Source organism: Eurosta solidaginis, chromosome 2, assembly GCF_040869045.1.
Source record: "Eurosta solidaginis isolate ZX-2024a chromosome 2, ASM4086904v1, whole genome shotgun sequence".
Taxonomy (NCBI): domain Eukaryota; kingdom Metazoa; phylum Arthropoda; class Insecta; order Diptera; family Tephritidae; genus Eurosta; species Eurosta solidaginis.
This window is the reverse complement of record NC_090320.1, coordinates 40,478,925-40,551,013: the sequence shown is the minus strand read 5'-3', so window position 1 is coordinate 40,551,013 and position 72,089 is coordinate 40,478,925. Positions and strand designations below refer to the sequence as shown.

Genomic DNA, 72,089 nt, shown 5'->3' with positions numbered 1-72,089 from the left:
GTGGGCGTGGTCATTGTCGTATTTCGGCCATTTTGTATGCCAATACAAAGTGAGTCCAGATAATTACGTGAACTGAGTTTAGTAAAGATATATCGATTTTTGCTCAAGTTATCGTGTTAACGGCCCAGCGGAAGGACAGACGGTCGACTGTGTGGCTTCAACCGATTTCGCCCTTTTTCACAGAAATAAGTTATCGTCCCAGAATCTAAGCCCCTATCAAATTTCACAAGGATTGGTAAATTTTCGTTCGACTTATGGCATTAAAAGTATCCTAGACAAATTAAATGAAAAAAGGCGGAGCCACGCCCATTTTGAAATTTTATTTTATTTTTGCATTTTGTTTCATCCCACCATTACTTGAGTTGAATGTTGACATAATTGACTTATATACTGTAAAGATATTAAATTTTTTGTTAAAATTTGACTTTAAAAAAAATCTTTTTTAAAAGTGGGCGTGGTCGTTCTCCGATTTTGCTAATTTTTATTAAGCATACATATAGTAATAGGAGTAACGTTCTTGCCAAATTTCATCATGATATCTTCAACGACTGCCAAATTACAGCTTATAAATCTTTTAAATTACCTTCTTTTAAAAGTGGGCGGTGCCACGCCCATTGTCCAAAATTTTACTAATTTTCTATTCTGCGTCATAAGTTCAACTCACATCCCAAGTTTCATCGCTTTATTCGTCTTTGGTAATGAATTATCGCACTTTTTCGGTTTTTCGAAATTTTCGATATCGAAAAAGTGGGCGTGGTTATAGGTCGATTATCCAATCAAAGTTAATATACTCTGTGAACTCTGCTCAACTGAGTATAAAAACAATGGTATGAATATTTGGATCTTATCTTGAATAATGCTGCGCCAAATCGGCTAGACGACCTACCAAGTATAACTGAATTAAATAATTTTTTACTACTTTTTGTGAAATTCATTCAAGTACTTTTTGTCATGTATTGAAATAGAGAGAATACACTTGTTCGCTTCTAAGAGTGTATCAGATTTTCATGTATCGGATTTTTTTCTTTGCCTTGCATTCCCTGACGCTCGCTGTCCCTCTCTCGATAAGCTACAGTGAAATTTTAAAATAATTGTATTCCATCTTTTTCTTCTACCACCCTCTTTCCTAGTGTTCATCTTCCTTTTTGCTGTGATAAGGCGACTTCCCGAATGTTTTACGAAATTTCAGCGATATTGAAGATCCGTTCTCGGATATTAATCCGGTTTGTTTCGGAAAATAACACGATAAGGGTAATAGCCCGACTACATCATGAACGATTTGGTATGACCACGTTAAACCTTCTAGGTCAACCTGCTCCTTCCGTGAAGAACTTGGCGTCGTCAGAGTATCACCTGCTAAGTAAACAGACGGGACGGATAGGTGAGGTTTAGAATTGGGCTGGAGAAGCTGTTGTTTGCGCCGGCTGTCCCTTGGGAGTGCTACGCTTCACAACCACCAGCGCTCTTGCTTGCCCTCCTCCGCTTCATTTTCGTCTTCTCCTTCTTTCTTTTTCACTGTTTTCTCTCTTCCTCTATTTCTTTGATTTTTTTGATGCATTCTCAATTTTCCACTTCTTTCCTGCTCTTTCTCCTTTTTATATTCCCCTCATTTTTCGCCTTATTTCTTCGTCTTTATTTCCGCCTTTCATTTCCACCACTTCTCTCAATCCGGACTTCGGTTCCAGTCCTCCATTTCTAATCGAACAATCTTTTTTGATTTCACCTGCAGTTTATCGGCATTTAACTTTTCACTTTACTTTCTCTTCCACTTTCTCTTATTGTTGTAGAGATAAAAATAAACTCCACGAAGGTTTTGGGTGGTATTATCGATGCTAATGGCAATTTGCCATATATTAATCCGGCACGTTGTCGAAAATAGACCCAGGCTTAACCTTTAAGTTCTAAGGATTTTAGCCGCCTCTTACGTTAGGCATGCCTACCGCTGGAATATTCTAACCTCCTTACGATGGATTCTGCCACTTCGTTCTCTCCGCCCTTTTCCTTCCCCCCCAAACCACTTTCTTTCCACTCCTTCCCCAGTTTCTTTTCCTTTCCCTTCCTCTTTCTCCGCTTATTCTCCTTTCTAACTGCCCCCCCCCCCCCCCCAATTTTCATATTGCTTTACCTCAAAAATACATATGCTTGTGTTTTCTCCTCTCTATGTGTGTGGAGAAGAGGAAATATCCCTCCTACAACACCGTTAATTTATGTTCAATATTTATTATGCGATTAATCATTAAACAAAGTTTTATTAGCACACATTTGACCCAAAATCTAAATTTTATTATACAAAAAAGAATAGCACATTTCTACGCGAGGTTGAAAAAAGGCTAGTCTAGTTTATGCATTAACTTAAGTCAACACAGTCTGCAGTTAAACATCAAAATTGAGATGAAATATTAAATTAAGATGGGTCTGTCTTGTTTTCAATATTTCTCTTTTTAGGTATTGAATTACGAAAAAACGGAAGCGCCCACACATAATCTACCAATTTAATGGCACACTTCGCTGTTGTTGTTGTTCCAATCATAAAACAAAATATGTTACAATAACATAAAACTGCAAGTTGGTTAACGTTAGTGTAACTGGCATTAAAGTATTACTGGTTTTATGTTTTACTGACGTCATAAATTTTTTTATTATTAAGTCCAACCTATCGGTTGCCAGTCGCTTGTCTGCCTTTTTAAATTAAAATTTTTATATATTTTTTTATTTTTGCTTTATGTGCATTATTTACACTTTTCATTTTATTGCATGATATTTATGTAAATGGTTTTTGGCGCGTGCGTTGGCTGCAGCTGGTTATAAGCGCTTGTGGCTTTATTGTTGTTTTGTTCATTTTATTATGTTTACAACAATTGCACCTGATCACCTTTTCTGCTTTAAATTTGTTAAACAAATATTTATGTATGCAATGGTGTTACAATATGTTTTTTTTTTTTTTTTTTGTCTCTTTTATTGACTTTTTGCGCTTGCCCTTTTTCGAAGTCCACCAGCGATTGCTCTTCCAAAAACTGTTGGGTTATTCCACTTATTGACTACACGCTAATTATAATAATCGAATGAAAAAAAATATTTCCATCACTCTTTATGTGGGCGAGATTTTGTTGTTGTTGTTAGTTCATCCACCAGTTCTCGGAAAAAATGTTCGAATAATTTTTTTAAGCCTGTTCTAACAAAAGCTTTCTAATGATATGTAAATAGGAGATACACATCTGAAGCACGTACTACAAAAAAAATATAATAATATAGTTTAAAAAAACTAAAAAACACGCTTTTAAATATTTATTTTTAGTATCTACAATCCACTTAGATATTTGATGTTGATAGCACCATAGCACAGAGGTTCGTGTCTCCGCTATTAAGCACAATTCGTTTTGTAGCGAGTTATTGAACCACTGCCGGAGTCTTCAATAATTGCCGTTGGATGGGTCTAACTCTCCTTTGAGCACCTAGCCTAGAGAGTTACAAACAAACATACATACAAATGAAGCTAATATAAGCGTGTTAATAAGCTTTAAAAATTTTCAAAGCCTTATGAGGTTTGAACCCGCGCCACCATCGATCAGAGTCTCAACATCATAGCCGGTAGGCTACTACGACTTCTAAGCACTATGTGCTAAGTACTACAGTGTATACGAATTGTACCGAGTTGTTCTACGAACCGGTACTATGTAATCAAAAAAAATTGTTTGTTTTTCAATACAAAAAAGTGAGAACACCAAAAGTTGAAATTAAGTCCGGTGGTGCTTGAATTTAAAACGCATTTTTTCTCTGAGTGTAAAGGTTGTTCTGTTGGAAATTTTTCTGGACCATTAATTTGGGATCACTTCGGCACCATTTCGGGGTCACCTGGGAAACATTTAGTGTTGTGTATGGTATGTGGTCGGCACATTTTGGGAACATTTCAGAACCCTTTCGGTGTAATTATGGGACATTGTGTAGCCGCAGAATGGTAGTGGAATAAATTTGAACTGATCACGGAAAGAGCCCGTTCCCGAGATGGTCGGGCTAGGCTACCTTTATGGTGCTTTGTTACCCGTACATACCGGATCTGTATCTGGCTAAGGACCATCAACATCGATAACACTCCTCAAAACCTTCGGGGAGTGTCTTTATCGTTAATACAACAACAACGGAAATATTCCTAAAATAGGGCCGGAGTGAGGCCATACACAATGGTGAAGTTCTTCCGAAGTAATTCCGAAGATAATCCAAAACTGTTCTCGTACCAACTGTGTTGATGTGTTCCCATAAACTATCTCCAAAAGATCCAATTGAGCTGCGACCGCAAAACTCTTTTAGTTTTGACAAAAGCTAGACGGTCAAGCATGAAGTGGCTCGTTGATTCCTTCTCATCATCCACGGTACCGCATGGACTCGCATTGGACAGAATTCCGTCAAAACCGCAATCACCATTTATAAATGAGCCTCAGCGAAGTCAGAAGTCACAGCAGATGGCTTGCTATCCACTTTCGGCCAGGAAAATTTCGCTTACACCTTTACAGCAAATTAAACGACAGCGCACATAGAACCGACTGTAGTGAGAAGCATGACACATGACACCAGTCGATCTTTTTAATTGCAATTGCCTCTAGTTTCCTTAGACTTTCGTTAGAGGATGTCGATAACAATTTGTAAGTGATCGCACCTACTCTAACTACTGCTAAAAGAAACAAAAAAAAGATAGTGTTTGTCCAGAGTTTGCAAAGTGTAGACGAGGCACGTCTATACAAGAGCAGACCACATGTAACGAACGGAACGCCGAGGTAGGGTACGTCCATCTACATCCAGTTCAGTTGTACTTATGCCATCTAAGATATCCAGGTGGCAGTGGTTCGGGACACTACTATGTCCTGGGGCCCATATGACCTGAATCTAAGAACAGGCCCATGCTGTCGCTAACGAGGTTTGAGACTCCCACACTACCCTCAAACGCACCCAAATTTAACTAATGGGTATTTGCAAACCATGCAGATATCAAATATTCTTACCTCAGTAGTACTATATAACATTGCAAACACAGCATTATTAATCGCGGCTACAGTCTTCCGACGGCTTAAACTGGGATTCAAGTGGTTGCTAAGCCCAATACAAAGCGTTATAGCTTCACAGCTTCTCTAACTCAATTGACTAATTCATCTACTCGAGTCGAGTAGTGTTGCAAATATTAATATATCATTCACAGATTTAGCAGGCGATGCAATGGCGATGCCAAGTTTCTCAGGGTAGGAGGACTTGGATCACCTACAAGGTTCAGCGTTGTCGTATCAAGTCGTTCCCAACATGGTCGTACTGTTTGCGTAATTTTTTTAGTTACCGGAACATACCGGATCCATAATCTTCTCCATTATATTCTGGAAGTATCTCTATCGTTAAAAAAAACAACAGCAACGACATCATAAACTTGCGGATTACATCGAACTCCTGAAAGAAAATTGTTTACTAACCTTTCTGTCCAACTTCGACTCTTACGTTCATTGTCCCCGATGAATCCCTTTTCCCCATCTCTAGAAAATGACTGAGTTAAAGCTTTTCGATGGGGCAGGCAGCCTTGCGACACACAACAGTCTGTCCTCTCTGTGATAAAGTCGCAGGTGTAAAGAAACTTTAGTCAACTTGTTCGTCTAGAATGAAATATTTTGAAAGATTAATAAGTAATTTGAGAAATACAATTTTTAGCTATAAACAAGCCTCAAACTAGGCCAGCTCACTGAAAAAATTAGACTTCATTTATACACAATACACCCAGACTGTCCATACAAGTTGATTAATTTTTAAGTTTTGTATTTTTGATTAGCTAATTTGTATGCGCATCTTCGTACTGCACCTGATTTCAACACAAACATAATTCATTGTTTTTCCTTCCGTTAATCTTCCGAGTCTTACCTCTCTTGCATTGATTTTATTTGTCCTAAAACGCCTTCGCTTCCGCCACAAGATTTGTTAAGCTTAAGTGACGCCCACATTACTCATACGCCTCCAGCTGTTTGCTTACACTTAATTTTGATTACACCAGCTTCTCGATTTATTATAATTTATTTAATGTCTTATGTTGTATCAAAACTGTCATAGGCACGCGCTGAATTTGCATAATTTGTGTGGTGTTTTTATTTAAAATTTTTGATTTTGTTTATCTTTACAAATATTTACTACTTAGCACTTTTTTATTATAATTAATTGTTAACTGGTAGCTTTTTAGTTTTCCTTATACTTACGGAATGCTTTGGTGTCGATCTCTTGAATTTAGTGAAACGCTTAAGCCGTAGGAGAAACCTACATTTTCAGAAAGCTTGACTAAACTAGATTAATGAAGATTATTCAGAGCAGACAAATCATTCAGTTAATGTATCTGAGTCTATACAGAAATTTGAAATGCTTTTTAAAATCGATGGTTTTCAATATTTGTTTAACAGTTCTTAAACAGTTTGTTCCTCACTCAGTCGTTAAAGCCAAGAAAAGTCCTTAAGGCTAAAGGAAACAACCTTCGAAATATATTTAGTAACTTTAAGATCACTATTAACGTTTGAAACTGTCTTTATCCTCTTTAGAGAGACCGACAGTTGCAGATCTCAAGGTGTTGTGTTTCCGTGGATCGTAGTTAGAAATGAGCTGAATACTGATTGGAACCCTACAGCGAATAGTTATAGTTCCCAACTAGCGCAGAATTATCCCATTGAGAGTAAGAACCAGATCCGGTTCAGTTCCTTCGTAGTACTTTCAACTGACACTTTTAACATTGCGATGTCCTACGGATTGGCAAAGGCCCCCTTTGCAGACCTTTTGAACTCGTTCTTAACTGGTTCAGTCGTAGATTATTTTGAAATAGTTAGAGCCTTTAATTGACTTATTTAGTTAAATACATATAATTCAGACTATTGCTACATGTGTGGCTTAAAACTGTCCCGCTCTACGTTTGATTAGCACCAGTTTGTGGATAGTAATTAAACCAGTAGTGCCAAACCGTTGCTTTGCTAGACTGTCTCCCATTTTTTTCTGCATGGCGAAAATAGAATAAATAAAAAAGAAAAGATAAAGTACTTTGGCACATTTTTTTTTTATATTTTGTATTTTTTACTGAAATGTACGAAATAGACAATGGGCTTTCTCGCACTGGGATTATTTCATAATGTTGTGTGGGATCTTAAGAAACTAGTTGGTGATTTTCTGGGAATTACTTTCAAAATTATTATGGTATTGGTTTAAGGTTTTGAGACTTTATCACATGTACATATGTACATGAACACTTCAAATCAAGCAGCCACACATACACATAACCAGCAGCTTGAAGCAAAGAGATTATTTCACATACACATCACGTTATCATCAGCTAAGAGCACAAGTTTTTACTCACACATACACACGCATATAGCTAAATAACTAAGTATGAGAGCAACTGTTGCAGTAGGCATGTTCGACAAAAGTCTAGACCTTAAGAGAAAAATGCGAACGAGGCAGCAGATAGTATAAAAACAGCGCAAGCTGAAGAATAATAATCACCCTGCAAAAAATCGTGCGATTAATGCCTAAGGAGAGCAGTCTGCGATTGATCTCTTTTGTCCACATTGCGGTATAATTGATCCCCTCTTGTCCCTTTTGGGTATATTTGGCATCAGTAAGTTTGAAATTTATGTAGCCAATTAAAAAACAAGTAAGGAAGGCTAAGTTCGGGTGTAACCGAACATTACATACTCAGTTGAGAGCTGTGGAGACAAAGTAAGGGAAAATCACCATGTTGTAAAAAGAACCTAGGGTAACCCTGGAATGTGTTTGTATGACACGTGTATCAAATGGAAGGTATTAAAGAGTATTTTAAGAGGAAGTGGGCCATAGTTCTATAAATGGACGCTATTTAGGGATATCGCCATAAAGGTGGACCAGGCCTGACTCTAGAATTTGTTTGTACGATATGGGTATCAAATGAAATGTGTTAATGATAATTTTAAAACGGAGTGGGCCTAAGTTCTATAGGTGGACGCCTTTTCGAGATATCGCCATAAAGGTGGACCAGGGGTGACTCTAGAATTTATTTTGTACGATATGGGTATCAAATGAAAGGTATTAATGAGTATTTTAAAAGGGCGTGGGCCTAAGTTCTATAGATGGACGCCTTTTCGAGATATCGCCATAAAGATGGACCAGGGGTGACTCTAGAATTTGTTTGTACTATATGGGTATCAAATGAAAGGTGTTAATGAGTATTTTAAAAGGGAGTGGGCCTTAGTTCTATAGATGGACGCCTTTTCGGAATATCGTTATAAAAGTGGACCAGGGGTGACTCTAGAATTTGTTTGTACTATATGGGTATCAAATGAAAGGTGTTAATGAGTATTTTAAAAGGGAGTGGGACTTAGTTCTATAGATGGACGCCTTTTCGGAATATCGTTATAAAAGTGGACCAGGGTTGACTCTAGAATGCGTTTGTACAATATGGGTATCAAATGAAAGGTGTTAATGAGTATTTTAAGAGGGCGTGGGCCTTAGTTCTATATGGTGACGCCTTTTCGAGATATCGCCATAAAGGTGGACCAGAGGTGACTCTAGAATTTGTTTGTACGATATGGGTATCAAATGAAAGGTGTTAATGAGTATTTTAAAAGGGCGTGGCCCTTAGTTATATATGTGAAGGCGTTTTCGAGATATCGACCAAAATGTGGACCAGGGTGATCCAGAACATCATCTGTCGGGTACCGCTAATTTATTTATATATGTAATACCACGAACAGTATTCCTTCCAAGATTCCAAGGGCTTTTGATTTCGCCCTGCAAAACTTTTTCATTTTCTTTTACTTAATATGGTAGGTGTCACACCCATTTTACCAAGTTTTTTTCTAAAGTTATATTTTGCGTCAATAGACCAATACAATTACCATGTTTCATCCCTTTTTTCGTATTTGGTATATAATTATGGAATTTTTTTCATTTTTCGTAATTTTCGATATCGAAAAAGTGGGCGTGGTCATAGTCGCATTTCGGCAATTTTTTACACCAATACAAAGTGAGTTCAGATAAGTATGTGAACTGAGTTTAGTAAAGATATATCGATTTTTGCTCAAGTTATCGTGTTAACGGCCGAGTGGAAGGACAGGCGGTCGACTGTGTATAAAAACTGGGCGTGGCTTCAACCGATTTCGCCCTTTTTCACAGAAAACAGCTATCGTCCTAGAATCTAAGCCTCTACCAAATTTCACAAGGATTGGTCAATTTTTGTTCGATTTATGGCATTAAAAGTATACTAGACAAATTAAATGAAAAAGGGCGGAGCCACGCCCATTTTGAAATTTTCTTTTATTTTTGTATTTTGTTGCAACATATCATTACTGGAGTTGAATGTTGACATAATTTACTTATATACTGTAAAGATATTAACTTTTCTTTTAAAATTTGAATTTAAAAAAATTTCATCAAGATACCTCAAAATTTACTCAAGTTATCGTGTTAACGGACAGACGGACGGTCGGACGGACGGACATGGCTCAATCGAATTTTTTTTCGATACTGATGATTTTGATATATCGAAGTCTATATCTATCTCGATTCCTTTATACCTGTACAACCAACCGTTATCCAATCAAAGTTAATATACTCTGTGAGCTCTGCTCAACTGAGTATAAAAAACAAACAGTAACGAAATTAATAAAATAAAAAGATTAAATGTGATTGAATAGAATTATTTAAGAAAAATGCGGAGCTCTATACCGAACCTAAACTACTAGGACCACATGCTCCATTATCGTAATATTTGTTTTGTTTTTATTATTCCACAACACTAATACAAAAAAAAATTAAGAATATTGTATTAGAGTTTAAAAAATTATAAAATCCGTAAGAACAAAGAGAGTCTTTCCGACAGTACCTGCAAGAGTACAAAGAGAACACGACGAACAGTAGCCGTAAGGGAATAACGGAGAGTGGAAAAAGGATCTGTGCGACAATACCCGTAGGGGTACAAAGAGGTCGTGTCGAACAGTACCCAAATGAGTACAAAGAGGAAGTGTCGAACAGTACAAAAAGAATATGTTCGACAGTAACCGTAAGGGTATAAAGAGGACCACTCCGACACTACCCGTTCAACCATATAAAGAGATCAGAACTGGCTGTAGTCGCATATTCCTTTTCGACCCATCCCGGATTCATCCTAGACTGATCGCATTTTTTGCAGGGCAGTTTGATTTAAACATGTTATTAGTGAAGTATAATTGTAATTGTGAAGTACTACTCCGAAAGAAGTCTAAATAAAGACCATTTTGCAATACTGAATATTGGAGTTATTTATTCGACAGTTTAGCAATTCGAACGTTAGCTGAAGGTGTATAATTATCCGGAATTTCCCAAAATTCGTTACAATACTTATTCAAAACTCAATATGCTTAGAACTCTACCACCCACTATGTGCTTATGCAAAGTGCTGCAATAAATGAGAAGCATGACTTAATCTTGAAAATAAAAATGTACTCAAATTAAAATTGAAAAACAAAAAAAAATATTAAAAACACAAAAGAAATAAACAAAAAAGAATAAGATTTAATGCATAAGCAGTTATATGAAAACAAATTGCTGTGGACCCGTGGAACCCCTACGTAATGACAATGATGCGCACATTGAGCTGATTATATCAAAAGCGGAATTCAGTAGAAACAATTATCGAACAAAAAACAAAATTAAAAACAAAAACATATTCATTTGAAAAACTGGCTTATGGAAATAAATCGCAACACTTGAATTAATAAAAAAAAGCACCATAAAGTTGCCATATGTTAATGGCAAGCAGTTTTTTAACGACTAATTGGCATCAGTTCTGCAAAACTCGTTTGACGAATAACGAATTAAGCAAAAACATATTAAGCTGGTAATAAATTTTTGCTTTGTACTACCTACTAAATAATAAAAAAATATTACACATTACAAAGGTTACTCAAAATAACAAGTTCGGTGAACAAACAGTAGTAAGATACAATTAAAAAAAATTTAAAAAAAAATTAAATAATTATTTTTTTAATTGTTAGGTCAAAATGTATTGTAGTTCTTAAATAAAACAACAACAAAATTTTCATATCTGTTAAACACAATAATTTTTTATAATCAGCGTGCTTTGCACATCGAGTATATTAACTTTGATTGGAATTTGAAGGAATCGAGATAGATATAGATATATGGAACTATCAATATCATCAGTATCGAAAAAAATTTTGATTAAGCCATGACCGTCCAACCGTCTGTTTTTCCTTAACAATAACTTCAGCAAATATTAAGATATCTTTACCAAACTCGGTATTTGGGCTTATCTGTACCCAGAATAGATCGGTATTGAAACTTAGGGAAATCGGAAACAACCACGCCCACTTTTTCGATTTCGAAAAAAAAATGAGATAATTCAAAAACAAATACCGCTAAGCTCATGAAATTTGGTAGATCGATTTGTTTTACGACGCAAAATATTAATTTAAAAAAATTCGGGAATATGGGCTTGGCACCACCCCCATTTAGAAGAAGAAAATTTGAAAGTTTAACAAGCCGTTAAAGATACTACATTTAAGTTTGGCCGAGACACTATCTTTGCCAAATTATATAGACAGCGTGAAGAAAATCAAAATCGGTTAAAGACCACGCCCACTTTTCCTAAAGGTCTAACCTTAACAAAGTTGGCAATAACTCTAAGGTATTTAACTACATTGGACTGATATTCTACCTCAGTAATGGTATGGTTGAGCTAAGAACAAAATTTAAACAAATTTTTAAAATGGGCTTGACCCGCCCCTTTCGTTGTTAGTCTATCCAAAATACTTTTAATGCCATAAGTCAAACAAAAATCTCCAAATACGAAAGAATTTTGGCATAAACATTTTTTTTCATAGCTACAACTGTTTGCGAAATCGCCTAAAAGCCACTCTTACTTGTTTTACTCAGCGTGCCTTGTGCACAGAGTATATTAACATAACAGTTGATCGTAACGGCATAAACGAATTGTGATAAATATAGACTTCCATGTATCCAATTGCTCAGAATGAAAAAGGAATTGATTAAGCCATGTCTGTCTGTGCAGACGACAACTTGAGTAAATATTGAGATATCTTATTGATATTTTATATATGTTCCTTGGCACTCATCACTTATCGTTATATATTTAAAAGGAGCTAAATCGGACAATAACCACGCCTACTTTTTAAACGGTTTTATTTAGCTTGAGTTGACAGGCCGCATGGCCTGCACGGCTGCACGGCCGTTGTGAACGAATCTTGTAATTGAAATTTAAGTAACTTCCCGATAAGCTAGAAGCATGAAACTTGGAATATAGTTTAGAACCCGATGACAATGCAATAATAAGAAAAAAATCGCCGCTAGGTGGCGCATGGATCGAGATATTCACAAAAATCGTATTTGTGGCCCGATTTGGCTCATATTTGGAACACATAATACGTACAAGAATAGAAAGCGACCTATGAAAAAAAATCGCCGCTAGGTGGCGCATGGATCGAGATAATCGCAAAAATCGTATTTGTGGACCGATTTGGCACATATTTGGAATACTTAATACATACAAGAATAGAAATCGACCTGTGAAAGAAAATCGCCGCTAGGTGGCGCATGGATCGAGATATTCACAAAAATCGTATTTGTGGCCCGATTTGGCTCATATTTGGAACACTTAATACATACAAGAATTGAAAGCGACATATCAAAAAAATCGCCGCTAGGTGGCGGAAGGATCGAGATATTCACAAAAATCATATTTGTGGTCAGATTTTGCCCATATTTGGAACACATAATACATAGATACATGAATGAAAAGCGACCTATGATGCCCGATTTGGCTCATATTTGGAACAAATATTGCATACAGTCCGGTAGAAGTGACATCAAAATATTTCGGAGTTGGAGGAGGGACAAGCATACGTGGCGCAGAGTCGAGTAAAGTCTTTGGAAGGATTATGTATTGAGGACTTAGGTTGTAACAAATTGTCAGGAAAGAGTACTTGTAATAATGAGTCACTAAATGAACTAAATAGAATAAGAAATAATAGGCAATTAAATAAAGACTAAAAACTTGAAAATAAAATAATTAAAAAAAATTTTTTAAGTTAAACGGTTTTATTGAAAACAATACTTACATGAAGTATAATAATACGAAAAGCTAGAAAATAATTAGGTAGGTCCTAGGTACTAGTCATCACAGCCTTATCAATCTATGGCGTTGATCAGACAATTAAATAAAAGCGTTGGACGCGTCATATTTCTACTGATAGTCATAAGTAAAACTAACTGAACCTTAATCAGTCACATTTTTAGAAATTTCACGCGCCCAACGCTTTTATTTAATTGTCTGATCAACGCCATAGATTGATAAGGAGAGTGATGACTAGTACCTAGGACCTACCTAATTATTTTCTAGCTTTTCGTATTATTATTACTTCATGTAAGTATTATTTTCAATAAAACCGTTTAACTTAAAAAAATTTTTTAAATTATTTTACATATATAATATTTTGGAATATATAATATTTGGTAAATAATACACCTAGAATGTTGAAATTTGAGTAATATTGAGACTCCTGATTAAAATTTGTAAAACTTTTTGAAAATAGGCGTGGCGCCGCCCACTTGTAATAAAATCGATTTTACAAATATTATTAATCATAAATCAAAAACCTATCAAAACAAAATTCGACAGAGAAGTTACCTTTAATACAAAGAATGCTTCGAAGAAAAATTTACGAAATCGGTTAAGGACCACGCACACTTTTACATAAAATATTTTTAAAAGCAACATGGATGAATAAAATAAGCTACATATATATTTGCAAAAAAGATATTTATATCAATGGTGTTTCATTTCCCAAGTGGAATTGTAACAAGAAAAACAAAAAGTTCAAATTTTTGAAAATGGGCGTGGCACCGCCCCTTTTTCGAACAAGTAATTTTTTATGTTTCGGGAGCCATAACTCGAAGACAAATTAACTGATCGTAATAAGATTGGGTACACATATTTTTCTTGTAGGGGGAGACATTTCTAGTAAAAATGGACGTGATCGGATAAAACCCACGCCCAGTTTTATATATAAAGGCTGTTTAAGAGAGTCGTAGACTAGAATAAAAAGCTATATCTTAGCGAAAAATAGTTTTGTATAAATGATATTTCAATTACCAAATTTTATTATTAGAGGAAATTTGGCGAAATTTTTTTAATGGGCAGTGCCACGCCCCTATTCCGATCAAGCATGACACAACATTTCTAGAGCCTCAAAAAAAATCCCTTGTAACAAAATTAGAAAAAGTAATTTATCTGAAATGAGTTGTACAATTGAAAGTAACGCTGAGTATATAATGTTCGGATATACCCGAACTTAGACACCTTTGCTTGTTTTAAATATTTTAAAATTTTTTTTAATTCTTGCTAAATCCATATTTTAAATACGTAAATATTTATATTTACATACATATGTACACATATGCTAGTACAAGCATACATATGTAGAATAACTGCACACTGCAATTAATAACAATTTCCGCTTCAACTTTGCACGCTCCAACAGAAAAACAAGCAACCAAACAGACAAAACAGAAAAACAACCAGCCAAACAGACAAAAACAAACTACCAGATGTCCAGCACAACGCAGATGCCAGCGTTGTTCGCATTCTTTTTAATAACTTTATTTCTTTTGTTGTTGTTGTTGTTGTTGTTGTAGCGGATGTTGAAGTACCTACTCATGTACCGTAACTCTCGCAACCAGATTTGGAGGTACGAATAGATGCAAATACATAAAAGTAGACTTAAACCGTTTCTCACTGCTATTTGATCTAACACTGTCAGTCAGATAAACTGACCGTCCAACATATGCGTATGTCTAGAACTTGTTCGTATGTTTATCAGTGACAAAGAGTTATGTGAGAAGGAACTGTTTAGCGGATGCTTTCGCATTTTTATAAAACCCGCTATGAATATCGTATACAAGGTTGCGGTTGAAAGAGGTGGACAACCCTTTAAGCGCTATAAGTCTCTGAATGTGGACGGCATATGTCCGGTCTAATTGCAGCAGGTCGAACATACTAATACCGGACCCTACCCCAACTCAGATAAATAGTTTTGCTGCATTTAGGACGAGCGCACTCAAAAGTCATTTTATCACGTGCAAGGAATGGTTCCATCGGCAAGGGTGTTCTAAGCTAGATCTCAATATTCGTCGACCCCGTCATTTCTTTAAAACATTTCTGGCAACTTCCTGATCCCGCTTCAGGGTGTTCCATAGCTTGCAACTTAGCAACTGCAATCTTCCGGCTGATGCTTTGTGCGCACCATGGTGCCAATCAGTGTACCCAGCAACACCGGTCATTCCAGCATTCTGGCAGTATCTTGTCTTCTACCATCAAAGCGTACTCACCCGTCTCTTACCCAAGAGCGACGACGTCTTCTCCGTTCATAATACTGCAGTTAAACTGAAATCGGTTAGCTGGGGAAATCGTGGAGATAACCGACTTTATAAAGCGGTACAACATCCGTAGGCTGCCATTCAAGAGACTAAGCTTACTGGAAAATATGCTTTGCTGACTTGCAATGTCCATAAATTGTGCAAGAGGATGTAAAGGCTCGCATTTATCACTCAACAATCACTGGAACGTCGAGGAATATCTGTGTGGTCAGGCGATGCGAATTTCGAAATCATCAACACCTACGTCCCCCCGGTTAGCTGCTACCTCGTGCAAATCGCGTTATTTAAGCTGATTTTGATTTCCACCATAATCTCTGGCATTCTGATCTGCATGCTGAGATGATATGTTAGCGGATCAAATAGATGAATCGGCATTCTGCACAATAAGCGGGTATTTCCTTACACGTCTGATATAAATGTTTGTCCCGATTGATGTCTGCCATGGGGACCATGCTTTTTGCGTGGTCATTTAATCCGCAAAACGCTAGTTTTTAGGAAATCACATCTAGAAGCAGCAAGTAGAATGAATTGTACAAAACCTCTAGTATTTGTCAAGAGGACAGAGTTATTTTATAACATACATAGGTGCTTAGTTTGGTCGTTGAGCAAACTTGTGGTAGGACTATGAACATAAAAACACATTTTGTTTTTGTTGTTGCTGCTGTAGCGATGAGGCACTCCCCGAAGGCCTTAGGAAGTGTCATCGATGTTGATGGCCTTTTGCCGGATGCAGATCTGGTATGTTCTGGTAACAACTACCATAAAGGTTCTAGCCCGACCATCTCGGAAACGATTTCGTATGACATGTAATCTTCTAGCCCATACCGCCCTCACACCCCCTAGATCCATCAGGAGTTCGGGGTCGGCAGCGCCTCGGCTGTTAATGAAACAGGATTCGCCACGGGTAGGTGAGGTTGGCAATTGGGTTGGAGAAGCTATATTGCGCTGACAACCCCTTGAGAGGGTTGCGCTACACAACCCCTTGATTTTTTTTTTTATTTTAGTCACCTCTTACGACAGACATACCTACCTACTACTACCTTGAACTCTAACTTATCCACAATCAACCCCAGGATACATAATGTATGTCCCACATGTAATGGGTCTCTACATGAGACCAATCATCTTTTCAAATGCAAAATGGAACCAATGCACAGTTGTCAGTCTTATATCGAGTTGGTGGCCAAAAATACTTTCAGTAGAGATATCAACGTGAAACTTTGGTCACGGCTTTACAAATATGTCAGAATTATTTTTTCATAAAATTGGTGCGGGTGATACCTTTATACCTTTATACCGACCCACAACCACCCACTTTCACCGCATGCATACAAAAAGTAAGTAGTTGTGGGGGGAAAAGTGGTAAGATGTGTCTATCGCAAATACAATGTTTAATAGGATTAAATAAAGAAATTAAAGTTATTAAAAGGTCTTGCATACATAACAATACCAAAACAACAAACACACACAAAATTTTACATTTGCATATCGTCGACTGGATAAAATAATGTCGTATGTTACATGCATGTACATATAACATACGACAATAATTTATCAGAATGACGCTATCAGAGAACTGTCGCAAAACATAGTTAGTGGCAGAAAGTGGCAGTTGATATTAACAGTATAGAATCTTAAAACTTTGACTAATAATAAGATATAAGTCCCAACGTGAGGATCGGTGAGGAACCCAACTAAAACTTTAGCTGAAATTGAAATATTTGTGCAAATAAACACTAATAAAGGCATTGGTGAAATTTTAAATAACAAAAAAAAAAAAACACAACAAGCTAAAGACACTAAGATTATTTCAAAATGAAGTAAATACCTTTGGCATAAATATTAATTTTTATTTACTTCGATACCATGATATTTTATATATTTTTAAATAGCTTAAATTTGCACTTTATTTATAACTTGATTACACTGCAAAAACCAACTAATAACATAACCTCGCTTTTGAAGCTATTCTTAAAGAGCACAGTTCGAATACAACAAAAAAAATATACTTTTTAAAAGGCTGTTATAATAAGAGATACTAATGACACATTTGGTGACAAAATTTTCACTTTGATTTTTTTTATTTTTGGCCTATGGAACCGACCACTGTGTAATGACTATAACAACAATAATAATAAGAATAATAATAAGCAACAAAAAAACTTGAATATAACAATTTCAATAATTCAAAAAGTCACCATTTCATTTAAGATAAAAAACCTGGCCGGCGCGCTTTTTATCCCTACGCGTTCATACATATATGTACATATGTATAGAGGCAAAGGGGGTCTTAACTGCGTTTCAATTGACTTCAATTGAAATGAATTGAAGACGCTTGAAGTTTTAAAAAAATAAGCCAGCTTGTTATGTCGTATGATGCACATTCTTGTGTACCTACAATGTGGGTCCTACATATTTCATGGTACTCAACGAAATGTGATCATGTGGAGTTTATTTTCTCATTGATCTAATTTATACTTATTGCCTTTTGACTAATTGTTTTTTTATATATTTTTACTGAATATATGAAATTCATAGCAAAATATCTTAAGACGATTATGAATATGCGCAAAAAAATTTAATATATTAACAAACATACATACACACATAAACCGGGTAGGTGTGAGCGGTGTCCACTACTTACCTTTGCCGAAATTAACGTAACTGTGCTTAGCTTTTTTATCTGCCTGAGTTTGTTTCTTATTCTTTTGTTTTTATGTATTGTCTGTTTATTGGATTAAGTTCTTTAATCTTTATTGTTGTTATTTACGGCGACAATTCAAGTTCGAAAAGGTTTTTTTTGCTCTTTTTTTGTTTCAGTTTTTTATCATCTTTAAATATCTCAGTAAAGATTTAACTTTTTACGTCAGTTATAATGAAAAGAAGTTTACGAATCTGTGTATATATGTTATTTTGAAACTTTGCATAAAATACTATAATAACAGTTTCACATAGTTTCTAACATACATAGATACGAGGTTAATAACCTTACATAGTCTTCAAAAATATTCATTTATAAGTGAATCAGAATCATAAAGTTAGGCTTTCGAGTTTTAAGGAGCTTCCCGATAACCCAGTGACTTGAAACCTGTAACATAGCTTCGAGCTTTGTTTTGTTGTAATATTTAGAGAAAAAATAGTTCTCTAGATGGGACAGGGATCGAAGTATTTTGCATTAACAACAATAACAGCTCTGAAATCCAGCGAAGAATCACACTTGCTAATAAATGCTACTTTGGACTATGTAGGCAATTGAAAAGTAAAGTCCTCTCTCGGCAAATGAAAATCATGCTCTACAAGTCACTTATCGTACCTGTCCTGCTATATGGTGCAGAAGCATGAACCAATGACAAAATCAGGTGGAGGGGATCTGGGAGTGTTCGAGAGAAAAGTTATTCGAAAGATGTATGGGCCCCTACGCGTCGGCGACGGCGTGTACCGAAGAAGATTTAATGTAAAGCTGTTCGAGCTTTATGCAAACACCAACATAGTCCAGCGAATTAAACACAGCGTCACGCTGGCTATGTTATGCGAATGAAAGATGGCGCTCTGGCTAAGAAAATATTTTTATCGAAACCCGCCTATGAAAGCAGAGGAAGGTCCGCTGGAAGGACCAGATAGAAAACGATTTAAACTCCCTTGGTGTCACCAATTGGCGCCAGTTGACAGAGTGAAGAAGCAACTGGCGCGCATTGTTGGACGACCATAACCATTCAACAGTTAAGCGCCAACTAAATATTTGAGTAACTTCCCGTAGAGCTATATTCTTGAAACTAAGAACATACTTCTGATACCTATGACAACGCCAGAGGGAAAAAAATCGGTAGGTGGTCCAGGGATCGTAAAAATCGTCCATACTTGGACAATTTTTTCGGCTTTCAATAACTTCTGATAACACTGAAACCTGAGACTTTAAACGAAGCTTTATCCTCTTTTAGGGTTTTATATTTAGAATAAAAGGGTTTTCTGTATCCGACAGGGATTGAGACATTTAGAAAGTCCTTTTACAACGTGTGTAACATGAAGCAAAAAAATATTCGCTAGGTGGTCCAGGGACCGTGCAAATTCAAAAAATCGTCCGAAATTGGAATTTTTTTCGCGCCTCCAGTAACTTCCCGATAACCTGGAGACCTGAAACTTTAAACGAAGCTTTGGGCTTTATTAGGTTGTAATATTTCGGATAAAAGAGTTTTCTATATGGGACAGGGATCGAGATATTAAGAAAGTCTATTTACAACATGTGGATTCTTGCGACCGCTACTAAATAACTTGACGTAGAGCTAGATTCTTGTAACTAAAAACATACTTCAGAAACCCATCACAATGCCACTTGAGACAAAAAAATGTTCACTAGGTGGCCCAGGGATCGTGAAATTTAAAAAAAATCGTCCGAAATTGGTAATTTTTTTCTCGCCTTCAGTAACTTTCCAATAACCTTGAGACCTGAAACTTTAAAGGGAGATTTGGGCTCTATTAGGTTTTAATATTTATAATAAAAAAGTTTTATGTATGTGACAGGGATCCAGATATTTAGAAACTCAATTTACAAAATTTGGAGACTTCCGACCGCTTTTTGAATAACTTCACGTAGAGCTAGATTCTTGAAACTGAGGCCACACTTCAGAAACCGATAACAATGCAAAAGGCAAAAAAATGTTCGCTATGTGGTCCAGGGATCGTGAAAATTCAAAAAATCCTCCGAAATTGGAAATATTCTTTCGCGCCTTTCGTAACTTCTCTATAACCTTGAGACCTGAAACTTAAAAAGCATTGGGCTCTATTAGGTTGGAATATTTCGGATAAAAGAGTTTTCTATATGGAACAGGGATCGAGATATTAAGAAAGTCCATTTACAACATGTGGAATGTGGAATGAATAGAAACTCAATTAACAAAATGTGGAGTCTTGCGACCGCTCTTTGAATAACTTCACGTTGAGCTAGATTCTTGAAACTGAGGCCACACTTCAGAAACCCATAACAATGCAACATGAGGCAATAAATGTGTTCGCTATGTGGTCCAGGGATCGAGAAAACTCAAAAAACCGTCCGAAATTGGAATTTTTTTCGCGCCTCCAGTAACTTCCTGATAACCTGGAGATCTGAAACTTTAAACGAAGCTTTGGGCTCTATAAGGTTGTAATATTCAGGATAAAAGAGTTTTCTGTATGTGACAGGGATCGAGATATTAAAAAAGTCCATTTACAATATATGTAATGTTCCGACCACTGATTTAGTAACTTCCCGTAGAGCTAGATTCTTGAAACTAAGAACTTACTTCATAACCCCATGACGTGCAACATAAAGAAAACAAAATTTTCGCTGGCTGTATAGGGACCAAAAACTTTTGTTTATGAAATGAAAATACACATATAAAACGTATAAATGTACTTCCGAAGTTGAATAATAAATTAAGTTAAAGAAAAAACTAAAAAACACGCAAATATGGTGCCGTTTTAGTATCTATTATCTTAGATATTTGATGTTGATAGCACCGTAGCACAGAGGTTCGTGTCTCCGCTATTAAGCACTACTCGTTTTGTAGCGAGTTATTTAACCACTTCCGCGAGTCTTCAATAATTGCCGCTAGATGGGTCTAACTCTCCTTTGCGCGCCTAGCCTAGAGAGTTACAAACAAGCAAACATACAAGTGAAGTTAATATAAGCGTGTTAAAAACGATAGCGAACGCTGCCTTTTTTCACCATTCGATCTAATTCAACATTATATTATATGTGACGCATAATGTGAAGTGGTGAAAATCCCACTCAAAGCAAGTATGCTCGTACAGTGCAGTGAACCAAAATTAGTTTTGATATTACTTCGAAAAGTGTTAACAGCACTTAATTCTTTTGTTTTGTACTTTATTTCCTTTTTAAATTTTAAATATAATATTAAAAGGTTCAAAATTTTATTCGTAATGCAGTCCTTCTGTTTAGAACCCGCGTTTTTACTCCTTTCGTAAACATATGGCATAGGTTCTTGCTTAATATCTCACAAAACCACTTTGAGTCAAATATATTTCCACTTAAACCAGACCTACTAATGACTTAATAAAAAAATATAATTGAAATACTAGAATTTGTAATGCAAGCTATTGATGATTTCTACAAATCCCCCTGCATTAAGCATTGACAAAAAACATGACAGCTAAATTCATATGAATTCAACTACAATTAGGTACAAGCAGTTGGTTTTTCTCCCCTTTTTTCATTTCACCCCATCACAAATCAACGCAGAAAAGGCACGTACCACAAAAAATTTGAAGACTAAACAACGGAGAGGAAAAAGCTAAAAATAAAATGAAATCAACTTCATTTTAATAATATTAAGTGACTGACTTACATAGCAGCAGAAGAACTAAATTTTTATTTTTAAAAATGTAAAAACCAAAAAAGGTGTTCCTCTGTATATTTTTGGTATTCACGTACCCATTTTCTTAAGATTCTGGCACCGTAAACTCGCCCAGCTGTTGTTTACACAAATGTGCCACAAATAACACACAAGATTTTATTCAGAACAATTCTTACGCCCTCCCGCTTTTTTTATGCTCATCAAATTTTTTATTAAACTTTTGCAAGCTTCGGTTTTAATTTGTTTATTTACTTTAACACGAATTGCATGAGCGCGAAAATTATTTTTAAATTAAAGCAAATAAAATCAAATCTAGCTAACATAACCCTGCAAAAAATGCGATTAGTCTAGGATGAATCCGGGATGAGTCGCAAACGAATATGCGACTATAGCCAGTTCTGAGCTCTTTATATGGATTGGAGTGATCCCTTTTGTTTGAGCATGTCCTATGGAGAAATCAATTATACCTATTTATGCTTGAACGGGTAGTGTCGGACTTGTCCTCTTTATACCCTTACGCGTACTGTCGAACAGATCCTTTTTTTACTGTTCGACGCTTCCTCTTTGTACCGCTTTGGGTACCGATACGACCTCTTTGTACCTCTACGGGTATTGGCGGACAGATCCTTTTTCCATTCTTCGTTATTCCCTTACGGACGGGTACTGTTCGTCGCGTCCTCTTTGTACCCCTGCAGGTATCGTCGGACAGATTCTCTTTGTTCTTACTGATTTTATAATTTTTTAAACTCTAATACAATATTCTTGATTTTTTTTTCATATTAGTGTTGTAGAATAATAAAAACAAAACAAATATTACGCGAAAGGAACATATGGTCCCAGTATTTTAGGTTCAGTATAGAGATTTCGCATTTTTCTTAAATAATTCTTTTCAAAGACATTTGATCTTTTTATTTTATTCATTTCGTTGCTGTTTATTATTTTCAATTGGCTACTTAAATTTCAAACTGACTGATGCCAAATATACTCAAAAGGACTAGAGGGGATGAATTATACCCCAATCTGGACAAAAGAGATCAATCGCAGACCGCTCTCCATAGGGATTAATCGCATGATTTTTTGCAGGGAAACTTATAACACATACATATACAAGAATATTCCGTCGTTTGTCGGTGTGCGTGTGTGCTAATGACAGTGGCTTATAAATAAAGATACCACTGGAAGTGTGGCTCAATATCTCTTACTTCGAGACTAGTTAGAATACCAATTGAAGGAAATACGATCGTTGTTCCGAATTAGCTAAAGCTCATTATGGTTGGGAGTTCTCAGGGCACTTACTCTGCAGTTCGATTGGATAAAAAATTGATTCGAATTCGAACTAAGAAGACAAGAACTCCTTTTCGACTGCGATCCTTTTTGAGTCTATTCAACTACCATATTCATAATTTCTCGATGACATGAATCACCTAAGAGTTTCATGTACGATAACCGTAAGACACGGCAGCTGAATGATGATGAGACGAACCACCTGAGCGTTTCAGGTACTATAACCACAAAATATGGAATTTGTTCGAACAGTCGTTCCAAAGATGTTGTCTGTTCTTTAGAACTAGATACACACGTCTGAAGCCATGGATACAGATTTTTTTAATCGGTCTTCAATATTGTATCACGGTAGAAGTATACAAACTCAAATTTCAATTACCTAGAGTCGATATATTTACTGTGAACTTATCTTGATAAATCCTAGTTTCAATTTTCAACTATTTAAAGCCAGTAAACTAGCAGAAACCTAGAATATTGAGGGTGGTGGCTACGCCCCGATCACAAATATCCATATTTATGTGTCTTCCGAAATCATGTAAGTAGTTATGTAGAGTATTGCTGGATACAAAAACACCGATGACAGTGTAGCCATCTTCTCAATTAACGTAGCGGCTCTTCTTCGTCTAAGGTCAGCGAAGATAACACCAAGCCCTGTTAGGTTAGATTGGGTTATGAGAGCGTACATGAGAGCATCCAATCACATTTTCACTATGAAAAATTTTTGTCTACTATGAATGCCGCCTGGCGACATATTCGTCTAACCAGATTACTTCCTAGTCCTTAACGAATCGCTTGTTTTATGTTTGATGAATAGGAGCGAAATATCCACCAATCCAACATCTGCCAGACTTTCGAAAAACCCAAATATTTGAGTTGTCTTGTTTGCCCTCGGGGACTCGAGAGATAAAGTGATGAATAAACTCCTCTTCATCGTAATCCGGACAGTTCCTGCAGAGGAAGCTTGTTGGTATGCGCTATCGTAGGAGCACCGGACCAAAAGCGCAGTGACCGGTGATAACACGCTTAAGTACTCTCACTGCAGATTGGTTTGGATTTAGAAAGAAGCCAGTTTCTTTTCTGGTCAAACATAGCCATAAAAGCCTTGGCATATCACAGTCATCCCGGTTCGTCTACAGCAAAGTCAGTTACACTTATCTTATATTCCTGAATTTTCCTCAGGAGATAAACCAACAGTGGTCGTAGGAGCCTTCATCGTATCTGAAAACTCGTTCCCTTCAATATCGCTGTACCCAGGGACTCAGCAAAGAGAGGTATGGAGATGTTTTATTGACGTCAGCGACGCTCGACACCTCTGCACAATATCGCGCTTTATCATGTTGGATTGTAGTGCCTTTGAGGTGTCTGAGACCGTAGTGGCCTGAAGCAGTTTTGCTGCTTTCTCTTTGTTAGCAACCTCCGGCTGGAAGACACTGCATGAGTCAGCCGGTTGGTACGACTAATTTACCTGCAGATGCTGTGAGTACAGTTCTGGTTTGTCAGTGTATGGATTTAACCCAGTTGTCAACCTCACCTACCAGTGGCGAGTCCTGTTAATTTAGCAGGCGAAGCTCTGGCGATCCCAGGTTTCTCAAGGAAAGAGGAGGGTTGGATGTCCTAAAAGACTCAACGTGAACATGTCAAATCGTTCCCAAGCTATTTGGGCCAGTATCTGGATAGATCTTTTTTCAGGAACGTTTCGGATCTGTATCCAGCAAGGGACCATCAACATCATTATAACTTTTAGCAAAATCATCGTTTAAACTTCCCAAAACCTTGTGGGTTTCTCCATATCAAGAAGGAGAAAAAGACGTATAAAGAAGGAGAAAAAGACGTATAAAGAAGGAGAAAAAGACATATAAAGGATACATCCAACGTTTGAGAGAAATAGAATTAACCTCAAAAGGTTTCGCTACGACTGTAACAAGTTCAATGTCCTACTTCAAGCGTTACTTGTATCTACCTCATGCTCTAATTCTCTATAATTATGGAACCCATAGGTAATTTTCTTACAGGTAGTGAGTTTCTAACTTACATTTTGTTAAAACTGTCCGAGTTAATAGAGGCAGAATCTCTTTATTGAAAAGCAAGTTTGAAGTTCAAATTATGAACTAGTATAGCACCGAAATGAACTAGTCCTCCACTAATATCTACGCAGTATTTTTACTACTGCGCGTCTATGAACACAAATCTCCTTGGTTGTTTATCTTTGGCATTTCGTCTGTAAATGCCACTCACCCAACCACTCAACCACCCAAGCATTACCACATCACGTAATGGATGAGCAATAAAAGGTGGGTGGATAGGTGGCTTACTGGCAGCACTAAATAGTGTTAGCGAAGGTGAAGAAGAGCTGCCGGAGATATGCGAACTAGCGCGTAGACAGGCAACAACAGCTCTATGTACTAACTAGATACAAGTATTTCAAACTATTTACGGCCACGCATTGTTGTACAAAACAACAAACTAACAGTGTTGCCGGAAGGGAATGCACATTTTTAAAATGGAGAGTTTTTAGTCGGATTTACATAGAATGTTTAGCCAAGAGCTCGACTTTTACAGATACGCTTAATGTATTGAGTAATAAAAACGTCAGAAAAATGTAAACAAGATGGCCGGCTATAGATTTAACAGCTAATGATCTAGCTTCCCGCTATGGTACACATGCGAACGTGTAGATTAACTTTTTTTAAATCATTGTAGATTATGAATATAGTCTTAGTTCGTATGGGTCTCGTGTTTGGGTACCGAATTTCAGTGGCCATTTCTGGCATTCTTCCTTTCGCTCACTCAAATTTGCCTCTGTGGGAGCTCACATTGTTGACAAAGTCCTTATTATCTACTCACCTATCAAATCAAGAACGCCGTGATCAAAGCTATGTTAGTGGGACCAACGTTGGGCGCCAATATTACCCTCGCATACGCAGGTATAAAAGTTGGACGTTTCAAAAATGGTCTAGCAAATTTGGAATCAATGTATACGAAAAAAATCATGGAAACCACATACGTGAACAGTTTTGGGTATGGTTGGTTTGGTTACTGTTGTTCCCCTCCGAAGTGACCGAACCCAAGTAGCGCTCTAGGCACCATTTTGATGCATAATTCTTATAAATGGATAAAGTGGACCGTTACTACCTCAGTGTCTAGCGATGCACGGGCCTTTGCCAGGTCATCTGCTTTTTTATTGCCGTCAATGTTCCTGTGACCGGGTAACCAATTTACTACTTCGCGTAACGTTATCTAACAGTTAACGACGAACTTAGAGAACGTATATGATGAATCTATCGCTTCGAGCACTGCATATCTCACCGTCGTTGATCTAATTCTCTGACAGGGAAATACACGCACTCCCTATACTTGGTATCTCCGCTGGGTATTGCGACTCCTATCTGTTAGGAGAAAACCCGGCCATTTTTGACCCGTCAGTGTAGAGTGAGGTTACGCCTCCTTTTTAAACTATGTAGGCTGGCCAATCCGTTCTTGAGGGAAAACATACCTTCAAATTCTTGTCAAAGTTCAATGTGAGTGAAAGTTGATCTGTTGGGGAGCGTTATTGTTGTTGTAGCGATAAGGACACTCCCCGAAGGTATCGATATTGTTGGTCCTTTGCCGTATGCAAATCCGGTACGTTCCGGTAACAGACACCATAAAGGTACCAGCCCGACCATCTCGGGAAAGATTTAGTAAGACCAAAAGAAACCTTCTAGGCCATCCGGCCGTCCCGTCCCTTAGATCCATGAGGAATTTGAGGTCGCCAGAGTCTCGGCCAGAGGGTTGCGCTACACAACCCCTTTAATGAATTTGGTCTTTTAGTCGCCTCTTACGACAGACATAGCTGCCGCGGGTATATTCTAATCCCCCTAACGCGCGGGGCAGCGTTACTAGTATATCGCTGTGGCCATACAGCTTTTCGTTCCAGCTTCTAGACTTCCTAAGTCTGGTAGCTGAGCTTGCAGCTGTTCGGCGTGTATGTGGAGGTTCAATGGGAGCTGGTTAAGAATTACATTTAGACCAGCTTCAGTTCAATTTTCGCGATATTTGTGATATCTTAAACTTAAATCAGGATTATTTTTCTTTAAAAAAAAGTAAGTTTCTTTTCATCCTCTGGCAACGCTGCAAACTACACGAGATGCTGTCTGTTGGCTGCAACTTGCACAATTTACTTGTGCTGCTATTTTTGGCACGCTATTGTTGTTAAATGTTATTGTTGTAGTTGGGTAGCTGTGTTGCAACTACATAGCTGCTGATGCTAAATTTGAATGACGTCAAATATATTATATTGCCCGTGCGGTGTGTGTTATCTCATAGAGCGCAATGGTTTTTTGAGAAAAAAGATATTCTTCATTGTCAAAACTTTGTTTTTGTTCTTTTATGTGTTTATTAAATTTAGTTTTTTGCTTAATTCAATATTTACTCTTCCCAAAAAAGTTCTTAAAATAGAATAAAGTGGTGTGATTTCCAATGAAGTCCTTCTTTTTTTTAAATAGAGATATTTATAAGTGCTTGTTGTATTTGTTTTTGTTTGCAACATCTGTGCGTGTGTGGCAAGTCGGCTGGAACTTGCCGCAGTTTGTCAGTTGTACCATACGGGATATATTACGAGAATTTGCATATGTTTGCTAGGCTTGTGAGTACCGAAACTTCGTTACTTAAGTATTATGGAATGACATGAGACTAAGCTTCTCGTACTCATTTACATCTCAAGCGACTTCTTTCCAGTTCTTAGGTTAGGTTAGGTAGTAGTGACTGCCTCATGGGCACACATAGGCTAGTATCAGTTGGGCCGTGGTGGTATCACAGAAAGACACCATTAGCCCTCCTCTTCGAACCATTTCGAGGACCTGATAAAAGCTACCAAGTCCCTTATATCATTGCTCAGGAAGGAAGCTCCCAGACTGGGGCCACTTGACGCCGGGCAGTTGCAGATGAGGTGCATTACCGTTTCCTCGTCTTCTTTACAACTTCTGCAGCATCGTCGAAAGTGGTAGTAGGTCGTGTGTAGAGAACTATCGAGGAATAGCAAAGTTGTCGGCCATTCCAAAGTTGTTTGAAGCTATTGTTACCAATCAGCTAACATTTTCCATTTCTACTTTGATTACAGAACCGCAACACAGATTCTGTAAAGGCAAATCTACCATTACTAATCTACTTGAATTCACAACTCATGTTTCTAAGGGATTTAGAAAAAATTTTCACACAGATGTTATTTATACTGATTTCAGTAAAGCATTTGACAAAGTATCCCACTCCTTACTTATCTACAAGCTGGATCGGCTTGGCTTCCAACCTGGTCTCACCCAGTGGATCTCGTCGTATCTCTGCGGCCGAACGCAAAAAGTTATTTTTAAAAATACTTTTTCAAATGTCATCGATGTTCCCTCTGGCGTCCCACAAGGCAGCCACCTTGGTCCAATTCTGTTCTTGCTATTTATTAATGATATCTGTACCACTATGAAATATGCTGATGATGTAAAACTTTTTAGGTCTTATGCGTCTATCGAAGAACGTCCCTTGCTTCAAGCGGATTTAAACTGCCTAGTTACTTGGTGCAACGTAAATTAGTGACCCTTATGTAACTAAAGCCCTTTTCATCACCTTAGTTAGACCGATACTAGAATACGGATCAATAGTCTGGAATCCACAATATCGAGTTCATGCAGATAGACTTGAATCAATACAAAAGCAATTTCTACTTTTCTCTTTAAGGAATTTTCAGTGGGACTCTGCGTATAATCTTCCACCTTATACTAGTCGGTTGAAGCTTATCAATCTTCCAACTCTTGCAAGTCGTAGAGAAATGCTAGGCGTTATATTTATGGCTAAACTCCTGAATGGACTGATTTCTAGTCCAATTCTTTTGAACGAAGTAAATTTCAACGTCCCATCACGGGTGTCAAGACATTACAAACCTCTTCTTTTGAGGCAGTGTAGAAATAATTTCGAATTAAATGAATCTTTCGGTGTTTGTGTCATGATTTTAACACTCATTCTAATTCATTTGATATAACGGATTCACTTTTTACCATAAAGAAAACTGTCTTATCCTATCTTAACTCTTAACAAAAAAAAAAAAAAAATCAAATAAATTAAAAATGTTCACTTATTTAACAATGCAGTATATATATGTATAATTTCTATGTAATTTCTAACTGTTATGTATAGTACTCAGCTGATGATTTTTATTCTGTAGCTGAGCAGTTTTAGATCTCGACGCTTAACAAACCTCCGCCTATCAACAACTCGGCAATAACAAATCCGTGCGTCATGCGGATGCGCCCCTCGCGCCGGTCGGGCGGGCTTTGGAGGGTTTAATCCGTTGGGTATTATTATTAAGGGCGCTCCTAGCCTTTCCGCATACCGTCCTATGAGGCAGTGCCCAGTCAGAACTCCTACAAGTGAGGAGATATTGTCCCTGCTTAGGGTGTAGACGTGATGGGATCTCTTAGTATCCCATTTAGGCCAGGATTGTTTTGATGTTCTACACCCCGGGGTTAGTAGCCATCTTTCGTTGGCTTGACTGTAGGTATACTCTTTTAGCATTAGCTTGCAAGTGGTAAAAGGCATACCTAGGCGTTATGCAGCGCAGTTTCCCTTTATATCCCTGTGTCCCGGGCCCCTGTGAGGTGTACACGGTTCTGAAGAGATCGGTGACAGTTTAGTGTCAATTCGGAGTTGAATGAATAGGAACCAAGGGATTTTATTGCCGCTTGGCTATCGCTGAAAATAAAGATTTCCTTGCCGGTATTTTGTGTGCCTATTTGAGTCGCGGCTTCCATGATAGCTGCTAGTTCTGCTTGGAAGACGCTGCAATGATCAGGTAGTCTGAAAGAAAGTTGGAGATCTGGGTCCTTTGAAAAGACGCCCCTTCAACCCTTCCGTCCAGATTAGAACCGTCGGTGAATATGGAAATGCTGCCTGTGATATCCAGGAACCTACCCGGCTCCACCCAATCTTCCCTACTGGAAATTTTTACTATAAAGTTGCTGTCCGCAACTGTTGTGTTCGCACACCAGTCTCTACTTCGAGGAAGTAAGTCGTAGTTACACAGTATGCTGCCGTGACCTGTAGGCTTAGTACTCCAACTGGACGATTCTCTTAAGCGTAGTGCTGACGTTGCAGCTGCACGGTATCCTGCTAGATGCAGAGGTAGGATGTCAAGAATGATTTCAAGAGCAGCGCTTGGCGTTGTTCTCAGAGTACCACTTATACAGATCATACTATATCTGTGCACTTTTTCTAGTAAGTTTCGGTTTGATGCCTTGTCCAAGGCTGTCCACTATACAACTACCCCGTACAGCAGTATGGGTCGGATAATCGATATGTAGATCCATCTGCAAATGTTAGGGGTTAGACCCCATTTTTTGCCTATGGTCCTGTTACACGTGTATAAAGCGATATACGCTTTTTCCTGGCGCTTGATAATATTATCTTTCCAGTTCATCCTTATTTCGAGAACTACGCCTAGGAATTTAGCCCTATCGGCCAGATTAAGGCGCACTCCGTTTAGTTCCGGTAGGGTTAACGATGGTATTTTGTACCGTTTGGTGTATAGAACAAGTTCCACCTTGTCTGAATTGACGCTGAGTCCGCATCTGGAGGCTCACGAGGAAACCTCCCGCAGTGCTACTTGCATCAAGTCACACAAGGTTTGGGGGAATTTGCCCTATAAGCAATAGCTAGGTCGTCCGCATATGCAACAACCTTGCCGCCATCCCAGCGTTGTCTCGTAATAACGAGTTCACCGTTAGGTTTCATAATAGCGGGGATAGCACCCCGTCCTGATGCGTGCCTCTTCTGACATAGTGTATTCTATCAGACTTCCACATGGATGAATGTATTTTCATTTCCATGAGTAGTTGATCGATTAGTCCCACGAGGGACCTGGTTACGCTCAGATCCGTCAAGGCATTATTGACGGCGTCTGGGCTTATATAGTTGAAGCCTCCTTCCATATCAAGGAAGGCCACTAGACAGAAGTCCTCTTCGATCAAGGATATTTCTATAGTAGATACTAGGCTGTGCAGCGCAGTCTCAGTGGATTTGCCCTTGATGTAGGCATGTTGATAGCCAGATATGAGCTTGCTATCAATATTGGTCGTGATGAAATCGCTTATGATCCTCTCTAGGGCCTTTAGCACAAAGGAGGAGAGACTTATCGGTCTGCAGCCCTTTGGCTCGTAATGAGAGGCTTTACCAGCCTTATGAATGAAGATGACCGTAGCGTTTCTCCACGCATGCGGAATATAATTTAAAGCCAAACAGGCAGAATAGATATGGCATAGCTAATAAGTTGTGCGGGAACGATCCCGCCCTGTCCGTCAGCCTTGAAAGGTTTAAAGCTTTTAACTGCCCACTTAATCCTCTCCTCCGTTATGGATAGATTTACGGCCAGATTTCTTACAGGTACTTCTGGAGAGTAGTTCTGATTTCCAGAAAAATGTTTGTCCAGGAGCATCTCTAGAGTCTCCCCTTCTGAGCGGGTCCAGGCACCGTCATTCCTCCGCAAAAAGCTCATTGCTGTTTGGGATTTTGAAAGCAAGCATCGCAGCCTTGCTGTATCGTTAACGCTTTCTACTCCACGAAGTTCTCTACGCCTGCCTTAGGGCTTTTTTTATTTGTATAATAGCCATTGTGGCTCATTGTCTAGGCTTGTTGCCCTGTTATACTGTGTCCTGCAGGATTTGCGAAGTAAGTCCCGTTCATGGGACCACCAGTGGGGTTTGCGCTTTCCGCGTGGTTTTGGCTCTGGGTAAACCTGTTCGAGGGCATTAGAGAGTGCCGTTGTAAAGGTCGCTACCAGATCCTCAAGCTCCTCCGTTGAAGAGGGGCTTTGTGAGGGCAATTCCTGTAGGTCTCTAGATAACAGAAAATTGTGGGTTTCCCAGTTCGTATTGCGCAGGTTGCGTTTTACGATGGGTTGTTCCACCAAAAAGTCTATCACAACTTCGATGTAGCGGTGGTCTGAGAAGGAGTGTTCCTCTAGAACACGCTTTTTTCTTACACATCCATACATACTTTCACTACAAATGGTGAGGTCTATGACCTCTCTACGATTTTTAGTAATAAAATTTGGTTCGTTACCAATGTTGCAAACTACCACGTTAGTTGTTAAAAGGTGTAATCAAAAAGTGACTCACCACGAGTGTTGATATCGGAACTTCCCCATTGGACGTGATGCGCATTTGCGTCCGCTACGATAATTAAGTGGCTTTTGCTAAGGTCGGCCACCTTTGCAGTTCTTAGTCATACTAAATTGTTCACATGTTGCAGGGCGGTATTCTCAACAGGTTTTGCAAGGTTCTTTTTTTGTTAGAAAACTTAATAGGCCCACGAGAGGCTGACATTTTCCCAAACAGCCGAGTAGCTCTCATGGCATTGAGTTTTACTTTCACATGCTCTAAAATCGCAAGTTACTACTAGAAGATAACACACAGAGGGCTTAAGATTCATGCTGCTTTTCCAAAACGGCACTTGAAATGGTCATAAGGCCAGTTGATCTTATGATCATTTGAAGTGGCCATAACATCAATTGACCTTTCGGCCGTTGACCTTATGTCACCCCCCCCCCCCCCCCTGTTAAGAATCATCACATCCCGTGTCTTTAATGCATCCATACGACGAATTTAGTTAAGTATATTTTAGAAATCATTTAGGGCCATAAACTTTAGAATGGAGTTCAGTATATTATCCCTTCTATAATACTCAGCCTTTCTGGAGTCTCTTATTCTCTGGCGCCTTATGTTAGGTTAGGTCAGATTGAAGCGGCTGCCCGAGGCCACTGACATTAAGCCTGTTGTGATACCATGAAAAGACAACATTACCTTTCCTTTTCGAACCATTTTGAGGATCTTGATGTTATACTCCACGATCCGGAAAAATAATTATCCAGAAAGGCAGCTTCCAAAAAGCGCTGCTAAGCGCCACGTAGTTATAGTTGAGGTAAATCACCGTGTCCTCCTCCTCTTTCTCTTTGCGACTCCTAAGGTAACAACAATAAGGCGCTCCTAACCTTTCTGAATGCCTATCTACAAGGCAGTGCCCAGTTTAACTCCTACAAGTGTGCAAATTGCATCCTTACTTAGAGTGTATACGTGACGGGATCTTTTAAGATCACATTTTGGCCAGGTTTCCTTCGATGTCCAACACCCGGTCTTGCATTGGATTGACGATGGATTGGCTCCTTTACCATTAACTTGATTGCTGCAAGGGGCTTCCCTAAGCGTTGTTGGTCAAGAAGGATCTGCCTGTCGATATCGTATGCAATGCAGTTGCTCTCTATGTACCGGTGCCCCGGGACCTATGTTAGGTGAACACGGTTCTGTTGCGCCATCTCTTGAGCAGGTTAGTGTTAGTTTAGTATTGAGCGAATAAGACCTGAATAATTTGATAGCAGCCTGGCTGTGGCTGGAATTAAAGCACATCACTCAGCTCTCTAGTGGCTATAAAGCCTTTGCTTCCAATTGCCGCTGAAGTGATATTTGAACTGACCAGGCATTTCGTCAGCCTTGACACCTTCCGCCTGCCATCATCCAATTGTCGATGGATTTTTTCTATGGGATTTTTACATTACTATAAGTCCTCAACGATGGCTGCTGACCTACCTATACTATGTATACAAAAAGCAGTTGAGAAATTGTAGATTACGCTGAAGTATGCTGACAGAGCTCAGTCGAGTTCCAAGATCCCGAATCGCATTAGAGTTTTCCAGCAATCCCGTAAAACATAAACAAGAATATACGTATGATTGTACATATTTGTTTATCATTTTAGTATTCCTCTAGGCACAACTTCCAAAAATAAATGCCACCCTTCTACTACAACCATCTTTTGATTTGATGATTTTGACCCTGAACGCATTCTTCCGTTCATTTGAATATAAACATTGCAATCATGTTTTCACTTAAATGTTTATTTTAGTTGTAAATTACAAGCATGTAATACAGACACATACATACATACTTAAATATGCACATCCCTACGTAGAAAGAATATCTAATTTAAATCGTGCAATAATTGCCTGCCTTTGTACGCACAATTAATGTTGCCTAATGGAAATGTTGAAATAGAATGTTGCTAAGCTATAAAATGTTTATATACCGCAAATTTATATGAAGCTAAATGGGCATTGCGAAAATAGGTATGCGGTGATCCCTTAATGGGAAAGCTGACTAGTTGAAAGCATTACAATGAAATTAGTTGAAAGCATTACAGCATCAATGACGCATTCAATAGAAGGGGAAGACGATAGCAGCACCATATTACCTGGTTGCGTTTTGCATGTTGCATTGATTCAGTTCCTAGTAGTTTTCGTAGAGAGAACATGATCTGTCAAGAGAACATGATTTTGAAAAGCTTATGAGAATATTAAAAATCAGCCGTTTCTACGTCAGTTTGACCTCATTACCGGAGGCATGCTTTTTCATACCCAAAAAGTATTTCACACTCACAGTGCTTATCAAAATGTTCGGGTAGTGTTTTTGAAGTATTTAGAAGATAATCGCCATTCAAAACAAACTTTAAATTTAATCTTATATGTGTAGTGGATATTGGGTAAACTATGGCTAAGCTTTGAACCGATCAAACTTCTTATTTACTCGATCGTCTGACGTCCTCTAGCATTGGGTTGGAGTATCGATTGAAAAATTCCAGCTAACTATCGGTATTGAGCTGGCATTAGGTCTTTATTCAATTCATTACTGCACTTCAAACTTATCCGAGAAATTCGTAGAGAGTCCACCCATACCAGGGATGAATAGCTGGATATGTTACTGTTTTATATGTCGAAGTCTCGTCAGTAGGCGATTAAGACAATTATGAGTCGAGTGCTCTTCAACAAATACCATCACACATTTACCAGACGAGGCTCTGATGTACCGAATTTCCTTTCCTATGGATGGTGGGAGATAGAGAGCTCAACATGCTTATATCCAATCGATCTTCCAACAGTTCCGGCAAAAGACTTACGAACCGACAGCACAACCAAAGCTTTTAACGCTAAAAGCTTTACACTTCCACACTCACGGTCAGAGACAAATGCCTAACCCGTTACGAAAAGCGTGGACATGGGATACGACTCAGGTTGCTGCTGTCAGGCTTTCCGCATAGGTACTGACGGACTACCAACGAAAAACCAAGCGGCGAAAGACTGATGATACAAAGCACTGCCTGCTCCACGATGTCAATATCTTAATGTTTAAGAAAGGAACATGAAGGAAAAACAAACAAATAGATAGTTGGAACAAGGCCGCGAAGCAGGCCTGACGCTCAGGAAAAGTCAGAAGCATACAAGAGATGGAAGATAGCTCTCGGCGCTGCCATACAACAAAGCAAACTGACGTAATGAAAAGCTTTTGCGAAGAAGCGTATGGAGTCTTGATGGGGAAGACAAAATAAAAAATAGTAACTAATAAATTCCGTCTACCGAAAGTGCTAATAGCCGAGGACAATGAGGAACATTGTGCACATTCTTTTTTCCACTCAACCACCCACAGAAGATGAGCTCGTTACTTTATAAGACCGCAACGTAAAACCATTTCACACAGCATGTCTCGAAACAAAAATCCTCTCCGCCAAATGGAAGAGAGCGCGGCTAGGTCTCATTCCAAAGAGCAAAGGAAACCCCAACTATCCGTACACTTTCCCTCCAACTGTGCGTGCCGATACTGCAAAAAAGGGTAAAATTTTCCGAATGTCTCACCGCAGGCATAGAAAATGGAGGAGAACTGCCTCAGCTCGGCCAGTTGGATTGTTATGTCAGAGGCACTAAAATACTTTGCCAATGCACCGCAATATCTGATAGATATCTTGGGAGATTACGATATCGGCTCATAAGCGAGTAGGGAAGTTGTTGCCGTAAAGGTGCTTAAAGGATTAATATCACGCTGGTAAAAGCAGTGTAGAAGCCGTTCTGTAGCATTTAAAATCGCGGAATTGAGTCGACCGCGCCAAGAGGTCGACTTCTACTGCACTCCATTCAAACACGGACATGGATAGAAAGGAGAATATGTGCCAGTGGTTCAAAGGGTTGATGAGCGCATTGCCAAGTTTTACAGCTTTAGTCCTTCTCCAACCCAGCGGGGTCATATACGGAAATGAACCATCAATACCGATAAGACTTCACAATACCTTCGAGGAGTGTCTTCATCGTTAAAACAACAATAAAAATAGCGTAGACGGGACACTTGGAGACCTATCCCCGGGCAGTGTTTTCATAAACATTACTTGCAGAAGTGACCGAAAGGATACTATTAGCAGATACTTGATGCGCATAATTCTCACCAAAACAAGTAGATGATTGTCTAGCCTCAAGGAGTGAAAGCAGCGACAGAGCGCGCTTCAGTACACAAGACAATGATAGACGGAGTCCATATATATAAAAATATTGCGTTAGTCATGGGTCATTAGGTTTCAAAAAAATGCAAAAGAAGAAAATAGCCCTACACTATAGGAGTTTTACAGTGAGGGCCAAAAATCATAGGCACCACATAAATAACATCCTCCTTCCAAGAAGTCCCTAAAAAGTCGTATGACTCCCTACTGTTCCAAAAGATTATAGAAACCCGCTGAAAAAAATTTTTTAAATACTCCGTTGAGCTCACTGGAATTCAACTAGCGGAACTCATTAGTAGACAAATATTTGTTATTCTTCAAGATTGTTTATTAAAGCACAAGAGTACTTCTAAATTTTTTATTTTTAGTGAAATTTCAAATATAAAATTATTTGCATTTTTCCAGTCCCTCATAATCATTACTACAAGTCCCTCGAGGCTTTAGAAATTCAACGGTTCACGCAACCGCTCTTCGCTCCAACCCAAAGCAATGTATAAAAGATTCCAAAGCTCATCTAAAGGCATGCCTATCTTAGACCAGGCATTTTTCAAATATACATAATCTGGGTTCTGACGGTACAACTTAAGTATAGCTTCATATTCATAAGTTTTTGTTGTACGTACAGCGCGCATCAGATACCAGTCACTATTTTTCAAAGTTTCAAATAAGTCACGCAGTTTTTGCTGAGGCAATATGACGCATATATCCTCTAGAAGACCACTCAGGCCCGAGCGTCTTCCTACTTCTCCTTCCAATGCACCTTCTTGCTGTATTTCACCCTCATTCTTTTTCAATTTGGATAGCTCAGAAAGTTGTAGTAAATCTTTTACAAAATCGGTGCAGAATTTTAAATCCAAATTCAATTTATAACAAGCGAAATCGCGTAGTCCAATATATTCGCGCGATTGAGTCAAGTTGGCAACGCCCTGGCGATAATCATTCGAATTCAAAAATTGCATCATGGCGCGCACTTCAGGATCGTTGGCAGCTCTACGTACAATGCTGCGAATTCGTGGGAGTGGCAGCAATTTCTTGGCTTGAATGAAAAGATTGTGTATGCCTAAGCCATTGGGTGCATCGCAGGGACCGAGATTATCTAAGGAAAACAAACTTTGAGTTTAAAAACTCTTAATAGTAGAATTTAAAAAAACTCTTACCCTTTGCCTCTGTGGGAAACATAGGCGCCATTGGATTTGGATTCACTTCAAAACGTGATGGATCACCTGGTATTGGATCGCTATCCCAAACGGGCTGCCAATTGATTTTTTCTTGTTCCTGCATTTCTACCTCATAAGGCACATCCTGGCTTGTACTCTGCTCCAAATAAGCAACAACCAACAACAGCATGGTCAGCGAAAACATCTTCATAATTAGCTCTACTTATTCTTATCGCCTCAAATTAGCACAAAAGACCTTTTTGGTATTTTCACTTTGAGTTCTCTTAACTTACTTAATCTTGCTTGGTATTGTCGTACGCTTTTATATGAATCATCTTTTAGGTCAGTCTGAACTTTGCTATACTTAAATTAAATTAAGTCAATATTTTATTTTTCAGGTTTAATGGGAACTTGAAAAAAGTTTATGTAGGTGAAGGGATTTAATTGTTGGTTATTTATTTTAAGTTTATGGTTGCGTAGTCCAATTACAAAAGTTCTTCTTTCAATACGCAAATAATTGGCTTTGTTAATTTAAGTAAAATTCTTAAATTTATTTTGAGAACATCTTTCAGTCGCATACAGATGTTGGGCGGACTTCAAGCAAGATTGCCAGTTCAATTAAAAAGCTTTGATGTCACGCACCAACCGTTTTCGCTTCTTGGACTCTCTCAAACTTAATGTGAAAATCGTACTACGCCAGAAGTTTAAATGTCAAAGCAGATAAAAAAAAGTCATCAGCTGATTTCCAGCCATCATCTGTGTGGTTTTCCATGTGAGAGTCATCACCATTACGACAGTAACCAAAACAAATTCGGCTGGGGCGACGAGCACGGCATTTTACTTTGTCTCCTACTTCCTCGTTTTCTTTCGTCATTATTTTTCTGTTGGGCTTCAGCTCCAAGCCGCAATCTCTGTTCGTTGTACAGTCGGTTTAAGAAAAACAAAGCTTCCGTGGCTATCCTTGCGAGCAGGGGGCCGGGCTAGGATTGCCACGAGCCTTGCATGCTGGAGTATGAGAGTTGGTGATACTTAGTTCACGGGCGACATCAGCTCACCTAGTTGACGGAGGTTCTTAGGGCAAAAGGGGTCTTGGGTGTTGGTGATTCTTAATTTAGGGGACATCTTCTCACCTGATCGCCGGACGCTCTTAGGGCACATGAAGTCTTTTTTTCATCGGACTTGGGATTAGCGATCTTCTTACAGGTAAAGGGTGATAATTTTCCCGAATGGCAAGGCCGTTCTGAAGGAGCCACTGGCGCACCTTGTAGAACGGCCATAACCGTTTAAACGGTTAAGCGCAAATTAGGTAAGTAAGTAAGCAAGGCCGCTCTATAGGGCTTGGAATCATATGTCCATAACATAAAGCCGATCGCTGTCTGCCGCATATCTCTCACTAAGATGACCCAGAACTTCTGCTACAGACTTATATGAGTACCTGGGCATCGCTTCCCAAGGCAGTCGGTTCTATGTACCGGAGCGACTCGGGATTTTTCCCGACCAAGGACTGTCATTTCAGTGTGACCCCATCTAATTTGTTTCGTCCCTTCCACAAATTGTCATCCTCCCAGCAGCTCCTTGCAGTAGGACTGCTCCATATTCTCTTACTCCGGGAAGGCATCGAATCCAATCCGGGTGCGTCTCCTGACCCCGGTCCTGAGAAATGGTTTTGCTGCATCTGCCGGAAAAGAATCTTCTTGGGACGGTCATACTCTGTTCAGTGTGTCTCGTGCAAGGGATGGTTGCATCGGACAGGTTGTCCTGGGCTTGATCCCAAAACCCGACGTCCACGTAACTTTTATAAATCTTTTGTGGCTCCTTGCTGTTCACGCCCAAGGGCGTCCCGTAGTCTACGTCTAAGCGCCCCCCCCACTACCTTCCAGCAGCCCCGCTGCTCAGCAAGCCACAACAAGTACCCGCTGCTGCTCGCGCCCCACGGCGCCAACAACTCAAACAGCTGCTACCACTCATAACTACAATCTTCGTTGTAGAGTCGGAAGCAATGCTGAGCAACAGCCCCTGCCCCCGTCGTCTCCCCCCCTCTTTTCCTGCAGCAATCGTGTAGGTCAGGGAAACAGACTCTTAGTCCCTACCTCCGTTTGCACCGTTTGCCAGCACAGAATATATATGTTTGCGACATCCGCCCAATGCAGCTCCTGCCTTGGGTGGTGCCACTTCCCTAGATGTTCTGGTCTCCGCGACGGCAACCCCCCGACGGGTTTCATCGCACCATGTTGCCAGGACGCAAACCCTAATCATCCGGGTACCCCAATGCTTGCCCAAGGACGCCCAGTCCTAGGGCCACAACAGCAATTGCGTCCTGGCCTTCCCCAACCCAGGCGTATTCACCCGTCACTTACCCCCAGAGTAGCGACGTCTCCCCTTATGCACTTCAGAATTCTGCAGTTAAACTGTAATGGACTAACTGCGAAGATTACGGTGATAGTCGATTTCATGAAGCGGCACAACATCCCCATTGCTGCGATTCAAGAGACTAAACTCACAGCAAGATCTGCACTGCAGACCTGCTCTGGGTATAACGTCCACAGGAAAGACCGCGAGAGCGGAAATGGAGGCGGTCTCGCGTTTATCATACACCACTCTGTGCAATATTGTATATTTGATCCTAGCATCGACCGCAGGGACAATGTCTTAGAACGTCAAGGCCTATCTGTCCGGTCAGGCGATGCAAACCTAGAAATCATCAACATCTACATCCCTCCTGCCACCTGTTGCCCCAGTGGATACCGCCCTAATATCAGGGCCTTACTCACTGGCAACAATCGCATTATCTTAGGCGATTTCAATGCCCATCATGATCTATGGCATTCAAACTTGCGGGCGGACAGTAGGGGTGAGATGTTGGCGGATCAAATAGAAGAAACGACGTTCTGCACAATAAACGGAGACGCCACCACACGTATGGTAGGAAGCTGTCACAGCTTGCCAGATATCTCAATCGTGAGCGCAGAACTCGTAAACTGCATCAACTGGCAGCCGATGGTAACATTGGCATCCGACCACCTGCCCATACTTATTTCGCTTGAGCGTACCGCCGACTTCATCATCACTGAAAAACGCACTTTCATAAACTTCAAAAAAGGAAAGTGGGAAGAATATAAATCCTTTACAGACAGCCGCCTTGCAGCCCTCCCTATCCCGACTGATGCCCGCCAAGGGGAGCGTGCCTTCCGTAAGGTCATTAAATCCGCCTCGGCACATTTCATTCCCACCGGGAGAATTCCCGAAATCCGGCCCCACTTCCCGGCGGAGGCCGCAAACTTAGCGAGAGAACGTGACCTTATAAGACAGCTTGACCCAGGCGACCCCCAAATAAGGGATATAAACCAACGCATCAGATTGCTTGTAGATGAACACAAGCGGGCGAAATGGGAGGAGCACCTAAGAGGTTGTAACCTCTCTACCGGTGTGGGTAAACTTTGGTCCACCGTAAAGTCCCTATCGAATCCGACTAAGCACAAAGACAAAGTTTCCATCGCCTTTGGCGACAAAGTGCTGTCGGACGGGAAAAAATGCGCGAGCGCTTTCTGCCGACAATATATAATGCATCCTACGGTCGACAAAGATAGACGGAGAGCCAATAGACGCGCACATAAACACAAATTTAGCGCGTCACCAATCACCATCACCGCTAAAGAGGTTGAGAACGCCATTGGTCGTGCTAAACCATCCAAAGCAGTGGGCCCAGACGGCATAGCCATGCCGATGCTTAAAAACCTAGGGAAAGAGGGGCTCAAATATTTAGCGCATGTCTTCAATCTGTCTCTTTCCACCTTTGTCATACCTGAGAAATGGAAAATGGCCAAGGTGGTCCCGCTACTAAAGCCTGGGAAATCAGCTAACATAGGTGAGTCGTATCGTCCGATATCTCTCCTATCGCCAGTGGCAAAGACGCTTGAAGCCAAAATTGCTTGAAGCCAAATTGCGGTTTAAATCAATACCCCCACCATAGAACAGTACTCGTAGCGCTAGACCTATCAAAAGCTTTTGATACGGTCAACCATGGCTCGTTACTGCAGGACCTGGAAGGGTCTACCCTTCCCCCATGTCTTAAAAGGTGGACCGCAAATTATCTGGGTTGTCGGCAGGCATCGGTGCAATTTAGAAACGAAACATCTAAACCAAGGAGAATTAAACAGGGGGTGCCACAGGGTGGTGTCCTATCCCCACTTTTGTTTAATTTCTACATATCTAAGATACCTTCACCACCGGAAGGAGTCACAATCGTTTCCTACGCCGATGACTGCACAATAATGGCCACAGGCCCAGGCCCAAAGATCGATGCGCTATGCAATAAAATAAACGGCTACCTCCCTGATCTCCCCAGTTTTTTTCGCCTCGCGAAACCTGGCATTATCACCGACTAAATCTTCCGCGACCTTATTTACAACATGGACGCCCCAAATGTCGACCACTTTGAACATCCACGTCGATGGCACTACGCTACCGACTGTCCGACACCCCAAAATCTTGGGTGTGACGTTTGATCAGGATCTACATTTTGGTGAGCACGCAGCCGCAATTGTTCCGAGAATTCAGAGCCGTAACAAAATCTTCAAATCCCTCGCTGGCAGTACTTGGGGAAAAGATAAAGAAACGCTCATGACTACATACAAAGCAATTAGCCAGCCGATTACGTGCTACGCGTCACCCATATGGTCGCCAAGCCTAAAAATCACCTACTGGAAGAAACTACAGGCCTGCCAAAATACTGCTCTCAGAATCGCCACGAGCTGTCTTCTTATGTCCCCAGAACACCATCTGCATAATGAGGCGACAATACTCCCCATCAGGGAGAGAAATGAGATGCTGACCAAACAGTTCCTGTTGAATACCCAGAAACCTGGGCATCCCAACAGACATCTGATTGATGAACCAGCACCGCCTAGGGGCTTAAGGAGTCATCTCCGTAAGCATTTTGAGGAAATACGGCACCTGAGAACCCAGCCGTATGAAGTGAAAAAACACAAGCAGGTCCTTGGTTAACTCCATAAACAGGCGTCGGACCTTTATGCCGGGAATTGCCCGGTGAATCCAGTGCTTAACGAAAATTATCCAAAACTTGCGGAAGAGGAACGCATACTCCCCAGGGAAACGCGTGTCACTCTTGCTCAAATTCGTTCTGGATACTGTAACAGGTTAAACCCTTACCTATCCAGAATCAACCCCGACATACAAAATGTATGCCCCGCTTGCAATGTGTCCCCACATGACACCAACCATCTCTTCAATTGTAATGTGAAACCAACGCCTCTAACACCCCTTTCCTTATGGTCCACCCATGTTGAAACGGCAAGTTTCCTTGGACTCCCGTTAGAGGATATTGATGGCAATTTGTGATCGGTCGCGGCTACTAGGTGGGGCGAGCATTGCTACAACAACAACAACAACAACAGTACCTGGGCATAGGGATATTGAATGCAAATTTAGAGTTGATGAGCTTGCTACACATGCTTCCCAAAAATTATTCGGTACGTATAACTTTGGACTTTCATGTTAGGGTGATTGTCCATGTTCAGAGTCCTCACCTATCACTGTTATCTTCTTACTTTAAATGAAATTTGGCACAGAGATAATGCATCACCTTCTAAGACTTTCTTCCTAGGTGTTGCCACTCAGCATGTTTCACAAGGTTGCCACCTATTCGAAATTAAAAAAAATGCATGAGATATGCCGATATGGGTATCAAACGAAAGATATTTCACTCCGCATTACAGTAGGGACATTTTTGAGTAGGGTTGCGATTTAGGGTTGCCACCTATTCGAAATTAAAAAAAAAATGCTTGAGATATGCCGATATGGGTATCAAACGAAAGGTATTTCACTACGCATTACAATAGGGACATTTTTGAGTAGGGTTGCCATTTAGGGTTGCCACCTATTCGAAATTAAAAAAATTGCATGAGGTATGTCGATATGGGTATCAAACGAAAGGTATTTCACTCCGCATTACAAAAGGGACATTTTTGAGTAGGGTTGCCATTTAGGGTTGCCACCTATTCGAAATAAAAAAAAAATTGTATGAAATATGCCGATATGGGTATCAAACGAAAGGTATTACACCCCGCATTATAATAGGGACATTTTTGAGTAGGGTTGCCATTAAGGGTTGCCACCTATTCGAAATTAAAAAAAAATTGCATGAGATATGCCGATATGGGTATCAAACGAAAGATATTTCACGCCGCATTACAGTAGGGACATTTTTGAGTAGGGTTGCGATTTAGGGTTGCCACCTATTCGAAATTAAAAAAAAATTGCTTGTGATATGCCGATATGGGTATCAAACGAAAGGTATTTCACTCCGCATCGCAAAAGGGACATTTTTGAGTAGGGTTGCCATTTAAGGTTGCCACCTATTCGAAATTAAAAAAATTGCATGAAATATGCCGATATGGGTGTAGTATCCTTTTTTATTATTTATATTTTTATTAAGAATATTCACATATAAAGAGTATAACTTCTTGAAGGTAAAAATTGAATCCAACTCAAAATTTTTGAAAATTAAAATATCAAAATTGAAAATTAAAATATTGATGGAACATATTAAAATACAAATTTCAAAGTAACTTAAACACAAAGTTAAATAAAAATAAGAACCCTACATTACTCCCCCTTCCAGAGAATTAACATTAAATAAATTAAATGTGACTTTCTTCTTTGTTTTAATGTTATTGTGATGAGTGTTAGAGTTGTTAGGTAACGTTTCAATAATCGCTGATTTTAGCCTGTCAATCGGGATAGTTTTGATCTCATTATCAATTTCTATTTTAAAATACTTCCTGTTTTTTTCAAGTATCTTGTATGGACCTTCATACGGTTGTTGTAAAGAACGGTTATTAATTAAACGAACAAAAACAAATTTACATGTTTGCAAATCTTTCGGAACATAAAAACCAATATTAGAGTTATGATGATTTAAACTCGAATGAACATTTCTAAATTTTTCACGTAATTTACCCAAAATTTAATTTGATGATGAATTTTCAGATGTTGGAACAATAAGTTCACCGGGTAATCTTAAATTTTGTCCAAGAACCATTTCAGCCGGTGTAGCCGAAATATCTTCTTTAAATGTTGATCGCAAACCTAACAGTATTAGAGGTAGCTCTCCATACCAATCTCTGGTTCCATTTGTAGCCATTAAAGAAGATTTCAATTGCCTATGAAATCGCTCTACCATGCCATTCGCTTTAGGATGATAAGCTGACGTTGTAATTTGATGACTACCTAATAACTTTGTTAATTCTGTAAACAATTTTGAAGTAAATTGAGCACCCTGATCAGTAGTTATTTCTAGAGGTACACCAAACCGAGATATATATTCACATAAAAATTTATTTGCAATTGTTTCTGCAGAAATTTCCCTTAATCCGTATGCTTCTGGCCAACGTGTGAATCTATCGATAATAGTCAAAATATATCGAAGTCCCTTTGAAATAGGTAAAGGTCCTACAATATCTAAATGAATATGTTCGAATCTTTTGTTCGGTATTGAAATTTTACTAACTGGTGACTTCGTATGTCGATAAACTTTAGATTTTTGACAACTAATACATTCCTTGGACCATCTATTAATTTCTTTATTCATGTTTGGCCAAAAATATTTTTTTATAATTAGACGGCGAGTGGCTTTAGTACCCGGATGCACTATCCCATGTAACTTATCAAATACTGTTTTGCGTAAATTATTTGGAACGAACGGTCTAGGACAATCTCCGGATGATTCACACCATATATTGAAATTTAAAACAGGAATTTTAACTAATTTTAAATTTTGAAATGATTGTTGAGATACAAGATTGTTTAGCTAATCATCTTGTTGCTGTTCCTTTTCTAAAATTTTAAAATTAAGTTCTGAATTTTGAATTGCTTCTATTTCAAATGCCCTAGATAAAGTATCGGCTACTACATTTGCTTGTCCAGTAATATGTTGAATATCATTTGTAAATTGTGCAATAAATTCAAGATGTCTGGTTTGTCGTGGACTACGTTCAGTTTTTGAATTTAGAGCAAAAACTAAGGGCTTGTGATCAGTAAACACAGTGAATTCTCTTCCTTCTAATAGATATCGAAAATGTTTAATATTAAGATAAATTGCTAATAGCTCTCTATCAAAAGCACTATATTTCATTTCAGCTGGTGAAAGTTTCTTCGAATAGAATGCGAGAGGTTCAGACTTATTGTTGAAATTTTGTTGTAGAACACCACCGACTGCCGTATTGGATGCATCTACAGTTAAAGTTAATTTTGCATCTTTGCTAAAATGATTTAACAAGACCTTAGATGCAAACTTGTCTTTAATGCATTCAAACGCTTTAATAGATTTATCATCCCAAACTAGAGTTTTGTCTCGGTTTTTACTTGTTTTATTAATTAAATCATATATAACTCCAGTAAATTCGGCTAATTGTGAAATATATCTATGGTAATAGTTAACCATACCAATAAACTTTTGAGTTTGTTTAATGGATTTTGGTAGTTCAAAATCTCGAATAGCTTTTATTCTATTTTCCGATGGGCGTATTCCTAATTCAGAAATACTATGTCCTAGAAAATTAATTCTAGTAACACCAAAAATGCATTTATTTGGTTTCACACTCAAACCATATTCACACAAACGTTCAAAAAGTATACGGAGATCTTTAATATGTTGCTCTTCACTCTCGCTAGCAACTAAAATATCATCAATGTACGCGTAAACAAAATCTAATTCATTTACAACTTCATTGATGAATCTTTGAAAAGTTTGTGCTGAGTTCCTCAAACAAAAAGGCATTCGAATGAACTCAAACATGCCAAAAGGAGTAGTAATCGCCGTTTTATAAATATCTTCTTCTGCCATTGGAATTTGATGATACGCTCTAACAAGATCTAATTTTGAAAATATCTTTTTATTTCTTAGATTAATATTAAAATCCTGAATATGTGGTAAAGGATAGCGGTCAGGAACAGTAACAGTATTAAGTCGTCTAAAATCACCACAGGGATGCCAATCATTACTTTCCTTTTTTGGTACTAAATTAAGTGGTGAAGCTACAGAAGAATTTGATGATCTACAAATTCCAGTTTTTACAAGAAAATCAAATTCAGCTTTAGCTACCTTAAATTTGATTGGGTCTAGACGTCTGGGCTTTGGGAAAGGAAGATTGCCTTCTGTAACAAGTCTATGAACTGTGGCGTGTTTAACTGGTTTTGAATAGTTTGGCTCTTCTATAAGAGAAGGAAATTCTTTCAACAATTTTGTGTATTGATTTTCTACTGAAAACATTTTTGGAAGAGAGATGTTACAATAGTACGAAATTGTGTTAACTGATAAATTTGTTAATGGATCTATTAAACATTTGTTTTTAACATCAATATGTAGTCCATATTTGCATAAAAAATCTGCACCTATAATCGGCTTTGCTATATCAGCTATCAAAAACACAAAAGGAAATTCCCGTCTTAAACCTAAATTAACATTTACAAGTTTTTTTCCATATGTAAAAATCGTTGAACCATTGGCTGCTGTTAAAATAATATCTGATGATTTTTTTGTACACGAGAATTTCGAAGCTGGAAGCACAGAAATTTCTGCCCCACTATCAATCAAAAATTTTAACCTGTTTTCTTTGTCAAATATAAATAAGCGACGAGTTGATATTTCTGAAATTCCGTTATTTGTCGCTGCAACAACGGAACATTTTAGTTTGTTGGATTACTATTTTTTACAAACGCGCATGGTTCCTCACATCTCCAGCTTTATTTCCGAATTTGTAATGATATCTACATAACCAGTTGGGATTATCACGAGATTTCGAACGATATCTAACAGGACTTCTAAAACTATTTCTACTTTTTGAACGTGATCTTGAATAATTCTGACTAATTTCTTTTTTAATTTCACTTAATTCCAAAGATAATTTTTGAAAATTTTCACAAATTAAAGATGTTGTCTTAACCAAATTAGTAATAATAGAATTTTCACCTTTAGAATTTTGAGAACTGTTTATCAAAGCAATTTCATTTTTACTGATAACTTCCCAAACGTTATCAGCTAATTTAGTTAGATCATTTATGTCATTGAAATTCGAACTTGTTAAAATTACATTCAAGTTTTTGGGTAATTTTCGCATCCAACGTTTCTTTAACATTTCTTGGCTAAAATTAGAACCAGAAAGTAGAACTAAAGATCGGTAAAATTCTGAAGGCTTGCGATCACCCATTTCAGAATCAGACAACACTTTATCTAATTTTGCATTCTCACTTAAGGAATGTCTTTCGATCAAAGTTTGTTTTAATGCAGAATATTTATTTATTTCCGGTAGATTTTGAATAAAATCCAAAATCGTCATTATGACATCCTGAGGTAATGCAGTAATAATATACTCATATTTGGTCGTTTCTTGAGTAATTTTTTTAGTATTGAACTGCATTTCAGCATGTATGAACCATGCCTCAGGACAACTTGTCCAAAACTGAGGAAGTTTCACTGAAGTGGAAAAAATTTCGTTATTGTTTTCGTTCGCATATGGATTTATTAGATCATTTTGCGAAGAAACACCTTCTAAATCAATAAGCGAATCGTTAACCCGATGTGTTGGTGTAGACGTGTTTCTGTCGTTTGGTGGCGTGCGAAGCATAATTGAAATGGAATCTCAAAAATCAAAAAAATTAATTTTTTAAAATAACGTTCAAAACTCAACGTTATTAAATGCAAAATATTCTTTTAAATCTCCAGAAGAAAGAGTTTACAATTATTTAAAATGTATTAAATTTTAATTTCAGATAAACCTTAACTAATATAGTTATATATATATTTAAAATATATCAAAATTTACATACATAGTTCTGAATAACAGCTCACCATTTCTTCCTTATTTTGATTTGTTGTTGCTTGTTATATCTATCGTTATTGTTGTTATTGTTGTAACTTACGTTCTCTTTATGGAGCTGTGTTGACGGCTGACGTGTTGTGTTAAACTCAGCGCACTTTTCCGGTTTTTTAAGTTACCGGTAAGTCACTTTTGGAAATCTATTTCTGGATTTGAACGAATTTGCATTTGGTCTATTGCAATTCATGCACTTTTAATTAAAACATGAGTTGTTGAAAGCTCTTCTTGAATTGATGTGTTGTTGTCGGTGCTGCTGGGCTATTTGTTTGTACTTGTTGTTGTTTAATTTTGAGCTGCTATTGTTGAAATTTTCGGATTTATGTAGTTTTACGCCAAAACCAATATTTTTTTTTAATATTCATTTCTTCTATAATTTCTGCTTTGAAATTGCTTTTGTTTTTGTAATTCTAGTTTAAATGTTTATTGCCAATTGTCGTTCAACAATATGATGTAACTGATAAAAATTATATATTGTAAATTCAAAAATTTTAGAACTGAATTTGAACTGATGGTCACACTAATCTTTGGTTTGTTCGAATTTCTGCCTGATTTTAGGCGCACTAATAAATTATGTTTGTTTGGGGTAGTAAATTTTTATGCGTACAATAAATGTTTAAAATATCACATTCTTTTTTGTTTAAAGGTTGATGTTTAGTTAAATCCTCCTGGCAGGTTTGCCAATTGTAGTATCCTTTTTTATTATTTATAATTTTATTAAGAATATTCACATATAAAGAGTATAACTTCTTGAAGGTAAAAATTGAATCCAACTCAAAATTTTTGAAAATTAAAATATCAAAATTGAAAATTAAAATATTGATGGAACATATTAAAATACAAATTTCAAAGTAACTTAAACACAAAGTTAAATAAAAATAAGATCCCTACAATGGGTATCAAACGAAAGGTATTACACCCCGCATTACAATAGGGACATTTTTGAGTAGGGTTGCCATTTAGGGTTGCCACCTATTCGAAATTAAAAAAATTGAATTAGATATGCCGATATGGGTACCAAACGAAAGGTATTTCAATCCGCATTACAATAGGGACATTTTTGAGTAGGGTTGCCATTTAGGGTTGGGGTAGTTACACGAAATAGTACTCTACTTACTCATATTCTATTAAAGCTTTAAAGGAGAACATTAAAGTTAAAAATCTTCGTAAAAAAATCTTACACATGATTCGACTTACTTTTCTTAATTTCACACACGCTAATAAAATTGAAATGCAATATCAAGGCACCGTGGCAAATTCTAGCAAAATATATTTAAATGCATATGTTTGGCAAATATGAAATGAATAATTGCAATTTCTCACAAATTACTATTAGAAAGATTTCTGACCATAGCAAAAAGATATCTCACCATGGTAATTTGCTACCGTTGAACACTAGAGGCATATGTTCAATTTGAAAACGACATCTAACCATTTAACTACTTACCTACAGATGGCGCTTAGGGAAGTAAGTTGACATTTAATTAAACTAACTGATAGTTGTCATTCATGAAATCTACAAGTTTTTGGAATTTAATAAAATTGTGAGACTTTCATAGTTTATAACTAAAAAAATTTTTGAAATTAATAATTCGGCACATAAAGATACTCGAGAAACGTTGCCAGCACGAAACCTTGCCGAGCAAAGCTCGGTCGCCCAGGTACTACTATATATATATATATATATTATAGATACTCACGCCGCAAGGATAGGCGTCGAGTTTTACGACTACACCCGCAGATGCATATGTATTTTTTAAGGATCTTGCGGAGGTATCCTAGGTAGATATAAGGCGACTGTTAAAATCTATTTACTCTACGAATTGGTTCGATTTGACCAAAAGGTTTTGTGATCAAAAATAACGAATTATAGGAACGAATTGTTTATAGAATGAATTGTGCGTGAGATGAATTTTCAGTAGGATAAATTGTCCGTGGGATGAATTATCCGCGGAATGAATTGTCGTTTTTTTTCTAGGAGGAGGAAGCAACGAAGCCTCAAAGTCAGTGTGTGACTTTAACTCGAACAAAAGCTTCTACATTGTCAGTACCATTCGCCTCAGGATGAATTGTGCGTGGGAGGAATTGTCCTTGAGATGAATTGTTCGTGGGATGAATATTCCTGAGGAGAATTGTCCATTTTTTTACAATGAGGAAGTATCGAAAGCTTCAAGGTCTGTGTGGGACTTCAAGCCGAACTAAACCTCCTACCGTCTAAATACCATTCGCCCAGAATGAACTGTACCTGGGATGAAATGTCCGTGGGATTAAATGTTCATTTGACTAATTGTCGGTAGGTTGAGTTGCCCGATTTTTTATTTACAAGGAGGCAGCTTCGGAAGCCTCAAAGTTGGACCTTAATCCGAACTAAACCTCCTACCGTGAAAGGATAGTAAGCCTCAAATTCGGTGTGGGACTTTAACTCTATGCTTCTTGCCATCTCAGTACCATTCGCTCCAAATTAGCTGTCCACTTGATGAGTTGTCTGTGGAATGAATTGTCCGTTTTTTTATTTTGTTTTTTTTTTAGGAGGAGGAAACATCGAAAACCTCAAAGTCAGTGGGACTTGAACCTGATCTCTACCTCCAACCGTCTCAGTACCATTCCTCGTGTTGAATTGTCAGAGGGATGAATTGTCCGTGGGACGCGGGATGAATTGTCTTTGGGATGAATTGTCCTTGAACCAAAGCTAAATCGTAACGCGGTACGATCAGCCAAGTACTACTTAACATTTATTGAACGTGAATTAATACGTTTCTAAGTGTCGCCTTTTTGTTGCTATTCCTTTATTCATCATTTAGGTACATACTAATTTTATATGCTTTTTAATCCTAATTGTGTGGAATAATTATAGGCGCGCTCTAAGAGAAGGGGGCATTCATATGGCTAAGTGGAATATATACACTTGTGGAATTTATACACTAGTATAAAGTATGAACGTTGGAAATTTCAAGTTCAATACTCAGCTCCCGAGAAGCTAGCTGATGAAGACGTGAAATTCAGAAACATGTGAATTAATACGTTTAAGCTTTAAGTGAACTTAATTTTTTTATTTGCCTTTAAGAATTTTTTTTTTTTAGAAATACAAATTCCCAGAGCATACTTTGCCAAATATTCTCACTTGAAAATCGTTCATAATAATCCAGCATCAGCTTACACGCACGTTTACGCATGAGTAGGACACATATTTGTATTACTCCCTCATGATTTACCAATAAATGCAGCTTAAGCATTTGCAATCATTATCATTCAAAGTAAAAATTATGACTGATAGCCCCCGCTGGGGATAATATTTATTGTAGTTGTAGTCAACAGCATGAAAAAAGCTTTTCAGCAAAAATTTTAAATTATGGCTTTGATGCTGTCAGTCACGCCAACGTCATACTTGGCAACACAAAGCCAACCTCTTTTTAACAATATTTTGTGGCACGCATCAGCTGGTGTAATCAGCAATAAACGAAGTGAAGTCCTTTCAGCGGAAAACTTAAATAAGCAATATCTCCGCAATAATTTGAAGCAGAAATACAATATTTGGCATGGAGACTCCATTTATGAGGAACTTGAGGTGGGTTATGCAGAGAGAGTGGTAGTGGTACTGATAGTGGTATTGGTATTAGTTGAAGTGGTGGTGATAGGTAGAGATAGTCAAGCGTGAATCCAACATTTGGTATAGAGATTCCATTTATGAGGAAATTGAGATGGTTTACATAAAGGAAGTGGTTGTAATAGTGGTGGTTGTAGAGGTAGTGTTGGTCGTGGTCGTAGTGGTAGTAGTAGTAGTGGTTGTGATAGTGGTAGTGGGAATTGGTTTGGGAATGGGAAGGAGAAGTAGAATGAGAAGGAAATGGTTATAAAGGGAATAACAGACAGAAAGGTAGATAAAATTGGGATATACAGTGAAAGCGGTAAGGTAGGACCGCTTTTTAAAAGTATTCAAACTTGGGGCAGGACAACGCCTTAGGGATATTCTAGTTGATAGCAAAAAAAATGGTTGCCACAGTTAAGTGAAACACAAAAATATATGATGCTGTGAAAATCAAGTTTTTCGGAGAGTAGGAATGCCTTTCAATCATTCAAGAAGTATAAATTCCTAGGATGTCTGTGTATTGGAAAGCAAAACAGCAGTAATTTTTCCTGAATGGATGCAGCTGAATATGCATACAGGAAAAACAAACTGGTTCAAATTTCCCTTCCTTCCAAAATGAAGTGCATGGGGTACACCGTGGCAGGCTTTCTCGAAATTTAATGTGATTTCTTACTTACTTGGCTCAACGGTTTAAACAATTATGGTCGTCCAACAAGACGTGTCGCCAGTCGCTTGGGGGTTGGGCTAACTGGCGCCAATTGGTAATACCACCTGATCATTCCAGCTGTGTGGTGGCTGCCTTCTTCCTCTGCTTGCATAAGCAGATTTCGATAAGAACACTTCTTTAGCTCAAGCATCTTCTTTTATTCGCATAACATGACCTAGCCAACGTAGCCGCTGTGTTTTAATTCGCTGAACTATGCTGTTGTCTGCATAAAGCTCATCATTAAATCTGTTTCCGTACTCGCCGTCGCCAACGCGTGAAGGCACATGAATCTTTGGAAGAACTTTTCTCTCGAACACTCCTAGAGGCGCCTCATCTGATGTTGTCATAGTACATGCTTCTGCACCATATAGCAGGACGGGTGCGATAACTGACTTGTAGAGCATGGTTTTCGTTTGCCGAGAGAGGACTACCTAGTCCATAGTCCCAGTAGCATATATTGGTAAGAGTGATTCTTTGCTGGATTTCAAAGCTAGGTTTAGGCACCGTTTCAGCATATAAAAAAACTAAGAGGGTCATCCCTCACAGAGGCCTACCGATTGAAAATGGTAGTTAATGAAATCTAAGATACTTACATCTAGAGTATAAGAAAGGGGGTAGATGAATGGCCATATCCGTAAAACTTCCCTTAATCTTTGGGAAGTATTTCTGCGGCTATAACAACAACAACTTATTGATATTGATCAGAAGTAAATCCTGCCAAACGACTAGCGCGCTCATGGAAACGGCTCCTTGCGGCATTTCGCCATTGCAGGATTAAGGGGGTTGAGGGAATCAAGCGGGCTTAAGGGAGTCCAACAAAAACAAAACTGTTCCTGTTGATGAAAAAAATTTAAATCCCTTCTACAACTTACCGTATCTAAACGGCACAGCGATAAATCTGTCTTCTGAGGCTAAATGTCTTAGCATGATTCTCGTCTCCGAACTGATTGGGAAAATTAATGTTTAAGAACTGTCAAATGTTGTTGTTGTTGTTGTAGCGATAAGGTTGCTCCCCTAGGCCTTTGGGGAGTGCTATCGATGTGATGGTCCTTTGCCGGATACAGATCCGGTACGCTTCGGTAACACAGCACCATTAAAGTGCTAGCCCGACCATCTCGGGAACGATTTATGTGGCCACATTAAACCTTCAGGCCATTTCCTCCCTCCCTACCCCCAAGTTCCATGAGGAGCTTGGGGTCGCCAGAGCCTCGTCTGTTAGTGAAACAGGATTCGCCGCGGATAGGTGAGGTTGACAACTGGGTTTGGAGAAGCTACACAGCCCCTTGAATCTGGTATTTCAGTCGCCTCTTACGACAGACATACCTACCGCGGGTATATTCTGACCCCCTAACCCGCTGGGCGAGAACTGTCAATTCATCACTTTCTATGTTGCTGACTCACCTTCTATGTCGCCCTCTCAGCGAAGCCTACCGTTACTTTTTTTAATACCGCTTGAAAAGCGAAACTTTCTGACTGAAAGCTTGCACTGAGTTCAAAAGTGGTATATATAGAAGTGGCTTTCACTGTGTCAAAACCAGTGGTGGTTTACTGACTTTCAAGCAATTGTCCACAAATCCAAGCTGAGATTTAGTAGACGAAAGTTTCAGCAATCGCATTGTGAGGTTTGAATTACAAGATATTTAAATGATTTCTAAATGAAAATACAATAATACAAATTGTTCAATCTTTAACCGCAAATTAGGTATGTGGCTTCGCTTAAGTGCTTTTACTACACCACAGAGGAAATCGGATATTATTGAGCATTTATTTATAGGAGTTCATATGTTAGTTGAAACGTCTATTTCTGTCGGCGCTATTTGGCGGCATAAACAAAGCATTACTTACTATTTCAATTGTGGACTCAATATTTATTTACATACAAACAGGAGGCTAAATGAGAGTACTGGCTGTTGACATTATGAAGCACTCGATGACAGCTTAGATATCGGTCATTTGTGTGGTTATCAACGCACAGCTGTGTAGGCGCCCACGTACGTCCTGACATATGAAAGTCAAATCACTTGAAAGCAAATTAATGCTGTTGTCGTAGTTTTAATATATTTAGATAAGAACTGTTAGGGCTTAAAACACATGACATTAGTATTAGAAGGTACATTCATAGGCGTAAGTGAAAAGAGGAAGGTGGAGTTGAAAAAGAAGGAGAAAGATATATGTGACGTTAAAGGTGAATGTTCTGAATATATTTGATAAACCACCGACTTAAAATACCTTTCGTTTGATACCCATATCATTCCGAATGCATCACATTTTTTTAATTTTAAAAGGGTGGCAGCCTCTTAAAACACATTCAGTGGCATAATCAGGGCATAAGCAGAGGTTAAAATGTAGTACGCAAGTGATGGCCTATACCGATGAACTGGCAAACTTTATCAATGGGTAGTTCTTAAGCACCTTATGCTGGCCATTCCGGTGGTAACATCCGGTTCCAAGTTCACTGAACTGCCAGTCAAGCCACGGAAAGTGGAACTGGTTGTTTTCGCTGGCGGATATGAGACTTTGTTGGTAGAGTGTGACGGAATTTAGTACCCTAAGGTTCCATAACACCTTGCCCGTGCAGCCATTTACCCGGGAGACCAGATTTCTACAGCCTCTTCCCTAGTTGCAGTAACACAGACGTGGTCATCGCCCCTGTTATATCTACATAAACACTCGTTTAAAATAAAAGCAATAAATGACTCACACCTAGCGTTGATATCTGAACTATCCGTTATCTGATGGTGGGAACTAGCATCGGTTTGATTATGATTGCTGACGGCGGTTCCGAAGCATCGTCGTTGGCCATGTATTCCAAGACCAGCAACAACGGCCTTTCAACAATGTTATATTGTCATTTCTGGAATTACACAGAAGAAATGCTCTCTTTGAGCATGTACATAGGATCTCGGCCTACCTGCCTCCATATGAACCATAATAATTTATTTTACCCTCCTATGCTCAGATGTATTTCCGCCCCTACTTGGGTATTGCCTCTGGAGAAGGACTATATTTCCTCCGCCTTGTTCAATGCATAGCAAAAGATTTGTATAGATCATCTTGACGTTCTGTAGGTTTATCTGACGAAGCAACATGATTTCTCCAGCATTTCTCCTCTGACACTTTTGGTACTAAAATCCTCTAATGTTGTTGATGTTATTATTGTGGTGAGGACACTGCCCGAAGGCTTTTGGGATTGTTACCGATGTTTATGGTCCTTTGCCGGATGCAGATCCGGTACGTTCCGGTAATAAGCACCATTAAGGTATTAGCCCTCGGGAAAGATTTAGTATGACCACATGAAACCTTCAAGGACATACCACTCTCCCACACCTTAGATCCATGAGGAACTTGGGGTCGCCAGAGCGACGGCGTTTAAAGAAACAGGATTCATCACAGCTAGGTGAGGTTGACAATTGGGTTGGAGAAGTTATATACTCGTATTACGCTATACAACTCTTTGAACCAATTTGGTATTATAGTCGCCTCTTACGACAGGCATACCTGCCGCGGGTATATTCTAAGCCCCCTAACCCGCTGCAGGGGGGAACTTGTGTACGTTTGCTGTTTGAGAACTCCTTCTTAACATCAGGTATTTCTTTAAGCCGTAATTACTTAGCTGTGAATATCGCACCACAGTAAACCGTTAAGCCGATAGCTTTTCACAACGTTGTGTATGGATTGATATTGGCTGGCTTAAAAGCAAACAAAACAATTAAACACGGTACTAAGCCATAGCGTTAGTTATAATAGGAGCTATCATATGCTACCAAGACTGTTTAAGTCTCAAGCATATAAGAATTTCAAATCCTATCAAGAATATGCGCAAAGCGCTGTCTAAAATTATAAACATATAACACTTGCTAGATATGACTTCCATCTTTTAGTACCTACTAATAACTTCCGTTCTAAAATAATAATAAACAAGTAAGGGTGTCTAAATTCGGGTGTAACCGAACATTATATAATCTGCGTGAATTTTAATTGTACAGTTCATTTCAGATAAATTACTTTTTCGCATCTTGTTACGGGGGATTTTTTTTGAGGCTCTAGAAATGCTGTGTTATGCTTGATCGGAATGGCAGCGTGACAACCGTCTATTACAAAAAAATGTATCCCAATATCCTTTTACAATAAAACTTGGTAACAGAAATATCATTGATACAATACTATGTTTCGCTAAGATATAGCTTATTATTCTAGTCTACGACACTTTTAAACATCTTTTTTTCTATTAAAGTGGGCGTGGTCCTTCACCGATCTCGTCCATTTTGTTTAGAAATATTTCCTGCTATAATGAAAATATGTGTAACCAATCTTATTACGATCCATTAATTTTCTTCGAGTTATGGCTCCCGAAACATAGAAAAATGCTTGGTCATAAAAGGGGCAGTGCCATGCCCATTTTCAAAAATTTTAATTATTTCCTTTTTTGTTATAATTCCATTTGGGAAATGAAACACCATTGATATAAAGATATTTTTTGGAGAGATATGGCTTGTTTTATTCGTCCTTTAAAAATATTTTACATAAAGGTGGGCGTAGTCCTTAACCGATTTCGTTAATTTTTCTTCGAAGCATTCCTTATAGTAAAGGCAAGCTCTCTGCTGAATTTTGTTATGATAGGTTTAACGGTTTTTGATTTATGATTAATAATATTTGTAAAATTGATTTTATCACAAGTGGGCGGTGCCACGCCCATTTTCCAAACATTTTTCAAATTTTTATCAAAAGTCTCTATATCAGTCCAAATTTCAACATTTTAGATGTATTTTTTACTAAATAATCAGTTTATTTGTGTTTTACAAAATGTTATACATATGTGACCCGGCCTATGGAAGGGTGGCTTATGACTCAAAAAAGAAATTGCGAGAAACAGCTGTTAAAGATAAATAATGCATTTCAGTTTCTTAGCAGTTTTTTTTTTGCATTATGAACAGTCATGCCCAAAAGGCAAAACACAAACCAGTTTTCGACCGATATTTTGGCCCATTGCCATCGAAAAAAATGCTATCAAAAAAATGTGAGGATGCTTCACCAGCCACCAAAGTGGCATCGAAGGAACCAAAGGCTACATCGTCTTTCATTTATGCTCTTCTTTCTCTACATTTATGGTACACTTCTAAGCAAGTTAGGACTTTCTAGTTTTCACCACGTGAAAGAGCGTCTCAAAAACTATCGAAACCAGAAAAAAAGTGGAAATTTTTTTTTGAGTCATTAGCCACCTTTTCATAGACCGGGTCACATACATGTAAAAGTGGGCGTGGTTATCATCCGATCTCGCTTATTTTAAACAGCGATGAGAGATGAGTGCTAAGATACCTTATAACAAATGTCTATATTTCTCAAGTTACCGTTTGCACAGACAGTAGGACGGACAGACGGAAGGATGGGCATGGTTAAATCAGTTCCTTTTTCCATCCTGAGCATTTTGCTATATGAAAGTTTATATTTATCTCGATTCGTTTATGCCGTTATGTTACCAAAGTTAATATACTCTATGTGCAAGGCACACTGAGTATAAAAAATATTGTTAGAAATGCAATAAATCTGACCTCACCAAGAGTTGACACTCCCAAATGCATTGCATGCTAAGCTTAAAATTATGCAAATTTGTATGGAAAACAAAAAAATACTAAATATTAATCAAAATATTAACTAAGAACTTTGCGTTAAACCGTACTTGATAATAAATAAATGCATTAGTGTGTTCAAAACTTCCATACCGACCCTCACCATGAGCGCCAGCGGGTTCATATTAACCCCTTTCAGTATTCTTTTAATTTTTCATTATCTACCAGTAACTTTTTCGTATTCCTCTTTGTAGGCACTTCCTTATTGATTACATATTGATTAGCATTCATGGCATATTGACAGTTTTTTCTTGTTCAACAAACACCGTAACCGCTTGTAGGTAACAGTATGAACGGTTACTATGACCAAAACTCAAGAGCGGTGTATCGCACCAAAAAGTGACTTATAAATGCAAAAGGTGTCATAGAACATTAAAGTCCGTGTGATTTTCATTGTAATAACTTACTCGGATAGATAAATAAATACTTATGTTTATTAGAAAGCTCTTGCACCTGTAGCATTTCCTTTTTAAAGTACAAGGGCCAACTTATAAAACAGTAGACTCTCAATACAAATGCCATACATGCGGCACTGACCACTATCAGCTGTTAATAAAGAACCGTAAACAGCCTTTTATAAAGTTTTTCTGGCGAAATTTACTACTATATTAATAATTGAAAGTCGAGAACCCCTGGAAAAGAACTGAAATTGATTGAGTTCATGAGAAGATCAAAATAAGACGTAGAGGACCCTTGCCAACATTGTCGAAATCCCAGATATCACCCCATAACTTTTGCAAATGCCACCAAGGATCAATGCGGTATTGAGATATGCGAACTTTTCAAAAGTAGAATACAAGCCCAGGAGCCACAAATCGGTTTACTCTTCAATTGTTAAAATTTTTTTTTTGTTAAAGAATTTGTTGGTGGTGTTCACGCAGCATAAACTTCGACGTAGATTTTCTATGCGTCCGACCCTAACAGGACAAACACTTTGACGTTTGGCTATACCCTTAAAAGAGACTGGGATAACAACAGTTGCTGCGGAGGCTGGCCGGCTCAGAAGTAACCGAACTGCTGAAAATATCGCTGCTATGGCCCAAGATGTCGAAAAAGAGCCTGCACCATCGATAAGACGATTTGCCATCCAAGCGGACATTGGATTGCGATCCTACGCAGAATTTTGTTTTAGGATTTGAGGACGTTCCCTTATGAAGTTCATACAATGTATCAGCCGTTAGCTGTTAACCGCCAGACGTGTCTAACCTACGTTCGAGCTATTCTGAATTTTAACGAAGTGCAAGACGATTTTACATTGAACATCATTATGAGTGATGTGGCTACTTTAAATCCTATCGATTACTCGCTACAACGCTATGATAACAGAATTTTGATGTGTCAATATTTTTGCACACGGTATTAGGGAGAATCCAAAACGTAAAGAAGTTGCGTGCGCAATAATAGTCTTTGGAAGTGGTATGCTATATTGGGGAATACAGAATGTAAGCGTAAGTGGGAACAATGTTGTAATGTAAAGTTTATACGACAGAAACGATATGTTATCAACGGGTTATAGGCATGTTATGCAAAGTTTAGGCATAGTTATTGTTCTTTCATTGGCAAGTTATCGGTTTGCCATCGAAAAGTTATCGATATGTTATCTAAAAGTTTTTGAGTTGTTATTTAAAAGTTCGTATCGACGACTCATCCTTTGTTATGATATATAAAACTGATTATACATCTATAGCCCGTCGATAGCCCATAACAAACTGATAAGTTAGGTAAGGTTGAACTGGCTCATCAGTGAGGACTTCACATAGAATGAATGATTCCATATTTTTACCAAAAGTTTGTTTAACCACCGAACCTATCTAACACCAGAACCTATGTTATAAAATAACTCCATCCTCTTGCCAAATATTAAAAGCTTTCTAGGACCTATGCCAGTTGCTGCTTCAACATTTGACAGTTGCATCACTCCTAATAGATGAAGTCTTATCCTGGCAAGCGCTGGACACGAACACAAACCGATAACTCGATGATAATAAAACGCTATATATAATAATCCGATAATTAAACAATAACTTATCACTATCGGCTATTACCGAAAAGAAGCCGACGAAGCTCTTCTCAAAAATCCCGAAACTATTTGTTTCTGCTAAAGTTTTCTGCGTTATGCTATCTTCTAGAGGGATCTGAAAGTTCTAAATAAAGTTAACTATGGGTTGCTTAGTCTGCCATTTCTCCCGTTTTGATGATTTGCACCTCCCGTCCAGATTAAACACTTGAGTATATCGTAGAGCTATTTTAAATTCTTTCTACTGATATTATGCGGCCTTCAAACGAGGATGTGTGTATGATAGATATAACATTCTATTGAAGGACAAAAGGCTCATAATTTATTTAGATTGGCCGGTGTCTGGAGTCGCGTACGTTTAGAAGATTTACATCCAACAAGCGATACGATGCATATTTAATAAATTTCTCCTTTCTTCTGAATCACTTATTAGACTATTCAGATCCTTGAAGAAGTATGTAAGTACATACTTCCCATACATTTTAGAGCATTGACTTTTCAAGCTACCCTCGTAAGCATTAGCATATCGTTAGAAAACTCTTCTTGATTCACTTGTGCGCCAAAGTTTTCAAAAAGTGTAAAAAAATGGGTGAATGGCTCATAATCAATCAAAATCATAAATATTTGGGTAGAGTAATGATTCGTTATGAAAGAATTTGTTATTAAATTGTTTCACATATTTTAATATTTTTTATGTTCATTGCATTTTAAAGCTAACTGTTTTATTGTACTTGGCTATATATAGCAAAATGATTGTATAACATCAAAAACGCATAATAAGCATTAAAAAATTTATTTATGGTTAAATGCTGAATCAACAAAATCAAAACGTCAACAGTGGCATATTTTTTTGATTTTTTTATGCTGAATTTTAAATACGAAAACCGAATTCATTACATTTATTAATCGAATGTTTATTTTAAGCGTATACAAGCATTTCCGATTGAAATCAATACTAAATAAATATAAATGTTTGCACTTGATATTGTTTATGTGTGTGTGTACCTATGCACCCAGTAGTGAAATAGCAAACTATTCTAAAAAAGTACTAGTTGGCAAATAGAATTTTATGGAGCAGTTGAAACTATTCCAAAAAAGTTTTCAATGCAAAATGATAGAGAGTGACAGTCATTAGGTCTAATTACAGCTCGAGCTGAGATAATTCTACCTTCGATGTCTGTTGGGTTGATATTTGAAAATTCGTTTGGAAAAACTTTTATCGAACACTTGCTTCGATTTCAATGAGTGTTGTCCTCTGTACTCTTTCTAGTTTCTTTAGAAACACAGACTCTATATGTAGAAATATATGATTTATAAATGTTGGATTTTCAGTTTTTATTTTATAAAAATGTATTTATTTTATTTAAAAACGTTTAAAAATCCAAGTACAATTTCATTTGACGTTTTTTGCAAAACTTAAAAGCTACTATGATTAATTATTAAAATGTTATACAGTACATTCGTCCAGATCGGGTTACGTATTAGTGCTTTATTGTAGTTCTTGTAGTTCGCTCATCGTAACTGCATACTCTCCTCTTTTACATTAGCATAATATAAGCTCAAACATATGTAATTAAATCTAAGCGAATCCATCAACATTGTCTTTTAAATATTACACTATATACTCGTATACAGTAAACTCTACTCTAAACAAGGTTCCATAAAAAAGTATACAAATGAAGTAGACGTTTTCGATGACCCAATTTAGTAGTAAGTAGAAACAACTTTTACCTTTCTGACTCTCACGATATTATGCTTTCGGGAGAATTTCTTGATCATGAACAAAAAAAAAATCGGATTTGGTTGCAACTCGAGTTTCATATCCAAGACCCCAGCCTCTAATCGGTAATATCAGAAAATAAGTGAGACAACAAATTGCTGGGGTGGAAGCAAGCATCTTTCCACCGGAGCTAGGGCTCAAAATCCCTTTTCTTCAATCCACGATTACGTTAATCATTCAACGTGTATACTTAAAGATAGGATACGGGCTTATGAAGGCCCGATTTTTGTGGGCACGACACAGGTCAATTTTTTAAAACAATTTTATTTAGCTTGACTTGACAGGCTGGCTGGTGGGCACGAATTTTGTAATTGAAATTTAAGTATCTTCCTGATAAGCTAGAAGCTTGAAATTTGGAATATAGTTCAGAACCCGATGACAATGCAATAATAAGGAAAAAATCGCCCCTAGGTGGCGCAAGGATCGAGATATTCAAAAAAATCGTATTTGTAGTCCGATTTGGTCCATATTTGGAACACATAATAGATACATGAATAGAAAGCGAGCTATGATGTCCGATTTGGTTCATATTTGGAACAAATATTACGTACAGTCCGGTAGAAGTGACATCAAAATATTTTGGAGTTGGAAGGATTATGTATTGAGGACTTAGATTGTAACAAATTGTCAGGAAAGAGTCCTTGTAATAATGAGTCACTAAATGAACTAAATAGAATGAGAAATAATAGGCAATTAAATAAAGACTAAAAACTTGAAAATAAAATAATTAGAAACAAATTTTTAAGTTAAACGGTTTTATTGAAAACAATACTTGCATGAAGTAATAATAATACTAAAAGCTAGAAAATAATTAGGCAGGTCCTAGGATTAGTCATCACACTATTCATCAATATAGGGCGTTGATCAGACAATTAAATAAAAGCGTTGGACGCGTCAAATTTCTATTGATAGTCATATATAAGACCAACTGAACATTAATAAGGTTATGATACGCCTCACATTTTAGAAATTTCACGCGCACAACGCTTTTATTTAATTGTCTGATCAACGTCCTAGATTGCTTTTAACTTACAGATTTTTTATAATTATTTTATTTATAACTTCAAACCATAAGACTTATTTAGTCTAGCTATGATAAAAGACGCACTTCAAACCATAAATATAACGAGTGTTCTCATGGGATACTATTAGATCCTTAACTTACTGCGGCAGCTGATGAAGGCTTGCAGGAGCTGAAAGCTTTTAGCATCAACTACGTTAAAATTCGGCACTTAACTTAAACGAGACCATTTTTGGCCTAAGTATAGAGTAGAAGAACTAAGTTTTATGCTTTGGCCCTAAAGCTAAGAATACTTAAGGCAAATCTTCTTCAACGCTTTGGTTGTTTCAAAGCGAAGATAGCTGCAAGGCATTTTATTGCTATCTTATTACTTTCTTAATTGGCGCTTAACCGTCTAAACGGTTATGGCCGGAAGCGAAGCAACGCGACCAAAGGTTTATGTAAGTTCGCGTTAATTTATTCTATTTTAAGCGATGAGACTCATTTATTTGTGTGATAACTTTTATCTAGCTGAATTGCCTACTGGGTAACATGTTGTGTATGTATGCAAAGTCATTTATTAATTTGACTCTTTATGTTATTTTTTTCTGAAAACATTTCGCTATTTTTAGCGAATTGACTGTTGATGAAAAAAACTTTAACTGAAAAAGAAAAAAAATGTTTTGAAAATATAATACGGTTTCAATCAACAAAAGCTGAAGACACTGTTTTGAGCTCGTTCCGGGGCTTTCAGCAATTCTCGAAAGGGGCGATCAAGGTTGGTGCTAATTCCATTAAGCTACATCCAGCCAACAAGATGCATTAGATGCATGTTAAGCTGCAAGGAGATTTCTTCACAATGGGAACTAGATGAGGCCACGAAATCAGTGAACAGATCACGCAGCAGAAAAGCGTAGTATTCCCTCTGTTACGTACACTGGTCCTCAATCAACTGTTAAGGCGGTTTGTCGAAGAACCCGTCAAGCTCGTGGCGTTCGCAGGTGATAAATCAATAGTCATTAGTTGCAAATGGCCTCAATAATAAGTTATCTGATGAATTGCTCGATTCATGGTATACCTGCTTGTCCATGAGGCTTTGAGTTGTTCGCCAAAGCGGAGAAATGTAAATTTACTTTAAGCGATAAAATCTCAAATTGAACTGTGCTTTAACTAGGAAGGGAGAGAAACACATTTCAGAAAATCTAGGAATCATTTTAACCAGCAAGTTATCGTGAAAGCTCAATCTCAGTTTTACATATTTATGTGTGTTTGTTTAGTGGTGTGTTCAGTTTATACTTATATTTAAGAATTCATGAGCTTAACACCGGCTTATAATAATTGAATTTCAATTATTATGTTTTCTAAGAGAAACTGAAAAGAAGGAAACATTTACTGGCATATTGCGATGGACCCATTTCGAAAACCGCCAACCGCCTGATGATGATTACGTCTGAAAACTGAAGCTACGCGGTCATCCATAATGAGCTCCTATATCGTAAGGCCGGAAAACAGTAGTTAACAACTTTCAATTTAAAATCCGTCGACTTTCATTCTAAATTTGATTTAACGAAGAATATTGAAATCAATGATGTGAACACTAACGTCTGCAATCTTTGGTCTACATTTTAAACGAATAGTCACTCCCTAGCGTTTCAAGGTGTAGCTCGGCAGCATAGCGCGACAAAAGCATCCGTTGGAAAGTCTTCGGAGCTACACCTAGAGCTTATAGGAAAGTGACGTCGACGAAGGTATGAGTTGGAAGTCGCAGTCCTATAGCTTCTGTACTGGCATATGGTGTGAGGCTCAGGAGACGTGGTAGCGACTAGTGGTAGGCATTCCTACTGTTCGCACATCGGAAATTGTAGCTCCTAAAAACAGCCGAAAAAACTGGCGGCGCCCTGTGCCACGATAGTCATGAGTATTAATAGACCATTCATAGCAACCCTAAGTCGCCTCTATGTATGACCGCCAAGGAGCGACAAATGATTTAAAGAAATTGTGTTCGCGACGATTATTAGGCGTTAACCCTAGGTGAAACTACGCTTTGCACGAGATATACAGGCAAAAGTGTGACTATTTTATGTATCTCTATTTCTTTTCAGCAGACGCAGCAGTACCAATTCCAAAGAAGGTTCGAAGCCTCTCTGGAGCATGCGAACGAGGGACAATCCCTTCGCAAGGAGCTACTCCTGAAAATGTTTGAACGGTCTGCGAGATTTTGATGCAAAAACCCCGGATCTTTCCGAAATGGCCAACACGTTGATTTCCTTAAATACATTAAACAAAACCTTTCCTAAATATAATTTTTTTAAATAGAAAAGTCAAGCTTTTAAAGTAAGAACACCGGCGTACGCCGGCGCGCCGCCGCCGATAAAGTGATCGGCGTAAACCTCTACTACCTGGAGGTTGGCGCAAGAGTGCGGAAATGGTCGGTGAAGCGATATAAGGGAACGCTGAATGTTCCAAACTAATAGTAAGGGTAGAGCTGTGGTATACTGTGCTGATTCAGAAATAAGCCTATTTTACAAACTGCCAAATCACTGTAGTGTCGAGTATAAAGAAAATTTCAGTCCAGTGAATTTGTAGATGGTAACAGAAAAATGCATGACTTGATGAAATGTGCCAAACGCGGGCTGAGAAATAACTGAAATGTTATGCAAATCAAGCAACTAGACTAGCGAAGTTAGTGTTATCACCAAAGAGCCGGGACTGTGGAGCCGTAATGGACATGCTCACCTAGTGCAGTCTTTCAGCATTACACGTATGCAGTGTAGATCTGGACAGTGGTAACAGATAAAGGAAGAGGGACCTAAGTGCCATTCTCTAGCGAGGTTAAAACTTCGGCTAGTAGGGACCGCTACGTACTCAAATCTTATCTCTCTGAAATTGGCAAGACAACTTTTACGTGGAAAAAAAATTGACTGTTCGGTAAATTGCCGTTAATTTGCCGTAATTTATCCATGAAACAAATAAATTTGCCTCGACTATATTTTAGAAAAAATCAAGTGGCACGCCAACTTCAGAAACCAGTTAATCCAGAATCTTCGGTGTGGTTGGCGAAGCAAGCTACCATCACACCACACGCGTGTTAGGGGGCTTAGAATATACCCGCGGCAGGCATGCATCTCGTAAGATGCGCCGCTAAATATCCAAATGGTTCAATGGTTTGCCAGCGCTATTTATAGCTTCTCCAACCTAATTGTCAACCTCACCTACTCGTGGCGAACCCTATTTATTTAGCAGTCGAGGCTCAGGCGACCCCAAGTTCCTCATGGAAGTAGCGGCTGGGTGACGTTCTCGAGATGGTCGAGCGTGTACCTTAATGGTGCTTGTTACCAGAACGTACTGTACCTATGTCCGGCAGAGGACCAACAACATCGATAACTAAAACCTTCGGGGGTGTCTTTATCGCTACAACAACAACAACGACACAATTAGGTCGTGTGAATAATATAAAAGCCATAACTTTTCCCACTATATTTCAGGAATTGTACACAATATAATACAAATTTTTCTAAATTTAAGTTGCAGCTATACAAATCTTATTTTTTTTCACTCGGCCCGCTTTAGCGTATACTTTCGCCTGATAGTGTGTGCCAAAACTCTAAACACCTAATTAATAAGAACAACAAAACTTTTAAGAAAAAATATTTCCATACAAATTTCTTATTAAAGGAGCTTATTATTTTTTATTATACCTTTATATTAAGTCGCTTTCATGTTTGTCCCCTCATTTCCATACGAATTTTTGACCCACGGAAAAGTCTTTTCGGTAACTTCCCGTTGACCTAGACACTTGATACTTAGAACATAGTTCAGATCTGGGAGACATTACAATGCAAGTGAAAAAAAATCCGCTAGGTGCCGCACGGATCGAGATATACAGAAAATTAATTTTAAAATGGAAATTTTGCGATCGACTTTTAACTAACTTTTAGGTGATTCAGGGACTTGAAACTTAGCACATAGTTTGCGAGTCGATGGCACTACAATTCGTGGAACACAAGATGCCGACAGGTGGCAGACGATGAGATAAACGAAAATCCCTGAAAATCCCTGAAAAAATGCAGGGAATCTTGCGATCGATTTTTAATTAACTTCCGGTGAGCTAGAGATTTTAAACTTGGGCCGTGAGTCAGAACCCAGTGACAATGCAATATTTGATCGGAAAAATTTCGCTAGGTGGCGCACGGATCGAGATATTAAGAAGATTAGTTTTAATTTGGGAATTTTTCAATCCATTTTTAACTAACTTCCCGGTTACCTAGAGACTTTAAACTTGGCACACAGTTCGGTACTTGGAGGCAATACAATTTACAGAAAACAAAATTCCGCTAGGTGGTGCGCTAAGTGAGATAACTAGAAACCCTTGAAAAACGAGGGGAATCTTGCAATCGATTTTTGAGTAACTTCCCGGTGAGCTGGTGATATGAAGCTTGTGTCGTAAGTCAGAACCCGGTGACAGTGCAATATTTTATCAAAAAGATTCCGATAGGTGGCCCATGGATCGAGATATTAGGAAAATTAATTTTAATTTGGGAATCTTTCAATCCATTTTTAACTAACTTCTCGGTTACCTAGAGACTTGTAACTTAGCACATAGTCCGAGACTCGGTAACAATACAATTTGCAGAAAACAAAATTCCGCTAAGTGGCGCGCTAATTGTGATAACTATAAATCCCTGAAAAACGAGGGGAATCTTGCGATCGATTTTTGAGTAACTTGCCGGTGAGCTAGAGGCTTGAAACTTTGGCCGTGGCTCAGAACCGGGTGACAATGCAACATTTGATCAAAAAAAAATCGCTAGGTGGAACGCGGATCGAGATAGTAAGAAAACAAATTTTAATTTGGGAATTTTTCAATCCTTTTTTAACTATCTTCCCGGTTACCTTGAGACTTGAAACTTGGCACTTAGTTAGAGGCTTCGTAAAAATACAACTTATAGAAAACAAAGTTCCACTAGGTGGCACGCTAGTCAAGATAACTGCAAATCCTTTAAAAACGGGGGAATCTTGCGATCGATTTTCGAGTAACTTTCCGATGAGCTAGAGACATGAAACTTGGGCCGTAAGTCAGAACCCGGTAACAATGCAATATTTTATCAAAAAAATCCGCTAGGTGGCGCATGGATCGAGATATTAGGAAAATTAATTTTAATTTGGGGATATTTCAATCCATTTTTATCTAACTTCCCGGTTACCTAGAGACTTGAACTTAGCACATAGTTCGAGACCCGGTGACAATACAATCTATAGAAAACAAAGTTTCTAATTGAGATAACTACAAATCCCTGAAACAAAATTCCACTGGGTGGCGCGCTAATTGTGATAACTATAAATCCCTGAAAAACGAGGAGAATCTTGCGATCGATTTTTGAGTAACTTGCCGGTGAGCTAGAGGCTTGAAACTTGGGCCGTGGCTCAGAACCGGGTGACAATGCAACATTTGATCAAAAAAATCGCTAGGTGGAACGCGGATCGAGATAGTAAGAAAACAAATTTTAATTTGGGAATTTTTCAATCCTTTTTTAACTATCTTCCCGGTTACCTAGAGACTTGAAACTTGGCACTTAGTTTGAGGCCTGGTAAAAATACAACTTATAGAAAACAAAGTTCCACTAGGTGGCACGCTAGTCAAGATAACTGCAAATCCTTTAAAAACGAGGGAAATCTTGCAATCGATTTTTGAGTAACTTTTCGGTGAGCCAGAGACTTGAAACTTGGGCCATAAGGCAGAACCCGGTGACAATGCAATATTTTATCAAAAAAATCCGCTAGGTGGCGCATGGATCTAGATATTGAGAAAACTAGTTTTAAATTGGGAATCTTGCAATCGACTTTTAACTAACTTCCTGGATATCTAGAGACTTGAAACCTGAAATATAGTTTAAGACTCTGTGACGGTGCAATGTTTGACCAAAAAATTTGAGCTACGTAACGCACAAGTCGAACTATATAGAAGATTAGGCCATACCTTCATGGCTAGCTTCCTGAGTGTTGCAGGCGTTGTAGAATTCCACCTCGTTGAAGGGCCAACTCATTGCACGTCCTTGCATACTTTTAGGCGTATGCGACTTTCACCACGATTCTTTTAGACTTTCAGGCGTATGCGTATTTCACCACAACTTTCAGCTGTGCAAATTAAGTAGCTGAATAACGAGGTGGAATTCTCTTGCTTTGATGCGAGGTGGAATTTTGTTGTTTTCGCCAGTATTGTCGCCGAAAATTCCACTAATTTGCTTAAATCTTGCTATTTTGAACAATAAATAAAGATAAGAATTTTCACTTAGGAATTACTTAAATTACTAATCAAAGTTACAATTGCCTTTTGTAGGCAGTACTAAAAAATTGAAAATAAAAAGATGATAAAAAAATTTTAAGGACTACCTTTATATAAATGGACCAAAAAATAGAGGGCAATTTTTCCTTTAATACAGACATAGTCTTGTTGAATTTTGACAAAAAAAACTTTAACAATAGCTCTTGTAAAAGAATTTTGGGGTTTTAAACTATAAACGTGGAGCGCAATCTTTCAATTTAAGGCTACATGGTTTGCCTTGCTTGGGATTAACTAATTGATTATTTAAAATTTAAACACGCGCTCTACCTTTATAATTTTAAATCCCAAAATTATTTTACAAGAGCTATTGTTAAAGATTTTTAGTCAATTGTATGTATGTATTAAATGAAAAATTGCCTTCTATTTTTTAGTCCATTTATATAAAGGTAGTCCTTAAAATTTTTTTATCATCTTTTTATTATGAAATGTACAAAGCGTGCAGTTAATTAGTTTTATTTGTTTGCAAACTGCTAATATGTTCTATCGTACACTGTCACAAAACCAGAGTTGGGAGCAGTTCAAAAAATTTTTAGCAACAGAATTTCTCCAACCTAAGTAGGCTGGCATAATGAAGATCTTTTTCTAAGTGTTAATAAGGCCTTCATTTGTTATGAGTTTTAATGTCTGTTCATCTTACACATATTGTTGTTGTTGTTGTAGCAGTGCTTCGCCCAATCCAATAGACGCGACCGATCACAAATTTTCATCAATATCCTCTAACGGGAGTCCAAGGAAACTTGCAGTTTCAACAGAAATGGCCCATTGTGAGAGGGGTGTTAGAGCCGTTGTTTCCACATTGCAATTGAAGAGATGGTTGGTGTCATGTGGGGACACATTGCAAGCAGGACATGCATTTTGTATGTCGGGGTTGATTCTGGATAGGTAAGAGTTTAACCTGTTACAGTACCCGGATCGAAGTTGATCTAAAGTGACGCCCGTTTCCCTAGGGAGAGTGCGTTCCTTTTCTACGAGTGCTGAATATTTTTCTTTAAGAACTTGATTCGCCGGGCAATTCCTGGCATAGAGGTCTGAGGTCATAGAGGACGCCTGTTTGTCGATATAACTGCTTTTTTGCTTCACACGGCTGTGTTCCCAATTCACATCAAAACTTATCCGAATTTCCAACTTCGATTTATATGATCCATAGCCTTAGAAACAGTAAAAAAATATCGATAAAGTTACAACGATTAAAAATATTTAAAAGATTAAATAATTTCTTAGCGGGCTTGGGACCTAAACCACCCTTTTGCCTCTTCTTTACTACTACCTATCTGACTGCAAGTTTCATTCAAACTGTTCTGATGTGATAGCCACGAAAACGATCAAAATATATAATTAAAAGGTTACCGTTCCCAGGCGGTGTGTGATCCCCTCAACTTAAAACCGACGAATACAACACTCCTTGTGATTTGCCTAATAGTTTTTTTAGAATATCGAATAAGTGTCCACTACAAGTATATTGGTATGTAAATAATATTGTTATAATAAATTGGTGTACACAAACCGACTACGAGCAGACTCGCTTTGTAGCCTGCCGAATACTAATCTTGTTTTCAATGTTTTGGTGTGTAGATGTGACACATCCACAAAACAAATTCCTGAGCACAGTCAGAAAGAGTTATCTGGAATCACTCTCATCAAAGACTACATAGTCGTAAACAAAGTGAATTTAACAAAGTGTGATTGACAGTTGAATATGATTCTCTTGTAAGGAACTATTAAAAAAAAATTAAAAAATTGTAAGGCGCGATTTTATGCCGAGCTTCTCTTCCAATTTGCATCGTGCTCCCTTTAATTTTTCCTAAAAATTGACTGGACGGGACCTACTAGTTTTATGTCCACTCCGAAAGGCATCTGCGAGACAGATGAGTTTTCACTAGGAACTTTTTATGACAGAAATACACTCGGAGTGCTTGCCAAACACAGCCGAGGGGCGACCCCGCTTAGAAAAATTTTCAATTCAATTTCGCTCGATTATAGTTCCGAAGCAGATGAAACACCTAATCGAATCGAATGGCAAACACCCGGAACAAAAACGTTATTACGCTGATATTGCTTTAATAAAGTTAATACGGCCCTATTTCTGCCTACCATAACGCTAGCGTTATCTATCCTTAAGCTCCTCAAATTTTTAACATCATCAACATCTCAAATGCATTCAATGTATATTAAAATTGATGTACTCCAAGATTTTACAAAAAAGCTAAAAAGAGCTAAAAGCTTGAAAAAAGCTTAAAGCTACATAGATCGCAATTTTTCAAGCTAAACGGAGGAAAAAGCTAAAACTGGCTTGAAAAAAGCTAATATGGCAACACTGATCAACATATTTCAGCGAATTAAAACGCAGCGCCTACGCTGGCTAGGCCATGTTATGCTAATGAAAGATGATGAAGAAAGAATTTTTTATATCGGAACCCGCCCATGGAAGCAGAGGAAGATGGCGGCCCCAACTCCGCTGGAAGGATCAGGTGGAAAATTATTTAAATTAGCTTGGTGTGACCAATTGGTGCCAGTGAGCAGAGCGAAGAAGCGACTGATGCGCCTTGCCGGACGGCCATAACCGTTTAAACGGTTAAACTCCAAATTAAGTAAGTAGAC

At 38.2% G+C, this 72,089-nt stretch overlaps 1 protein-coding gene across 1 annotated transcript; it reads right to left on the bottom strand.

The window, feature by feature from the left end:
- Positions 1-36,826: 36,826 nt before the first annotated feature.
- On the bottom strand, positions 36,827-70,895 carry LOC137241496 (uncharacterized). The gene is made up of 3 exons (XM_067769099.1): positions 70,839-70,895; positions 37,544-37,700; positions 36,827-37,482 (listed from the first exon to the last, which is right to left on the bottom strand). The coding sequence occupies exons 2-3, from the start codon at positions 37,665-37,667 to the stop codon at positions 36,827-36,829; spliced, it is 780 nt and encodes a 259-aa protein (XP_067625200.1). The 5' UTR covers positions 37,668-37,700; positions 70,839-70,895.
- Between the last annotated feature and the right edge of the window lie 1,194 nt (positions 70,896-72,089).

Excerpts from the sequence above, each read along its gene's own strand:
- LOC137241496 (XM_067769099.1), bottom strand. The coding sequence starts at position 37,667 with ATGCAGGAACAAGAAAAAATCAATTGGCAGCCCGTTTGGGATAGCGAT. Across the intron at positions 37,483-37,543 it reads GTTTCCCACAGAGGCAAAGG|ATAATCTCGGTCCCTGCGAT; the intron begins GTAAGAGTTTTT and ends TGTTTTCCTTAG.